The 70,715-nt window shown below is 39.9% G+C and overlaps 7 protein-coding genes across 11 annotated transcripts in view; 4 read left to right on the forward strand and 3 right to left on the reverse strand.

Annotated features, from left to right (window-relative positions):
* LOC111264248 (uncharacterized) overlaps positions 1 to 544 on the forward strand; it is a 32,359-nt gene extending 31,815 nt beyond the window's left edge. Inside the window, exon 16 of the mRNA XM_022839949.2 lies at positions 1 to 544. This exon is cut by the window's left edge and continues 382 nt beyond it. The gene's annotated coding sequence lies outside the window, so the exon portion shown is untranslated.
* A 4,174-nt stretch (positions 545 to 4,718) lies between these two features.
* On the reverse strand, positions 4,719 to 17,150 carry LOC111264249 (pyridoxal-dependent decarboxylase domain-containing protein 1). 3 transcript variants are annotated; one of them, XM_022839953.2, is made up of 13 exons: positions 16,933 to 17,150; positions 13,592 to 13,824; positions 13,135 to 13,386; positions 12,709 to 12,820; positions 12,201 to 12,368; positions 8,694 to 8,900; positions 8,313 to 8,540; positions 7,991 to 8,210; positions 7,541 to 7,723; positions 6,954 to 7,325; positions 6,458 to 6,750; positions 6,195 to 6,353; positions 4,719 to 5,906 (listed from the first exon to the last, which is right to left on the reverse strand). In XM_022839953.2, exons 1-13 carry the CDS (start codon positions 17,035 to 17,037, stop codon positions 5,889 to 5,891), a joined length of 2,550 nt encoding a protein of 849 aa, XP_022695688.1. In that variant the 5' UTR covers positions 17,038 to 17,150; the 3' UTR covers positions 4,719 to 5,888. The 3 variants fall into 3 exon arrangements, with proteins under 3 accessions (XP_022695688.1, XP_022695686.1, XP_022695687.1); XM_022839951.2 differs by having other exon boundaries at positions 6,093 to 6,353; positions 16,933 to 17,149; XM_022839952.2 differs by lacking the exon at positions 16,933 to 17,150 and adding an exon at positions 16,600 to 16,830 and having other exon boundaries at positions 6,093 to 6,353.
* Positions 17,151 to 18,505: 1,355 nt separating this feature from the next.
* Tbcd (tubulin folding cofactor D) lies at positions 18,506 to 27,553 on the forward strand. Its single transcript, XM_022839948.2, has 5 exons — positions 18,506 to 21,491; positions 21,740 to 21,955; positions 22,175 to 22,282; positions 25,764 to 25,841; positions 25,960 to 27,553. Exons 1-5 carry the CDS (start codon positions 18,642 to 18,644, stop codon positions 26,092 to 26,094), a joined length of 3,387 nt encoding a protein of 1,128 aa, XP_022695683.1. The 5' UTR covers positions 18,506 to 18,641; the 3' UTR covers positions 26,095 to 27,553.
* Positions 27,554 to 28,723: 1,170 nt separating this feature from the next.
* On the reverse strand, positions 28,724 to 42,467 carry LOC111264250 (long-chain-fatty-acid--CoA ligase 5). Of its 2 annotated transcripts, XM_022839954.2 has the most exons (15): positions 42,080 to 42,467; positions 37,981 to 38,081; positions 37,284 to 37,382; positions 36,695 to 36,829; positions 36,064 to 36,303; positions 35,453 to 35,581; positions 35,027 to 35,341; positions 34,660 to 34,802; positions 34,286 to 34,550; positions 33,886 to 33,978; positions 32,298 to 32,516; positions 31,919 to 32,092; positions 31,703 to 31,797; positions 30,968 to 31,397; positions 28,724 to 30,638 (listed from the first exon to the last, which is right to left on the reverse strand). In XM_022839954.2, the coding sequence occupies exons 1-14, from the start codon at positions 42,117 to 42,119 to the stop codon at positions 31,355 to 31,357; spliced, it is 2,091 nt and encodes a 696-aa protein (XP_022695689.1). In that variant the 5' UTR covers positions 42,120 to 42,467; the 3' UTR covers positions 28,724 to 30,638; positions 30,968 to 31,354. The 2 variants fall into 2 exon arrangements, with proteins under 2 accessions (XP_022695689.1, XP_022695691.2); XM_022839956.2 differs by lacking the exon at positions 42,080 to 42,467 and having other exon boundaries at positions 28,724 to 29,604; positions 37,981 to 38,097.
* A 9,655-nt stretch (positions 42,468 to 52,122) lies between these two features.
* On the forward strand, positions 52,123 to 53,518 carry LOC147752973 (SRA stem-loop-interacting RNA-binding protein, mitochondrial-like). The gene is made up of 2 exons (XM_086970006.1): positions 52,123 to 52,346; positions 53,238 to 53,518. Exons 1-2 carry the CDS (start codon positions 52,266 to 52,268, stop codon positions 53,436 to 53,438), a joined length of 282 nt encoding a protein of 93 aa, XP_086826132.1. The 5' UTR covers positions 52,123 to 52,265; the 3' UTR covers positions 53,439 to 53,518.
* Positions 53,519 to 62,645: 9,127 nt separating this feature from the next.
* On the reverse strand, positions 62,646 to 67,882 carry Prim2 (DNA primase subunit 2). The gene is made up of 8 exons (XM_022839959.2): positions 67,672 to 67,882; positions 66,883 to 67,094; positions 66,233 to 66,469; positions 65,379 to 65,585; positions 64,688 to 64,948; positions 64,006 to 64,164; positions 63,689 to 63,805; positions 62,646 to 63,515 (listed from the first exon to the last, which is right to left on the reverse strand). Exons 1-8 carry the CDS (start codon positions 67,775 to 67,777, stop codon positions 63,279 to 63,281), a joined length of 1,536 nt encoding a protein of 511 aa, XP_022695694.1. The 5' UTR covers positions 67,778 to 67,882; the 3' UTR covers positions 62,646 to 63,278.
* Positions 67,883 to 67,977: 95 nt separating this feature from the next.
* Positions 67,978 to 70,715, forward strand: part of Pdrg1 (Pdrg1 prefoldin-like subunit) — a 3,235-nt gene continuing 497 nt past the window's right edge. The window contains exons 1-2 of one of the 2 annotated variants that reach the window (XM_022839972.2): positions 67,978 to 68,419; positions 69,503 to 70,715. The exon at positions 69,503 to 70,715 is cut by the window's right edge and continues 497 nt beyond it. In XM_022839972.2, coding sequence (XP_022695707.1) covers positions 69,622 to 70,080 — 459 coding nt within the window. In that variant the 5' untranslated portion in view covers positions 67,978 to 68,419; positions 69,503 to 69,621 and the 3' untranslated portion in view covers positions 70,081 to 70,715. Of the gene's footprint in view, positions 68,420 to 68,451; positions 68,658 to 69,502 lie in introns of those variants that run through there. The other variant, XM_086970008.1, reaches the window with a different exon arrangement.

A 70,715-nucleotide genomic window follows, 5' to 3' on the forward strand; every position in this document is an offset into this window, starting at 1 on the left:
ACGCAATATTAATTCGGTTGCGCTTGACAAAGATTGACCTATTGACAGAAACTACTATTCTGGGATCAGGCAAAATCCACGTTGTATTATATGCGCACATTACACACAGATATAAAGCACAAATGGTAACTTCCTGAGTACTAGTGCATACGAGTGTGAGCACAATACGAAACGAGCCTGAAAAAACAACTATCAAAAACAAGTAACGATGTGCGATGCCGTTAACACGGATCCGTGCATCAGGACCTTCTAGATTAGAATCATTTTATTGACTGTAAGATGTACATTCTTAACGCTTTTAACCACCCTTCCTATAAAGTGGTCCACCTCAGTCATCCGGGTCGGGTCCGTTACTCATTACAATTACCTTGGTAGCCAGAGAGATTCTGCAAGAACTTGAGTCCTATCTTACCAATAGTCTGTATATAAATACGCTGAGCGAGATGTACTATTCAACTGCGTAGTTACTGAGAGCGACGACGCCTCCTTCCACTGGTACTGCCTGTAGATTCTGAAATAAACGGTGTGTACAATAACGACAGAAGTTCAGTTATTTTCCTTATTAACTAACGCTGATAATTATCCATTTCATGAACGCGTGCCTTTATAAATTCGTTCCATGTGCAAATCAAGAGCTGCAGACCTTTAGTAAATTTCCATTACTGACAGAACTAAACGGAACGATGTCTATATACAATACGATGGTGTAGAGCTCATTCTGGTCGTTGCTTTGTGCGGTCGAAAATTAGCAAAAAATTTAGTAAAATAATATAAATAATGCCTGATGTTCTAAAAATCCTTTGCTAAGGCAATAGTAAATTGGTGCCTTTTAGGCGCTTGATGCATGGCGGTAACTATATCATCAGTCGCGTACGATGACGTTTGAAAAATCACTTTCTACCGAAGAATGAACATCACGGCAGATTCCTAGACGTAGACTTCATACCCCTGCGCGCACAATAATGATTAACTGGAATCAATTTTTTTGGCTCTCCCAGAAAGTGTCTTCAATGGGGTGAAGCATATTTCATGTTCCTTTTGGCGGCTATGAGCGTAATATTGCAACTTCATTGATGTAGAGTGATGCCATTCATTTATTTTTTATATACCTTGCGACGTGATAGAATTCACAAACACATAGAGAAAAACAATCTCCTAGTGGGTATCATGCGTCTAACAAACTGCAAATCGTTGTCGATATGACGTTCGTTTATGACGTTCCGTTACGTTCGACGTAACGGAACGTCAAAGGGTATAAGCACTCGTTTCGATTAATAGAACTGTACAGATCGTGATATTTATGACGATGACGTAGGCGACGATAACAGTAGACCTTTTCTCAGAGTCAACGCTCGAAACTCTGCAGGGTATGATAGTATTAAAAGATTATAGAACAAGATCACACTACTGTTAGCATTGTTCCTTTATTCGAATTTAATAAATCATAGCCGTAGATACATAAGGCCATCCGTACAATACAATGAAGTTGTATTTTTCTGGTGGCGACTAGCTTTAGGCGTGTACCTTACTCTGGTGAAGTTCATGATGATGTACACCATCTATTTCTATTCAGTAGCAATGATTGGTGTAGAACGCGCGGTTCAGATACTAATCCGTACGATCACCTTCTGGAACAACGATGTCGCATTGCGGCCATTTGATATCGATACTGAAAATTTAAAAAAGCTACCTTGAGAATAATTCTGCCATGACGGTTCAGATACTGGACGTTGAATAGCTCAAGTTTCTTGCAAATGGGATATGGTTTACAATAATTTACTCGGGCAGACGTCTCTGCCACGGAAAGAAGATTGCGTCAACGCGTGACGCTGTGATAAACTTTGATTCGCTACCGTGTCTAAGGAATAAAACGTTACTCAATGTGCAAGTCTTGTACAGCACATGTTCGAATTATATATAATCCGAATGACTAGTCTGACCAGTTGCTTAAAAATACAGTATAGGCACAGCTTTATTCTGCCGTATACGTAGACTAGTTACGCTAAAAAAGCAAGTATTTTGTCTAGGAAATATCATTAATTAGTAGTGGACAGAAAAATATCAGTACCTACCTACTGTTGCCACTTGGTAACGCAGTCTATGTTGATTTCAACAGGAAATCTTTTTGTGAGACTATTCGTGACGATAGGCAGAGGATAGATCGCAGTTCTCAGGAAGCCACTTTTACCTTGGAAACCTAGGCATCTTGGAAGTGCAGGAAACCATCTATGAGCTTGGCGAAAATATTATCCAGTAAAGAAAAGTAATAAACTGCTCCTTGAATGAGATTATTAGGACCATTAAATCAAAACAGGATCAGAATACTTTCGCCAATGGGTACATATGGCATATGGTTAAGGCCATGGAAATCAGTGGTCCGATGCAACGATCAGAATAGGTTTTTGCCGTTGTAACAACGCGTCTGTTCATGTCTTCTGGCATACACATACGTAAGATGAAAAATTTGTTTAAAATGTAAATTTGCGTCCAATTCGTTATAAACGTGAGTTACTTTATAAGCTGCAGTGTATTGTAGTTAATCAACATCGTTCAGATTAACGGTTTTACTTGGTCGGGCTATCGATAATGCGATACAGAACATGCCTCTGCTTGTTTTGGGTGAAGGAGGACGCTCCACTGGACAGTTCCAAAATAGGAGAACACACAAGGTTACTGCTCGCTCCGAAATCCATCCCTATTCTATAGATAATATCCATCATACAATCACAATATGAAGTTTTTCAATTTTTTTTTTATTTTTCATAAAATTATATTCAATATGAATTGTGGCAAACAAAGCTGACTGAAAAATTTTAATGTTATAAACATTTTTTTAAATCACACAGTCCAGAAAAGATCTTCAAAAGCTGCTGCATAACTTACAAAAAACTAGAACCAGATGCGTTCACAATGTGGACATCAATACTGAGCATTCAAGATAAAATAATTGTCACTGAAATCGTAGACAGTGAGTTTCAGATAGGATATAATAGATGAGTTATTAAGCATTTCTACTGTATAGTAATTTCAAATCTGAGGTGTTAAAATTAACTTTTCTAGACAAAGAGAAAAAACATGTACGAAATTAGCTCAGTGACATTATCCTCAACACGTGTGAGGGATACCACAGTTATAGAAACATGTTATAAGATCTGTCTTAAAAAAAATTGAAACACCGTGGCGCAGCAATAGTATTCCTATAAACTAACTTGCGTTTGAAGTTGTGATTTAACTTTATAGATGGGTACTGGGTTATTGCTGTACAATGATAAAGCCAGCAATTATACGCGCTACTCAAACGTCCCGACGTCATTGCTAACCTACGCAACAATAAGGTAGAAGGCCGTAACTAGAAAGCGCCCATTAAAACCGATTGCCGGGCGAAGTGGCCTTTTCATCTTAACCGTGTGCTTTATTTGGCTATTCTCCAAAACTTTGCATAAAAGTAAGCACCAACATGTAAAATGAGGCCGCTCTGAGAATGAAACGCTTACCGAATCGGAAATACCCGATCAAGAGTTGTTTCATATAGCACCAGACGGTACCTGCGCTGGCGAGGTGAATTGTCATTACATGCTACCATACAGTTCTGGAATATCCAACGAAGTATCGCGGCTATAAATGTCCTTGAAAATGTAAAGAACTTCATTATCAGAAAATAGTGTCACTATTGGCACTTAATTCTCACTATGCGAAGGGTTTTGAAATACGGTTCCAACTGAGAAACGCGACACGTAAAAACCGCACTGAATCCCAAATGGGGTGGTTTCCTTTGAAGCTCCCTTCTAGCCCTCTACTTTCAGATTCATGGGACAAAACCAACGAATCTGAACATCTAGGGCGTCTGTATTCCGGAATGAGGCACCTGCGATGAGTTCCGTTCGTTTCCTCCCTGAGGGTACAAGGGCTATTTTCTTCTCACGCTACGAAAACTTCCTGAAACGCTTTTTCCTTGTGAAGCCCATCAAGGAATGTTTTCATTTCTGAATCTCCTCAAAACTCTTAAATATTTCTGCTTTCGGTGCCGCCTAACGACGCCCGAGTAATTTCGATGCCCTTTCAACTTCATGATTTACGTGCCTCGTCACGCCCCAGGCGACCTGAACACTAACAGTCAATACCTAGGCCCACCTGGCGGTTTCGGAAAACGCGCGGATGGTAGACCTGACAAAATTTTATCTAACTTTCACCATATGAACAACCATAAAAAAGTGGTTACAGGACCGAAACCTACAATACTCGGTTAAAATAGGGCCATTCTACTCCAACTAAGCAATATGTACGTCACATATTTGATTGTAAAGCTTCGCAAAGAACGTACTATGATCAGTAACAAGAGCATGAAAGACCTATTTGGTGGCACTGTAAATTTGATAGAGGAGGTCGCAAAAAGGACCTAGGACCTAAGCAAGTTATTACCTAAGGGGACGCTTTAAGCCTGGCTTATGAATAAACTCGACAATATTTTATGTTAAATTCAATTAAATGGTCATACTTTAGTCATCGAATTCAGCTTTCAAGCCTCTGTGTTTTTAAGTGTTGGAACGAATAGAAGGTTCAAGAAGAAATTTAATTTTTCAGTACGGGCCATTCAAGCGCCTAGTATAAGTTTACGTCATCTTTTATAAAGGGAAAATAGGCGAATAAAACGAAAGGAGTGAGGAGAAAAGTAAAAATTCAATATTGGTCTTTCAATATGAAAGCAGCATACGACGCAATGATCAAAATGTCGACATTTAACAAAGTGGTCTCGTTTATTGTAACAGGCAACGGCTACAAACGTACTATACAACGTTATCTTTTATGTATAGGTCCACAAATGAACCACGCGTAAAGGCCAACAGTGTACGCGATATAACGCTCGTTAGCTAAACAGCTCATAGCAACCTTTCAGTCCCAATTGTATTGAATCTGGCTTGCCGCCCGCATAGCTACAAGCAGCCCATAACCAAAGTCATAATCAATAACCGAAAAAAAAAAAATACACAGCCTTGGCTTCGTCGGTGTTTGTCCGGTAGAGCCGTGTTCTCACAAACGCAAAGAACGACAAATTTTAAATAGAATTCCCAGAATCTTAGATATAATCCAGTTTATTGATTATATATATATAGTTGAATAACAATAGAGAAATAATAATTTTCGAGAGATTCAAGTAAATGTTACATATGTGACAGATTTATTTATCTCGCACTGCAAAATAGTTATTATTATATAATATCATCAACGAGAGACCATGTGTATTTAAATAGAGATGTTCATTTGGTTGTCATTATTTAAAATCCATCGGTTTGCGCCGTCGACTCCGACAAATCAAGACTACGCTTCAAATCAAAAAAACTCCTTCGACGAATCCTTGATTCTACTAACGGTTGATAGAACTAACAAATGTCCTCATTAGATCCATCATTCTACATGGTTCAATTTCCTCAATTGCCAAACCGTGTATAAAGTAGAAATAAAGATATATCCCAGTAACACGTCTAAATAACATGCCCAGTGTCTTCCGAATATATTACGCTGTGCAACGTGATTACAGCGGCTTCTGTTTCACAGGTCGAAGTATCTCGAAGGCACTGTGTAATAGCTTAAATATACATCCGAAGGCTCAGGTTCCTTCATACCGTAGGTATCGGCAGGTCAACGCTAGTCAGAGCAACGCATTCGTTGATTTACTGCATGCAGTAGATCCCTAAGTCGGCAAAAAATCACTACACAATCCAGTTCAAACTTAATTGAAAAAAGCCATCCTCGACCCACTTTAAGCTTTCCACAATAAACGCTCCCAGTAGCTTTTCCTCTCATAACTCCTTAAAGAAACAAAAAACTAACGCTGGCTTCTACTTATGATTACTTTGTATTTAAATAGTGCATGTTCATGGTGAAGGTGCCTACGAGCGTTGAGACCCCTGAAAAGACATTAAAACAAGCTTGTCTCAATGTTAATCACAGTTATGCATGCCTAACATACTATATTTGTTAAGTTCGTTTTGTACGCGTAGATACTTAAATCTAGACAATGTTTATTCACAGAAACGGCTGCGTTTCGAAAGCAACGATGAAATAATAAGAATTTACAAAGCAAAGTAACTTGCTTGTGAATTTGTTCTCGAATGCGGTGATAATGGTGCGTGCTGTTGTTGCGCTGCGCTGATTGTCTGTGAACTCTGCGCCGAAGGATGCGATGGTGCTCCTACCCGTTGAGCTATTCCCGCTCCGCTGCCCGTTTGTATCTGAATTTGTTGTTGAGGCGGCGGGGTGTTTGGTGCAGGGGCCTCACTCTTCATCTGCATGTGGTATTTATACGTGTTCTCCGTGGTTTCCACCATACCCGACGTCAGGTTGAAACTTCGGCCCTATTGAAGAGCACAAGCCACTTATTATTCTATATTTTGGTCTAAACATACGGCATAATCATCCGATTATTATGTTATTAACAAAAGACAACATTTGCTAATACCTTTATTCCGGCCCCTTCGTCGCTAGGTGGGCTCCACCACTGGAGAAGACTTCCGAATATCGGCACATGCTTGAGCAATCCTTCCTGGTAGATACGCTCCTCGTTCTCTCGTTCCAGTGCTGCATTGGCCTCCTCGACGGCCTGCCGGACTAGTTCAGACATCTCTTCCAGCTGTTTACAACTTTCCTCAAGTTCCCGACCTGCAGCGAGAACCATGTGCAGGAGCTCTTCCACTGCCAGGTCCTCTGTTACCATCCCAAAACGTATGCACACCAACCCATTTGCGCCCTCACCTACAGTAAAGCATAATATTATTGTGCGAACTTACATTAAACAGACACCGCATGATCTCTTGTTAAGGCTCGACCACTTAATTACTGTAGTAAATAGACAATTTCAACCATATAACAATTTCGTCGTATAGCGCACAAATGGCGGATCATGGCCCGCAAATGTAAAGAAAATTGGCTAACGGCACAAGAGGCGTGCAACTCACCTAATGAAAACGCAGAATCTGATGCTCGAAGTCTGGCCACGAGCTGCTGGTTGACTTGATTGATCAGATCACGGTCGGACTCCGACATCGGTACTGTTTTACTGATTGTGCTATTTGCAGCTTCTCTTTTGCCCTTCAATTGATCGACAGAGGCGGGTGTAGTTGCCCATGCCTCAGGAATATATCTTACCCCACCTAATCCAGCCCAGTCACTAATTTCTACAAGTTCTAGATAACGGCCAAATTCGTGGTGGTCACCAGCTAGAAGACGGTGAAACTTCTTTTTATGAACAACCATAGCTGATAGAATCGCTACGTGCCCCTCCAAAGTCTTACAGAAGTTCTCCATATCGCACATCGTGGTACCTTGAACTGGAAGATTTGGAAGATAGGCAGATATACGTCATATATTACTTCTCCAAACGACTGGGATAGCACAACATGGTCTCGACATCGTTTGTGAAAATAGCACCGACAGTCTTCTAGATCAACGATCGAACTCAACATTTAGGGTTTTACAAAAACTTGGCGTACCGTTTGATAGGAATGACTTATTTTTCAAGAAGCGATGGAGTACATATACATACGGTGTGCACTTTCGAGAGGACTGAATTTGACGCAGATACCATGGCCTTCAACTTCAGTTAGCTCGATAGTCACCTGTGGAACCTCACGATTGACCATCTGTCCGAGCCATAGATTGAGATTATTCATGTAGCTTTCGGAGAGTTGCATCCCTTTTTCATTGTCCGTATTACTGTAATCAGAAGCTGAAAAATTGTTTTGGCTTCAGTTGTGCAGAAAAAAGATCCAATTTTTTCTATTGAGTACAAGCCATTCGTTAACAAATATACCTACACTGCATTTGTAATTACCCCATAAAAAAAAAAGTACTGCCGCAAGCAGCGCAATTGTCTACGACAAAAAATCATTCTAATAACTAACGTCTATCACATGCAAGATGTCGTAAACATTATAGATTCACAAAAGTACATGCTAAGCCACTAAATTGGTCGTACAAAGTTAATTGAACGTACAGGCATCGGCGGCAGAGGGAAACGTTTGTCGGAAACGGAAAGTCACAATAGGCTGCACAGCGTCAAATAGTGCCACAGGATTTGTAGCACGAGCGGCCCGTTCCACTACAGAAATATGGTCTTCAGTAGAAGCATTAGATCCAACAGCAGCAAAACGGGACCGCCCTATTATCTCTATACAGGGACCTATCGACTCCAAGGTAGTAACCAGCAAGTCCGACTGTAATCGAGACCAATCAGTTTAGTTGGATAAGAAATACTGTTATTATTAGACACTCATGCCTATCGTTTAATAAGTAAATCACTCAGTTAAAGCGATTACCTGTTTGAAGCAGTGAGCAATTCTGTCGAAAAGCCCCTTCTGTCCTAGGCACTGTAGAGTGGCCCATAATGGAAGGCAGTGAAGTTTTGAGTGGATATTAAATAAAGTGAGTCCAGCAGCGTGAGCCAAGGCTGAATTATGTTGCCGATACAGGGTCACGTACGGCAATGAGGGAACTCCCAGCCAGCTTCCTACCGGGAGCGTCATCGAGTCAGCACATCGCAATTGCTAAAGCCAAAGGCAATATAAAATTGTTTTCAATTGACGCGTACAGCTCGACTATGGTTTAAAATATGCGCAGTTAATTTAGTGATACCATTTGCACTTACTACAAATAACCGGCATGTTTTATTACTATAATAAGTTAAAATAGCGACTTACTGTATTCGTTTCCGCCCCAAGTGCAAGAGCCGCCAGCGAATGCCCTTCAACATGTAGCCAGAGGTTGCGCTCTTGACACAACTGAAATAGCCTTTCAAAGTGCTCTTTCTGTCCACATTGACCTGTACCGGCCTGGGCCAATACAATCAGCGGTACACAACCCTTGTTTAGGTCTTGTTCCATTTGCCTCTCCAATATCGAAATGTTCTGCAAAACCAGACGAAACTTTTCATGCAGCATTCAACAAGCGTGCAGCGGGACTGCTATCGATGATAGCTGTTGTGTACGATAGAAGCTGCGCCACATCATTTAAGATGTATGGGCATATAACGACATCTTTATACGTGAGGTTCCCCTGTATCTATATCCTTTCAACATACCAAATAAAGCGCTCGCAGGTCAGTGACAAAACCACATCTCTAGACAGTCAACAGCGACAAGATCTTCCATAAAATCTGACTGGTGTCAGTCAACAGTTCCCAATGCACGCTTCGCTTCTACGGAGGTCCTTCAAGGTACACGAGGTTTTCCAGGGCGTCCTATAAATGTTTGTCTTTAAAATAAGAGTGTCAGTTGTTCGTCAAGCAGCCAGGCTGTCTAAAGGTCCATGGACCAGGAACAAGCCGGAGCGTGCCAATGCTCTTCTCCCTGGTCATGTAACGGCCGAGAGATTTTACAGTTGCATGGGTTGTAGGCTACCGCAATACCGTTGTATTGTATTGTTTTTGCCATATTGTACAAAAAGAACTGATCACAAGTTCAATTAGCACAGAGATGGTGCTCCAGTGGGTGTCTCAGTTTCTAACGAAGGAAAACTCCCCAATTTATTAGTCTGGTTATGACAACAAAAGTTCCCGACGCAACACTGGTCATCTTTCGCTGCATTTACGCTGCGGAATGGGTGACGAGAACCTGATTCGAGTTCTTGAAGCTAAATAGCTTTGAGTCGTTCTTAAAGCTCACCCGTACGCGAGCTGCGTTGCTAACCGAAAATCTACCTATCAAAGATCGATGGCGAAACCGCGTAAAAACTGGCCGCAACCGTCGCTCAACACGGAACGGTTTTCTAATACATAAAGCTCAAAGGTGACGTCAATATTCGTGACGGCTGTCAGAAAGAGGGCAATCACAACGACAGAAATGACGCCCCAACTGTAGCCGACAATACACAACGTGAGTGCAACTACGAGCCGCGATATCCGAAGCAAAACTTCGGCAATGCTGTGCCCATTAACAATATTTTTCGAGCAGCTCGTAAAAGGAGGAAAAAGCGCACTCCCAAACCACACTCTCGAGTGATCGGTGCCGCTTTACGAAACGCGCAGGTAAGAAGTTAAAAAGTTGGGCGGGACGACCGCTACAGATATCATTACAATTGCAGCAGAGAGAAACTTCAAGTGGTGCAACTGCCCAAGTGCTTCCGTTTACAATTTTTTACACCGCTCGCTTTCAGCAAAGTTGAAGTGTTAGTTCTCACGGAAACTTAGAAACTACATGCGTCGAAGTACGTGGATTCTACCGTTGTTCTTCTCTGCAGGCCGTCCCAGGAGCACCGTCTCCCTATTTTACAGAAAGAAAATCGTTATTTCATATATGCACCTTTGCTGATAGCTCTAAAAAACTTCATGTATTATACAGTTCCATAACACAATATCTCAGTGTCAAAAAGATTATAGAGAATCGTTTGCGCCGCATAGGTTATGTAAGTTATATATATATGTGTACAACACAATTGCCCCGAATCTGAAACACCTAGAAGCCTGCTTTCGCGCGGAGAATGCATGCACGGCAAAGCGCATAACGACAGCTCTTTTTAGCCCGTTCGTCCCTTTTCACTCGTCGTTCCATTGGATCTAAAACAAAGAAATCCCTATTAATCTCAATCAAAACAATATGGCTGTCATAGACAATATATCGCGTAACAACAACTCCCGGATCAGAGTTCGATTCGTTATGAGCATCCGTAGCAGATCCTCTTATCTGTAAACTTAACGGTTTCTTTTTAATACTTGTCGAGGATTGGCCTTGTTCAGGTGCAACGGCAAAAACTATATACTAACAGTAGTAATATTTGGAAGCAAAGACGTTGTGAACTAGCTTTCTTGTTTTACCTCTTCACAAACAGTCTCTCCCAATACCTTAGGCTCATTAACATCCAATAACTGGATCGTGACAATCCACTTACCCGGTTAGCTCGACACTTCTGAAGCGTGCCCTTAGCAGTCCGCATCAATACTCGTATATCATAATTGTATTTAACATAGCCCTTAGGATTGCTACGTTTTTTAAGCTGGTTCACGCGGATCTCACCAAAGCGTCGTAAAGCTCATGCTAAACATTTCCCTTTGGGCAAAGCATAGAGGTAACTCAAAGTGACAATTTGAATTATTCTCAGTGTTCTACCGAACGAGATCGAGAAGCAATACCCGTTGTTCGATCTTCTATATGCAGGCGACCCCTCTTTGATCGTTACGATTCGATAAAATTTCGAAATACGTCAACGAACTTCATACTAAACTGTGAACGTGTGACGCAATGAAGGTTTGCCACGGTAGATTCGGAAGCGCGGTACTGTATCTACCTGGGTGTCACATTGAGACGCAAATGGTCGATCATTCACCTATAGGAGGCGGAAATGTCTGCTAGCGTATATAAATCAGTTTGGCTATTCGCGTTTTAGCGAGAGACTGTCTACAAACAACCGCTGTTTGTTGAGAAGCTGAGACGACTTACAACACCGAAACCTATTAGCATTTTATCCACGAATTCAAGCTAAAAAAAGAAAATTACGGCACCAGATTTTTGCGGAATCAGCGCGTTGGGCAACTCAATTTGGAGAGAGAATGGAAAAAAATGATATGAGACCCAGTGACCAAGACCTAGAGGACGACTGCCGCTATCAGGGATATTAATGACTTTTTGTCCATATCACTGCGAGCGCTACCCTCCCACATTTTCTCTAAAGTTATTTGACACGTTTGTAAATTACCCACACATTGATCTAATTTACAATAAGTTGTCGTTTTTAGCGGTAGTTTCTATAGAATGTTATCTAGGTAATGTTTCATAATTTCAATAGTCTCATTCAGTCGCCATTATAGAAGTTACCTGATGCAAGTATAGTCTTCTCTTAGATATTATTCTAATTTGCATGGTAATTTTCCAATATGGAAGCCGTCGAAAAGACAAACTCACTTAATTTTTAGGTAATTGCATGTGTTCTATGATTCGACATTGCAAAAGATCTGTTTCTTGTGACAAATTGCAGGTCAATATGAAATTGTTAGAACGTGTGTTAATGTTAATGAAAAGCAAAAGCGGCCGGTATTTTTTTTTACAAATAGACAATTCAGTGAGAAGAAATATTACTAAGCGTACGGTGAGGAGCGAAAAGATCTCGAGGTCTAAGTTTGGAGGCCATTGATATCTGCCACGGGTAGCTTTTTAGTGATGCTATTGTATTGACCGTTAATTTTATTGGCTAGCAATATTTTGAAGAATACATACCATTTTGTTGAAGCCAGTGCTGTTATTAAGCGATGGTATAACCCTAAGGCATGCCCTTGGCAGTCCCAAAGCAGCGCAAAGCGCGTGTCCCACTGATGCTCGTCCAGGTGCGGTCTCTTGCTCCGCTGCCTGGCCGACGTAAATACACGGAGGCTTTGAATATAACGTCTATATAGGACGTAAAAAACAGTGTGAAATTAGAGCTTTCCCTATGAAAACTGAGGAGGGAGAAAATTCTCAATGCTTCACACAGACGCTATTTAAGAAGCTTGGCTGCACCACGTACCTCACTGCTCTCCGTTACGATGAACGGTGGGTCGGTGGATATCTTGCGGTCTCAACCGCCACCGCTAGCTCACTTAGTAAAACCAACCATTAAGGATTGTAAGGAATCTTCATCTAGCGTGTACCAACATGTAATCTTGTGCAATGTAAAAATACATTGACGCTCTTAATAGCAATCTATAAGGAAGGTGGCTAACATCATTCTATCAGCCAAGAGATTTACCTGATAGGCATCGACGGCGTATTTATCGTATTTGAGATGAAGTAACATTTGCACGACACGTATAAGGCCTTCGCGGGACTCGTCATGACAAAACATACAACTATCATGAAACCTGGGATCATAATAACAATAAGATACATTACATTTTAAAATTTGCTCAGGTAATTTGTTGGTTTTAATCCGAGTGGAATGATTTTGAAGCACGTGAGTAAGTCCCGTCGATATGAGCAGTTTTTTCTTTGCACGTCAACCAATTCATTGTGCCTCTTTCTTATTGACCGGTTAAGAAGAATCCTTTCTGTGTCTATCTTTTTTTTTTTTAATTTTGATTTGATGTACAAAAATACCCTATTTTTTTGCAAAAATTCGCAACATGAATATTTGAAATGCTGATTTTTTGCAAAATGTGTGACTATAGTTCCACACCTGAACGTCCTGGCCAACCAAAATCCAGTATCTGCAACGACGTGTGCGGTAAGCTTCCTTAGCGTACCGATATCAAGTGTCGAGGCGTATGCTGCCAGCGCGTGAGCTGAGACAACAGCATTTCCAAGCGTATCAAGCGGCCGAAGAGTTAAAGCTTGCGCCCCAGCGTATCGACTTTCAGAGGCCGCTTCGGACATTTTTGACACGACAATCTGCTCCAGCAACTTCCGCACCTCATCAAATGACTGGGATCTATCAGATGTGATAAGGAGAGTATACCTCATAGAAGCTTTAAATACTATATTAGGCACGCCAACGTAGACATTAAATTCGTTACATAATAAAGTGAACGCGTACAAAGAGTCACATCGGTAATGATAACGAGACCACTATATTAATAGAATGGATTAATATTTGTCTCATTTCTGTCCGTCCAATACGCACGTCGTTTACTCACTCTTTCGTAAGCATACGTGGCAAATATCTGCCGCCATTTATGGCAGTGCTGTTTTCAGCAGACCTTGTATTGTCCTGGGACCGATCCACAGCTGTTTCGGTAGAGCTCCCAGGTACGACTGGTCTACTAGGTCCGTCGCCTCGCGCGCGCGCATCTGTTGAACTACCACCGAGCGCTTCGATTTCGCTGATGGTCTTCGCGGACGCCGAAAGTGCATCCTGCACTGGAAGTGGCTATGAGAGACAACGAAACAAGGTCGACACAAAGCTTGTTTATGAAGTTTAATAAATTTAAAATTACTGCAATAACCTAACATAACGGCAATGACTGCCTGCAGTGTATCTGGATTCCTGCATCTCTTTGCAAAATGCAATAAAATACCTTAAAAATCAATGGTTTTTAAGTATGGTAGTTTAAATTAAAGAGAAATGATAAACGTTTCACATCGTATCAATGGTAAACGAAAATGAAATTAACATCTTTGGTTTAGTTAATACAAAACTCTGTCGCAATTCTTCCAGTGGGCCTTTATCACCCTTCAAGTATAATTTGTTTTAACACTATCTTTAACACCTTCATGAAAACAACACGTATCATACCACAAATCATTCAACAATTTACTGAGGCCGCAATTAGCCCAAGCCTTATTACGAAAGAAATGTCAATGATATAACATTTATACGCAGCAAGTAATGTATCAGTTGGTACAAGAATCACTGTCCTACCGCTAAATCGTAGAAGGTTATTGCATGCCTACCAGGACCTACAGGACAAGAAGGTACAATTGTTTCTATTCATCTAAGGATGACTAATGGCATAGCCGAATGCTCTATAAATTTGATTACACTACGGAGACGACATAGACACAACTTGAAAATATTAAAAGATAATAACTTTTGTTAAGAGCTAAAAACAATATTAGAAAGTCATTGCTAGCAAGCAGTCAAGGCCAATGCTAAGTGAGCGGTTTGTCTGTAGGTCTATCGATGTTGTCTCTTCGCTCTAACGTCGAAAACGTTATCTCTTGAATTACCAAGTCTTACGCTATTCAGAGTGGAGCCACGTGCCACTCGCGCTCAAAATACTCTGGTATTGTGGCCGTTGTCCGGTGGCCTGCCAAGCGGCACCGTAGGCAGCTATGACGGCAGTTGCAAGTCATAGCTATCGATAATACCTAAGCAGAGCAACGAAAGAAGCGCTACTTCCGGAAGTAGAAAAAAATACATTAGCAATGCATAATTTATCATTCTTAATTTTTCGTTATCTTTTATTCTTCTATTCGATTGTGGCTTTTAGTTGTCGAAAAGTTCAAGGAGTATGAAGACAAAGGGAAGTATCAACAGCCTTTTACCGACAGAGAGATACGGAGAGTAAATCCAATCATTTAATACAAATTCATAGATAGTGGACGTTTCGAACAGTTTCGTGATAACTGATTATCTAAACAGCGCAGACTATGCACGCAACATCGAATCTCCCCTTAACTGTAGAACTAAAATCGTTTTCTGGAGGCCTCTTCATCTTCTTTCTTTGTTAGGAGTAGTTGTAGCTGCTGAGATCGCTATAATTTGGTGGGGATCTTTGTGCATGACATTTCCCTGACCAGATCATGCCATTTTCTTTGCCAAGAAAATGGCATGATCACTTTTCATGCCAAGAGCGTCTTCGCAACGGTACGAGTGCAAATAATTTCTTTACAGGTAAACGTCTTTTTTTATGTTGAAAAATGGAAAGGACCCGAAGGCTACAACGCTGCGTCACCCCCTTTTCTGAACGACGCTGCAATGACAAACACATTTTATTACAGGTGTCAATGTTTAGTGGTGTAATTTCCGTTGATAATTAGTACGCAGCTAATTATTCTTGTAGCAGAAATTAAACAGGGCCCTAGTTAACATGCATAAACTGAGAGATTTCATGTTTGTTTGTTGATCATCATTATCATCCTTATTGTTGTTGTTACTGCAGGAGGCGACAAACATTAGTGGATGCTATTAGCAGGCCCAAGTTGAAGGGCTCGAGGTGAGCCAGCTGTCTGCTTGTTAATCTTAAGGATACGTGGTGGTCTAGGTTCAAATCTGGGAATAAACACATTGTGTCGTGCCTGGAATTAGCCTTCTGATGGCATGTCTTATCGTAGTGCCGGACGTAAAGCTTGGAGCATTTAGTTCTCCTGACTAGATGATATCTTTTTGCCAACATCAAAGTTTACATAGCATGTCGTCGTGTACACAATCGAAATCTAGTATTGAGCACTTTGATAACGATGGCTAGCTGCACTGTGGCAAATCAATACATATTAAGTTCAAAGAGATATAATTTAGACAAGAACACCACTTGGCTTGCCAGGTTGACCATTAGTTTATTCTTTGTTGCCCCTTGGATAAGAGCGAAGGATTGTGGTATCGTAAAGAACAACTAGAGCGGCGCGGGTCAAGATGGGCAGCATTCAATACATTTTATAACACAACATTTTATAATCACCCAAACGACACTTCATCACTTGGTGGCTATCTAAATATAGTATTCGTAAATCGAAAGTTTCGGTATCTAGCTAAAGTAATCGTTGCTCAAGATGCCCCGAAGACACTTCCGCTATTCAGCTTCCTATTGTTCATCTTTGGAAAACAAGATTTGTATCTGGTCTGAACGTCGCTCACTTTCTTCGAAAGATGTTCTTGAGTGAGCTATCCAGTTTAATATCGACCGGCAATCGAAGTGACAATTTTAAGATGTCTGTCATCAGGTACAATCTACACACTATAAATACCGTCATTTACCAAACAATAGATTCGAACTTTGGTTTACGATTGGGTTTGGCCTTATACCAAGGACTAAGCCCTAACACCCAGGACTAACGTTTCGCTTGCTGAAGCAATGTAAATCAAAAATATATCTCCAGGAGTCCATTCCGATATCAGACCTGTAGGTAATAATCATAAATGCAATTTGTCTATAGTTCATACTGACAATGTGAAGTGTTCCCACTTTTTACACAATTAAATCACCTTTTCAACATTTACTTTGTCCATATTTGCCACCTGGGTAAATCGCGATTGCTGAGTTCCCAGAGAAAGCGCGAGGTACGCAATCGCCAGTGCGGACAAAGGTACTCTATCGACACTGGCCAACGGGTGAAATGCATCATCAAGCGTAAAACTCGTTGACGCGCTTGCGGTCAGCCACGGCGGCAAAGATCAGCTGGGGCTGTTGCACCTGCTTGTCACAGTGACGACGGCTGTTCGGCGGGGCTATTGAGTTTCAAACAAGTTGCGCTCTCTCTTTACGATCCATCACCGGCTAATAAAAAAAGAAGAGGGAAAATCACTGATTGAACTGACCTGTCCCTCGGGCTGAGTACCCTGATGGGCTTTTTGAATTTCGGCGGAAAGCGATCCATCTCGAGTGGCCTCCATTGGCTTGCTTTCGTCCACACCAACACTCATGTCCTCCGCTGGATAATATAGCTACCTAGATTGGCAGTCGCCTCTCCCACAGGTCTTACTATCAGCACTCCTCTATCCAGCCACAGCAGCGGCGACTAGCAAGCTGATCGTGCGTGCACTCCCCCCGATCGATGTTTACAACCACGTCGCTGAGAATTACTGTGAGAGATACGAACTGAACAGCAGACGACGTTAGAAAGCGAATGAATGCATTTCGCTAATTTAAATAATGACTATATTTAATGTTATTCAAAAAAACAAACAGTTATGAAAGTGACAGAACTCAGACGGCGGTAAAGTAGATACGACCATGTTGTTCTGAAGAATATGGAGAGCACTTTCTTATTAAAATGAGACCAGCAATTTCGAAACAAACTAAAAGCGACTAACAAAAGCCACTTTTTATATGAACTAAATTAATTATTATATAAATATGAGCCACGATGTAAAGTAAAAGATACTTTTTTTTTTATAACATTACAGCTGTTTTTATTTTGACAGTGACACACTAGAATTCTGAAAGTGCGTGGTGTTGCAACAGCGCCGCATTAACGTTGAAACCCGAATGTAAACAGCCTTTAAATGCAGGTACTGCTTTATATTCGAATTTTATGGATCTTTGCTTGATTAAATATGCCTGTTTCTTTGCACTGACCTAACTGGGTGAACTTTATTTTAAAGTATTATTTTGTTGAACCAGCATTTTCATACGATATGGCGAAAACCCATATATATATATATATATATAATAATTTTTCTTTACATCGATTGTTTATATGAATTTGGTGAAGACAACACTCAGCTTCCAATACATTGCAATGAGTCCGAAGCGAGTGTTAATTTTTTTTATTATTATCCACGTTTTATAGTACGATAGTATTTCCATCAGAAAGAAAGAGCTCTTAAAAAGCCAGCTACGACGATTTTTTTTTAAACTATATTACAGCGTTATCAACAAATAGTAAGATGTCCATGGCTTGTTACTTTTATTCTTTTGCTGTTGCTTCTATTTTAGACTTGATAAGCATCGAATTTGAAGTGGACTATGTTACCAACGCTTATAGATTAACTACCCATGTAGAAAAGGGAAACAATTTTGCTTAGTAGCGTAAGTGAAGCTGGCTCCCGCCAATGAACGAGCCTTTTTTTTATCATGTGCCCGCTTGAGGAACAGCTCCCAATCACACCAGAGGGCCCAGTGGTTGAGACTGAACAAAGGGGAGCTTTTCCGGCTATGGCGCCTTATTTCAAATTGATGCTAGTGCTTGTAAATATCGAGTTCCTCCACTCACATTTGTATAATGTTCGACTAATATTTGAAAAAAGTACTCTTACACAGTAATTAAGTATAAATTTACTTACGGACTTCGACAAGTTACTTTAGTAAGTGTTAATGGGCGGAGCCTATTTCACAGCAGTCGATGAAAGCAAGCAATGGCGGCGCCCATGTGTTGTTGACCAAATTCGTTCGTAGGTCCGGCCCGGTCTTTGCCATGCCAGCTATTCATATTATTAGTAATTTACCATAGCAAACATTTAATCGAATTGTATCAGTAAGTGCGAGGGCGGCTGGCGCTGGCCGTACCTAAGCTGAGGAATTGACAATGTGCGCGCAAGAGAAGGATGATGAGATGCCGGTGGGGTTAGCGTGCGCCCTCGACGAATTTATGGACGCAGATTACGTCAAGGAAACGATAAACCGACTTGGCGAAGAAGACATTCCAATACACGAAGGTAGTTATTTCGACAAGATCTACGAAAAGTTCAAGTATGTGATCGACCAATACCATGAACAGCCACACCTTTTGGATAAAGAACTACCCAATATTGTTAACATGTCAATCGCGATTCTATCACGTAGCTCGCCTACGAGTGACAGGTTTCATGGAGTTTGCCGGCTACTGTCACTCATTATCAAAACTCGCGGTTATAAAGTTGTCCGCAATCTATTCCCACATGAGGTGGCCGACATCGAAAAGGTCCTCGGTTATATGGGAGCTCAAAAGCCACAAGACGCAGCCAACTGGCAGACGCATTATGTGCTTCTTTTGTGGCTTTCCATATTGGCAACAGTACCCTTTGCACTAGAACGCTTTGATGGCGTAGGGGACCAGCCAACAGTTACAGAACGTTTTCTCGATATCTGCCGTACGTATGTTAGAAGTAGGCTAAAGTGTAATGTCATTGCTGCCTATATGGCGGGCTGTTTTCTGTCGCGACCTGATATCCACGGCCGTTTCATTAAACCGTATCTCAACTGGGTCGAAGAAGAGTTGTCAATAAATCGGGGAGAAACTGAAGAATTCGCGCGAGCGGCAGCCTTACTTTCTGTGTGCAGCATATTTAAGACCGCGAAACGGGAAGTCCTTCAAGATCATTCCTCAGCTGCGCTTAACATCGCCCTGAAATGCGCCAACAGTGATCGAGAATTCGAACGAAAGCTTGCCCTCAAACTGCTTCAAAGAATAGGCTTATGCCAACTGTCTCCTAATCTGGCGCCGTGGAGATACCTCATGAAGAAGCGCGGACTCCTTGGCAAACCATTGCAGGTTCAAGGTAATGGTGAGAATGAAAGCTATGACGATGATGAAGTTCCGGAGGTGATCGAACAAATTGTGGACTCACTCCTGACTGGACTTGAAGATCGAGTGCTTATTGTACGTTGGTCGGCCGCCAAAGGAATTGGGCGGCTTGCTTCGAGACTCCCGAAAGACTACGCGTACGACCTGATTAATTCGGTCTTCAACCTGTTTGAAGAAAAAGATCGAGAAAGCTCGTGGCAAGGCGGCTGCATGGCTCTGGCAGAATTTGGAAGAAGGGGAGTGCTGTTGCCCCTTCATTTACCAAATGTGGTCTCTGTTCTCCTTGAAGCCTTTGTATATAACGAATTGCGTGGCAGCTGTTCTGTAGGCAGTATCGTGCGCGACACGGCCTGTTATGTCGCGTGGACCTTAGGAAGATCGTACGACCCAAAAATTGTGGAGCCGTTTGTTAATCAACTAGCTGGCCAACTTTTGTGTTTGGCGAGCTTTGACAGAGAAGTTAACGTGCGCAGGGCTGCCAGCGCTGCCTTCCAAGAGTGTGTTGGGCGATTGGGCAACTTTCCAAATGGGATTGATCTCGTACGAATTGCGGACTATGCCAGCGTTGGGGTCCGGAATAGGGCCTATCTTCAGGTTGGCGTTAAAGTGGCAGAATATAAAGAATACACGCGGTGTATAATAGAACACTTAGTGCATAAAAAAATCACTCATTGGGATAGAGCTATTCGGGATCTGGCTGCCCTAACCCTCAAAGAGTTGGTTCGATTAGAACCAAAATTATTTTTGCATACTGTTTATAGGAGTCTACTTGAGTTCAGTACCAGCATTGATATTAATGTGCGCCTTGGTTCGTTGCCCGCCCTAGGGCAGATTACCTTGGCCCTTTGTCGACTCAATATCGCCCTTCCAGAAAATGTGAAACAGCATTTAACTTACCTGGTATTAATGTACAAGGATGATCGATTTTTTTCATCATTTATGCATAACCAAACACTAGGCATGTTTTCCGAGATGATATGCTGTCTCGCCGAATCCCGCTTCACCGTACTACCATCACGGATTTTTGATATGTGGTGGTATGTGGGGGAACGGTGTCTTGACAATCCAGACGTGTCTATTCAGCGCCAAGGAGTACGCGCGCTAACTTCTATGCTAAAATATCTTGTAGAAGCAGAATATGACCAGTGTTCAGTGCTACTCAAAAGAAGTTACGACCAGCTTCAAGGGGAGAGTGTTGAAGCACGATGCGGGCATGCACGTTTCCTCGGAGAACTTTCACCGCCAATAATTGTACATCACGCACCCATGCTATTTAAAGCGTTACAGCAAGCCACGCAAGGTGAAGGCCACAAACTTGTAGAAGCCAGAAAGGAGGCTCTCATCGCTTTGGGTAATATATGTCGAGTGCTTTTAAGTAAGGATAAGATGACAAAGGTTAACCTGCAAGAGTTCTTGGAGTGCATACGGTTAGCAATGGAAGACTACAGTCTTTCGGAGACCTTTTTCGATGTCGGTCTCTATGCACGCATTGCAGCAATGCACGCCTTCAGAGACCAACTGGTGCACGTTTCACTCAAAGGACAGTTGAATATGTTAGATTCGAATTTGTATCGTGTAATCCTTCAGAAGACTGTTAGCCATATTGCGGACGCACAACGCGCTTCGGCAGAAACAGCAATAAGTGTGTTTAAAACGCTTTTGGAGTCGTGTCCTGAGATTGTGCCCCACGCTGCAGAGGCCCGTGAAGCCCTTAGTTTGGAAGACAGTATAGATATGTTGGGTGGCCTTCTGCGGTGTGACACTTATCGTCAGGATCTTGTTGTACAGTTACTTGTAGCAATAGGAGCGAAGACAGAAAAAGAGTGCACGAAGGCGCAACTAGCCGCCCTAAAATATCTCCAAGAAATACAGGTACTAATAGGTAGTTCATTATTTCAGGTTTCAATGTTTACATATATCCGATCATGATACTATGTTTCATCACACCCACTTTACGATTTTACGTTTTTGAATACGTTTGATTGAAACAAATTGGTATAACTCTTTTCATTTTAACTATTTAAAGCGACTGATGAAAAAAAAAACGTTAGAATCACGATAATCGCTTTCTGTCATAGCAGCAAATAATAGGTGAATATATATTAATGAATTATTTTCAGGATAATCGAGAAGCGCTGGCGGCCTTCGCAACGACCCTTGCACAGGCTGTAGAGTTTCCACTATTTCAGAAGAACCGTTTTCTATTTCCGCCTATGGCACGCGGGGTAGGTCGTTTGCTAAATACGGGGGTTCTAGCAAATGCACCTTCGTCGCCAATGCTATCTTTGATGGACTTCATTTGGAAAAATATTCAAAGAACCAAGGACGTGAATAAGGTAGGATTTGATATTTGATTGCAGACAGGACATAAAAGCTAGTAAGCTGACCGATTGTGAATGCAAGAAAAATTATATATTGTTCGGCCACACACTCTCTCTAACGATAGACCCTAACTGTATCGTTGATCATACATATTTATTAATGGAGAACAGTTGGCTTACACCTTATTTGTGTAGATTTCTCACAGGTATGCATATGTCGTATTAATATTGCAGGTCCTTTCGTCCATTGAGCTTTTTTGTGAGATGCTACAATTCGAAGAAATCTCTGCTATAAGCCTCAAGCGCTTGTCAATTCTTCTTGGACATAAACATTTCCCACAGGTCAGCTACCTTTTTTGCGCAAGTGTCCTAGTAGCTACAACTGTATGAATCATATTATTATATAACCATGGTCAAATACTAAAGAATACCTAATACGAATTCGAACACTTGATCTCGTCTAAGATAGTAAGTCGAACGCTTTTTGTCAGTTATCGTAGTATTTTCTATTGATACTGTCAAATGGTTATTTTGAGAGATATTACATCTAGACATTTTGAACTGCACTTCCTTAGATATTTGGATGAGATAAACGCTTTATCTGCGGAAAAAAACATTTTATAAAACAATGGTTATCTGTCCTTATAAAAATTATATAAACGTATGATTTTAAAAATAAGAAACTTTACAATTTAAAAGTTTAAAGCCCTAGACTTTGAAATTTAGGAATTCCTAAACCTAAAGCTCGGTGCACCTAACCCTTCGCCGCAATCTATCCGTGATGTACTTTATGAAGGCTTGATCGTTCAAGAGCACGACCGCCTTTACAAACTCAACGCTGTTCACGTACTTCAAGGTCGTTCTGCCTATTCGCAGTATGTTGGAAATATTGAAACACAGCGAATCTTTATGACTTTTGTCCGAGTTAGCCGCTGACCCAGCCTCATCCGTGTACATCGTCGGTCCTGCTACTAGAGCTTGCTAACCAGAAAACCAGTGTCCCACCAAAAATGATAAAATCATCGGCATAAAGTAATGTACTTACTTGGCCTACTAGGAATTTAACACGGAACTTGGTCCTTGAGCGGCAGCGAGAATAGCCGCAAACCTAGATTACCACCTTGTGCTATGCCTGTTGATTATGCATATGGTTTAAACTGAGCCATTCCATGCACGTTCATCGAGTTTTCTTATAGTATCACCTTGATCAACCGCAATACGCGTCGTGGAACATCGCATTCTGCAAGCGTTGGTAAAGCTGTCTCTCTGGGGTCATATCAAACGCGGACTTAAAATCGGCGAACACAGAAAAAAACGCCTGTTGTAGTCTGCGACATATACGGTGTACCTGCTCAATCATTATATCACATGTCGTGACGCTGGATCGTGCAGTTGTCCTTAATGAAGATAAGTCGAGCGACTGCTATTTTTTTTAGATGTAACGCTCAGTAGTGCATCATTATTAGGCGTACCTGTTGTAAAGAATCGTTGAATAGTTTTGTTTTTTAAATGTCCACAGCAAATCAGGTTGTCACACTCGTATTACTTTACCGTCCTGTTCGCCTTAAGCTGCTCTAGGGACCGCAGAACTTCAAACACAGAGAACTCAGCCACCATAGCACGCACCAGTGTACAAGGGCACTATTCGTCCCTCGGTGTTCGCTGTCGCATAGGTGCCTCGAAAGTGTTCCATTAATATTGCCTAGTTAGTGAAGCACGTCGCTGACCCTCTTTGCTCAGGGATTCGTATGGTTTCCTTTCTGCATATACCTGCAACCTGTTCTCCTGCGGTACCAGGCACTGTCAAAGGACCGATTCAAGTATTCGCTTGTGCCAGATCCTCTTAAGAAAGTTACAAAGCGGCTTCATAGCTGAGAGACTCTCGGTTAGCTTTCGCGTTTCGCATACTGCAGCACCAGGCTGTTTAAATTCGCATTGAAGCTGAACGGATTTCCGACTTCCAGGTGACGCATGGTAACGTCGATGTCAGTAAAAGTAGACAGTAATAAAGTTCGAGTTACTACTTCTACATTTCACTGCGCTCGTGCACATTTGTGTAGCTCTTTTGCCTTCTCCGACGTACCTACTCTCAATCGCTTCGTCGTTTCGCGCTCCAGCCTTTGCCCTTGGACTGACCTTCAGACCGATTTCAACTCCCGCTTCCCGATGAGCTTCCTCTGGAATCTACAAACAGTGCCTGGGGGAAAAGACTTCTGGATCCAGTTTCACAATTGGTCCGATGGGGTCCATGTAAAGCCGACTTAAATTGCCTGCAGTTTCAGGGCAGTCGAGCATTCTGCAATTTGTTTGATGGTGCACTTTGAGGTCTGCTATTTTGTTTTTTGGAAAGTCTTATTTTTCTTGTCAAAATCATTGCAACGTTCTTGGCAACGTTTCTTTTGCAGCGGTATTAGTCGTTTTCGACGATCTGCTTTGTGTGTGTTAGTAGAAACGCTTAGAAAGATACATCGTCTTTAACGATTGCCAGCCTTACGGTTAACGGAACATAGACTGCGGAGTTAAGCCGGACCGTTTTTAACCTTGTTCCAAAAGCTTCAGGCGCTAGAACGTGGAGATCGTTTTCAGGCCGGTTAGCTGTCCTGTAGTCAATGACGCTTCCCGTATATTCTGTAAAACAACATGACACAGAATGAAGCCTTCCTGTGTCCTGTTGAGAGCGTGATACTTGGTTCGGTATTTGCATTCATTCCCGATTAAACGTTCAAGGTCGTTATAGTCAATGAGATCATAACATCGTTATGGTTGAATCAGGAAAGTCGTACTATGAATATAACTATACAACAATTGTAACCAACGTGTGTCAACACAGCCTTGATTGTAACTGGGGGCCGAAGCTCGACACGAAATTATGACCTTTTTTGATTATACGCAACTCGCAGGTTTCAAAGTTTCTGACGAAATTTTTTAAATAAAAACCCGTAAGAGTTTAGTTTGGGAAGACTGAAAAAATTTCGGATAATAATGGCATTTGGATACGCTATTTTGAAACGCGCGAAAGCAGCTTTTTGTTATTATTTACCGGAGACTTTAACTAGGTCCCGTACATAATAAAAACTTGGAATGCTAAAGCAGAAGAGTTTGTTTGTTGCTCAGCTCACATAGATACGAAACATTAGTATATTACAATAGTTTATATTGGCTTGTGATTGCCTGCATACTTAATTGCAATTTAAAAAAAAAAACACAAAAGGCACACGGTGCCTATTACATTAGGATGACTAAGGTTGGAGATGATCCCCGTCAGTCGATTTTGCAGACAAATTTGTACTCGAAATTTGAATAGGTAAATGAAGCGCTTCGTGTTTTGCTGTAAGTTTGCAAGTTGGCTTGCATTTTGTGAGGAATCTGTCCGCTGAAGCTCTTAGCGAAGACGGTCTGTATTACAAGACAACATTACATGTGGGCGAGCTTTGGCAACCGGGAGTCGCCCCCAGGTCTCGTCATATGACGTTATACTTGACTGTATTCTGTTCTAACGCATCGAAACCGTTTATTTAGATCCATGATATACACGTATTATGTTTTTTAGTAGAAACGCAACGCCAGGTCACGTGAACAGCTAAGCGAAATAGAAGATAACGATTAGTCATCTGCGCAGACCATGTAAAAGGCTCAGGCTTCGAGGGAGCCCTCCATTCAAGCTGCGAGCGGACAATAGTCTCTTTACGTCCTCTATACAGAAGGATCTACAGGGAATATTAAATGCCGTTGTAAGAGATCTAGCTAACAATAAAAACAATTATGGCGGCTCGGTCAAGTAAAGCTAATAATCGTTTTAATTTTGTTCTCTCATCTGTTTCAGGTTCGAAAACAAACCGCAAGTAAGCTTTACGAAACGCTACTCGTGTATTCGGCAGCTGTTCCTGAAGAGAACTGCGAGGTGAGTGATGAGCACATTATTGTCAAATGTATTTTAAATCATATATAAGGAGTGCTATAAAATGAGAATAGGAGCCTTCGTAAATTCATACTTATGTGTTTTGCGGTTGTTTGTACAGGTCGTTTTGGCGCTGCTAAGTGATACCGAATGGGTGTGTGATGAGCCAGACAAATTCAAAGAGATCAGAGCTGTTCGAAACCATTTGTGTGATCTTCTGAATATACCCCAACCTACGGTCACAATGAAGAAATGACGGCCGAGAGTGTCTTACTTTCTGCTTGCGCCCTAGGACGATTTGACGAAAATAGACTAAAACAAGATGCACCCTATGCGTGTGTGCTGAATAACAAATCCTATTTATTTAAATAAAGATCTATTTTGCATGATGAGTTGTTAACGTCGGGCTATGATATACGTGTATGGACCTTTGACGCATCTATAGGCATACGTAGAATTTTCTGCTGGTTTAGGGCACACGATCCTTGGTATAAACTTGGTTCCCGAAACGACACATTCTAATTATATATAGCTTCACACGATGATGCCAACATTTGAAGGCTTTCCTGCTATTGGCCAGCTACGCTCCAGCAACAGAATCCATCATGCGTTAGAGAAAAAGGAGATTCGACTCTATGTCTGTCTTCCATGTTTAATTATTAACACAGCCATGCCAAACACCCGACTACGATTTTCGTTGCTACGGGCTGCGTGAAGGACGAAGTACGTTCGTTTCCCTTGACAAGAGGCTTATAGCGTTTTGTTGGAGCCATATGACTGGTTCGTCCTATTCGATTTTTACCAGTGCCTGCGAACGATGCGTTAGCCTTATGAACATTTATCTATCATATACACTCCCTGCTTGTATGTTTGGAATGTCATCACTGCTGTGTATATCTTCATATACCAACTGTCCTCCTTTCGTAATTGAGCTTTAATTACTGGCTGGAGCAAAAGTCCGTATATAGTTCGTGTGACAGCTTGGGGTTTTTTTCTTCTACTCTCTCTACTACCGCCTTAACAGGCGTAAAATGCCCCATTATAATTAACAGTCATTCTACTTCTTTTATGATCACTCATTCAATTTTTAATGTAGAATAAACACTGGTAGTAAAATGTACTGAGTTCCAGATGGCATTAAATTGGTACAGAATCAAATACTAGCAATAAATGTACACCATATTTGTTTCAGACAAACAAAGTCGTTTACAATTTCGTAGGTTAGTGACAAAGTCAAGCCTGCCTGCCTGCCTGATCGGATGGATCTGGTTAACTCGTCGTCGAAGAACCTATCTACTGTGGCTTTTTTTGAACGCCATAATAGCCTGTATCTATAGTACTAAAAAGCAGAATAGAATTTAAAACCACCATTTACTTGGAAATCAATGGAAAGAAATCTCTTTTTCATTTATTTGCTACCACGACCTCGACGTTGAACCAGATCGATATTGTATTGTGTAGATATACTGGAAGAAGACTGTTCGAGTGGATGTTGCTATATGGGCCTTGCCTAAAAATTGATTTAATGGTTTTTTTTTTTCTGAACACCCTTTCAAATAGCAGTAGCAATAGGGATACCGACAACAGTGGTCAGTCGACCGCAGCTGTTCATGTAACGATTTGCAGAAAGCGATGGCCAACGCCTCTTCATTGTCTATCAAACATCTACTACGTAACAAATTAATAAACTAAATGATTCGTGTATATGTTTATCAGTCACCGAGCTATCAAGCCACCTGTTACAAATGTGTCGAATGCTGCTACTTCTACGTATAAAATTATAACGTAGTCATAGATTGCCACGTAATAGTAATTAGTTATACATTTCGTTTTTATAGTGCATGAGGTTTCTGGTGACGCGTTCAGGCTACGTAAAAAGCGTAGATTCACCGTTCTGCTTGATGCATGTAGTCGAAAACCAACACACGTGAGAATTTCCTAGTGAGAATCGATCGACATAAACTATGAACCCTTCATCTTCGATGCTATATATTAGCCATAACACTATATATTTCTATGACCTCTTGCAAGAGGCGTGCTAGCTCTGTGATAGCCTTCAATATGAAGACCACTCTACTAGTGGCTCGTAGTACTTCGACTCTAAGCGCTTTAGAGACATCTAAAAAAATCTAGGATTATAATAAAGGAGTCGAATCAATTCTTCTAGTCGTATCGACCTTTAGAGAGAACTGCGCGCATTGTGCAGCAGCGAGGCAAGTTGCTGAAGCCCGGTTCTCAGCAGGCTTCAGCGACTTGCACATTCGTCAATAGATCCATGGAAAAACGCTAGAGATAAGCAAAGCGAAGGAAAAGTTCTCTAGTTGGACTAAGTCAATCCCCTTCTACCTCACATTTCAACCGAGTTTAGAAGAAAGGTATATGGGATACGTTGTTAAAGCTCAAGCCCATGTACATTAATAAATATTACATACTCCAAATATATATATAAGGAATGTAGCCTTACGTGATAGTCACCTTAGTAACTTGGATAGCGGTTCATGGTTCTAGAAAAAGGGAAGACATACGTGATCTTTCCTAAATTCCTAGCAAGTGTTTCCTATCTGCTTGAATCAACATTGTGTAGTTTTTGAATTTGGTTTATTTGATAAAAGGTGACTATAGCGAATAATAAGGTGGTTTTATAGCATACTTTTCGCAATGATAAGTTCGACGCGATGCAGCAAGTAGTTTCGACCTCGAGCGAGTGTCCGTATATCCGAGACGCCAATCTTTGACGACCTGTCTACCTCGAGAATAACCTATCTGAACACATCCTCTCTCTGTTAACTGTTGACGCTCTTTGTATAGATTATTATATCTGTTCATGATTTTTTTGATCGTCATGCTTGTAAAATGATTTTCTAATACTATAAATCAGGCAAATCTAAAAAGGGGGAACTGGCAATTCAAGACAGCCCTGGTCCGTAGGCCGTTTATTAGTGTCATTAATGGTCAAGAGGCCTTGTCAATCTTACCATCTGCTTATCAAGCTCAGTAGGCTGGATGTTCTCATTCGGTGGCCGGTTTTTCTAGGACTAAAGAGTCTCTTCACGTATCTTCCGGAATCCTCGCAACACCCGTATCGTGTAGACCAGTGAGAACGAGTCGACTGATATTTTATGCACAGAGGGGACTATTTTCAACAACAAGCATACGGGTGAGAGGGTCTACAGCGCGGGACTCGGGCCTCACATGCCAGTATTCACCACAACCTTTTTTTTAAGTTATAGTGAATGTATATGAAATAAAGTAAAAGCGCAAGTACAGCTCCGTGAGGTTCCGAAACCGCGTGTCAGGCTTTATCGGCGGTGAGCCCGGATCACCTGACAATTAAACCGTAATCAGATTCGCGGAAGCGATGGATCTGGCCATTCCTCGAAAATTGTCGGGGACGTAGTAAATCTGAGACTCATCCAGTAATGCACATCGTATACAAACGATACGGCAAGCCGGCTTGATCCAGTTGGGTATAGCCTTTTCATGTCTCTTTTGCACAAACCAGCGCAAACCTTTCCTTGCAAATATCAATGAGCCCGTTTTACGACCTTATCAGTGGCTATTTCTGTTTTTTCGCGAGCCGTCCGTATTCGTCAAACACTGCCGGAGGCGACTCTAATCAGCCAGGTGCTTGAACAACTTTTCCACAATTTCCACCAAATCGCCAACCATCCCACCGCTGCTATTAAAGTGAAGGCTATCTCTGTCCATCGCTCTTCGCTTGTATAGTGTAAATTTCGTACGCCGATTAGCTGGAATGTGGTCTCACCTAATGGTGAAAAAACATAGGTTAGTAAGCAATGTTGAAAGACAAAACACCGAGCAAGTGAGGTAACCATGGATTCAAGACTTCGGAACCACGCCACAGTTCATGCACGCGGTCGATGCAATACGCGCCAAATTTGAAGCCACCGAATCCATTTGCAGTGCCTTAAAAGAATAGTAAACTGACAACGGTAAGCCGCGAACGAATCAAATGCTAGTAACGCAGGCGTTTATTCAAAACCCAGGAACATTTGCACGCGAAGTTCCGCTACAGACATAGGCTGTATGTTGGAACTAATTAAAATCACTTGTGGTTTATTAGACGCCAATCCGCATCGACGTTCGCAAAACCACGGAATTGTTATAATAAATGAAAAAAGAGAACATGGTAATGGCGTACCTAATAAGGTTACGTGGTGAGATTGAGGTCATTTCAAGCTTCCAGGCGGTCTGCCTAAAATTATCACGACCGCATCCGTTATGCAACAAAACATCTTCGCGTTAAAACAGCAGTTTCGACTTAATGTTTAAATAGGTATTTCGTGCACAGGAATGATTGACCCTGTGTGTGCCATTTATAAGGCCTGTGTGTGTGTGCTGTAGGACATCGTTAGAATACGAGTAAGACGATGATGCGGTAATAGCGCTTTTTCAACAGAATTGATAGCCTCTATACTTCACAGTAACCTTACAGTAGTAATAGGTCGGTGAGCTGAGTCGTGTTAGAAACACGGTCGCTCTTTTTTTTGCATGATTTTGCGTCCATTTATATATTGTCAGTGTACCTATTACTGTTTGCGTTGGAAACGTTTTCTCCTTGTTCCTATGTGCAGTTATGTCGCTTTGCAATTGAATTTTTCCAGATGTCTTTTTCTGATCTTGTAATATCGCTAACGTGTGGTCTCGGCCAATCGCTTTCTCGGTCTGTTGATATTCCATCGTAAGATTGTCTGTCCTCTACAACAATTAGTAATAGTAAGATATATTTTTCTTCGTACGAGCTGCATGCAGTATATCACAGTCGATGAAGTTCTTTCCCTGTAATAGAACATTAGTAGTAAAGTGACATGATAGTCAAGAAGGTCCTACAGATCACTGGGCTATGCAACTGCCATTAGTCCTTTTGATTTTGTTTAGCACGTAGCTCTACAGTGTATTATATGGGTAGGGCGCAAGCCATTAAATAACAGTGTACATTTTTTAGTTGATGTCATCTCCTCAGTTCTCTACGCTTAATTGGAGCGTAGATCTGTAAGAATTACCCGCAAGCGCCTATTCTATTTGGTCCTTGTCGACTATTGATGTTTATTCGATTTGTTTCTTTTTAATAAACATTTCAATAGTAAACGATAAATTATTTCACTTACGACATCAGGTCTATTCTTTCCAAATGCTGTTTGATCAAACAAACGGTCAACAGAGAGGAGGAAGCACTGGGGTGAATGTCCTGTTGGGTGCTCTTTATTTCACAATTCGCCTTTTACCGTTTGAAGAGCTCCACCGCCTTTCCGCCGTTTCCGAGGACCAGACGAACTTGCTCAAATGCCCACAGTCTGCGCAGATCCGATATACCGATATTTTTGTCATATTTATCTTCAGGATTTTTATTGTGGTCATCGCCACCGTGCTTCGAAATTGCAACAGGATCTCCAGCGGCGTTTTCATTAACAAGTCAGCTATCGGCCTACCGTATTAACTCTTCGATCAATGAATCACACGAGATAATTGGACATTCGATCGAACCCGCCTTGTGTCTACTTAAGGTTGTGGTACATTGCCTCAATCTGAGCAGCGTACCTGTGAAAATCAATCATCAAACGTTCTTAAAATTATAGAATGGTTTCAATCGCATCTACCGAAACGCCGATTATAGACTAAATGGCTTAACTACCCTGAATTAATGCAAAACACGTGTTAACTAGTTGAGGCACTATCGTGTGTGTGGTTTTCGATGGTATGCTGTTACCGACATATAGCTTAACCACAAAAAGAATATATGTTATTTCAGTCAGTAGTTACACACAATAACCGTCTTAAAAATTCGTTTTTCAAGAGTGCATGTTAGTGTTATGACGCATTCTTTCCATCGCAGCTGGTCCTACCTGGTCCTGCACTCTGTTCGCTTCGTCTTCAGTGTTGGAGTAAGAAGCCCGTTCTCCACCGAGAAAGGCTCACTTTCCAGGTAGAGGTCCTTCATCTGAAGTCAATGAAATGAACATTCATGTCAAGTGGCTCTGTTCTGATGCTACACGCCGGGCGCACAATTTGAAATGTATTTACGTGTACGACACGATTGTGCATATGAATCAATTACGCACCAGCTCAAAAGTCTTCAAGTCATTCTTCTTGCCCGTCAACAGAAGATCATCGAGGACAGACTTCTTTACCACTTTGTTGAAGCACAGCTCCTCGTATGTGCCTTCGATGCGGTTCTGTCGTGCCCATATGAGCAGATATTCGGGATCAGGTACAACCACAGCAACAAGTGATGACTGAAAATGAAATAACAAATCAATTAAGGAACCCATTATGCGCTGTCCGAATCGTTCGAGCGGTCCTTGCTTCTGTCGCGCGAATCGAGTGATGAACATGCGGCCTTATCATATCACCACCAAGTTACTCTGCTTGTTTAGTCCTTATGTCTTTTCAGCCTAGTGCGACATTTCAGTAACGGAACCGGCAATAGCATTTACTTACTTTTAAACTGTCGCCATGTACGAAGATCTGCATGATAAATGCTGATCGAACTAATATGTTTTCAATTTTTTCAGGAGCTATGTATTCACCCTGCGACAACTTGAACATGTGCTTCAGCCGATCGATAATTTTCAAAGTGCCATTGTCAAGCCATTTGCCAATATCGCCCGTATGCAACCATCCGTTCGCATCCACGGCTTCTCGTGTTCGGTCCGGATCCTTGAATCGGAAACAATTTTGACCATCTATATCAAAGCCATAGCATATGGTTATAGTGGATATTCCATCTGCGAAGAGACCAAATCACTCTTCTACGTTAATGCAAAAGTAAGATAATCTATGGAGTAGGTTAGAACATAATAGCCGTTTCTCACCTACAGCATTTCACTCGAACTATTCTAGCAGCAGATAAATTGATTGTCACTATCTATGATCTTCTCCCAGCTGTCAACCAAATAAAGACTGGAAGAGCATGAAGGATATGATGGGTGTAGACAAATCTATCGAAGTTCTTGCAGGACAATTTTTCTATGTGGTTATGTGCTATTTCTATGTGCGACCGGCATGTTCGTGGAAAAGGATAGCTCTGTCTAATCTATTGGGTATTGTCCTGTTAAATAGGGTCGCTTAACTAAGCCATTTACAGGTCGCTCTTGTCGGTCCTAATTTTTGGCAAGCGTTTCCTATTATAGAAAACTCTTCCAGACCCACCAAACCCACATCAGCCTTTTCGGGATGAGGGTTTGGCTCAAGTCTGGGTTTAAAAGAATCTCCTGGAGCTATTCACTTGCTGTTCCGCTTCATGCTGACCTAAAGACAGCACGTGGCAGTTGTGTGTAAAAACCTGTTATTGTGGCTAGGCGTCACTCGATGCCGGACGAAGCGTTAAGAGCGAGGTCGTACTAATTTGAGCGCGCAGCCCAGATTACCTACAGGCTTCTTATTTTCGGCGAAGTTCGATTCCATTTCATTCATGTAAAATACATAATAATATATTATTCGTAGCTTATTTTCGCAGCCAATTAACTAGTTGTTTGTTATCATAAACATTGGGTGGCCAAGCAAGATCTAGTAAAAACTCCAGATTCCCGTAGAGTCCTCGTTGTGCCCCCCTCCCGCCCGAGTGTCCCCCGAGGGCTGTTTCGGTAGCTTTTCCATTGAAACTCTGTTCATTGTGCGAAAAAAATTTAATGGACTTACAGAGGAAAAAACAGAGTAAACTTTTCAAACGATATGTCGAAACACATTAGATAATCGTAACGGAAGAATAAGAGGTAAAGAGGTTATTGCCACTGCTGGTATTCAACATATATAGTTTCATAGCTAACTAAGTCATTATGATAATAATAATAATATGTATGTGCAAATAGAGATAGGTCAATTTAATCCAATCTATTGAACAACGCTTCGATCCGTTCGTATCCGAACCAGCGAGTGTTACCCCTTCAAAGTAATCGTTACAAAGATGTTCGATAAATATCGCACTATATCGGTGTTCCCATCTGTCGTTTGCATGTTTAAATTTCTACTTACTTAGTAACCCTGTGAGATAATCCCACCGTTCGATGAGGCATCGATTGATACAAACCTTAAAGTATCCTTGGAATAGCGATGTTCCTTTAACGCAAATTTCCCCTTCGCCATTGCAAGCGTAATAGTTCATTTCGGGAACATCGACCACCTATTTGTCGTAAAGAAATCGAGAGAGGATTAGTTATTCTTAGGCAATTCGGCGTACTGGGCATAGTTACCTTATACCTAACAGTAAAAAAAAAACTAGCGGGCTCTGATATTCATGAATATATCCTTCCAGCAAAATGCCTTCCTTTTATCCTAATTGCCTCCTAACTAAAACTGTACATGTTCCTAATAGCACTTGTATCGTGAGTCACTGAATGAATCGTTCGGTTCTTGTGTTTCATAGCTCTTTCTCCTATACTGGAATAGATTTTAGCACATGTCAGAGAAACATTTCGGCATGTACAGACCTTCACCTCACAGCAGCCGATGGGCGGCCCAACATGGCCGGCGCGGGTATCTCCAGGTAACGTTAAGGTACATGGAGCCGTACATTCCGTCTGACCGTATCCCTCAACAATGATACAGCCGAGGGCGCAACGGACTACATTTAGCACGTTTGCCGCCAATGGAGCAGAACCAACCACAAAGAGGCGAATACGGCCCCCTAGCTTTTTTTGGATTTTGCTAAAAATGAAGCGGTCCCAAACAGGGTGATTATTGCGTATCAAGTAACTGCAAAAAAGAAAAGTAGAAGTGTAATTGCGCCACATTCATCGTCTATCATTTGCACGGCATGTTAGACGACGCGACCATTTTAGTTCCTCCCGATAGTGGTACTTACTTGTTCACTTCGTTTTGCTTAGCCTTCAGCGCCTGATTGAGTATAAACGCGGCCACTTTCGATCCTGAAGCGGCTGCCATGACGTTATCGTGAATACGATTCAACAACCGTGGAACCATCGGAGCAATTGTGGGTTTCAGAATCTAAGTGCAGACATGAAATGAAAGCGTATCGTACCTTCAAATTTGCTTGTCTAAACGCTTGCTTGTAACGTAAGTCTGAACAATGAAATTGTTCGTAGGTGTAACGTATTGAGTAATTACGTTTGATGACATCATAGGAACACCCTGTGAAACCAGCTTGAGGCGAACTTCGAGCAACTTAACTACTCTTGGACCCACATAGAGGTAGAACCGAAAGGACGAACCTGCATGTCTTCCGTGAGACCACGTATATCTCCCGAATAGAATCCAACGCTGCCGCCAACCATGTACACTGCCATCTCGCAGCAACGTTCGAACATGTGGGCTAAAGGCAGGAAACTCAACATTGTGTCTTCCCCAGTCGGAGCCCATTCGCCCATCTGGAACATGACAGCGCTCAGATTGGCCACAATGCTTCTATGAGTTAGCATAACACCTTTGGGGCTTCCCGTCGTACCGGACGTATAGCAGATGACAGCCAACTGATCTTCGTGCGGTGCAATTGAGTGCTTGAGACTTTTCTCCCCAATCGCCTCAACCTTGCAAATCGATTCACCATTTAATATTGAAATATTCAACGTTATGTGGCATACGTTTTTCTTCTGTCTATAAAAAACAGTATCATCACGTAACGGCAATGATCAACTGACCTGAGTAAACTGGAAGAGCTCAACGTGAAGTTCGCAAGCTTTTAGTCGAAGTTCGTCTGTGATAGGTTTTATTACTATGATCCGTCGGAGAACAGGACCCCCTTTCCTCAGGTCCAAAAGAACATTGGCCTGTTAGAATGCGCAGTATGTGGGCAGGTTAGCTCATAGATACTTATTTATCAGCCAGTTTACATTCTACCAATAAATAAACACTTGGAAATCATAAATCATTTACTATTCGCATTATTTCAGAGTGTATATTTTGAAGATCTTTCTATTTCTTAATTAGCCAAGGACTATCAGCATAAATTCAACCTAGACACTTAAAGCTCGTACACTGTAGACTAACTACTAAACACAGATAAATTCGTTAAACTGTCAAAACATTTTTAGCTTAAAGGGCAACAACAGGCCTCGTGATTGGTCCCTTTAGAAATTAGTCCTGACACATGAAAAATTTCAGCATCTGTCGCAACCGATAGTAATTTAGCTGGCTGTACCTGTCAACCATCTAACTGACAATATCTTTTTTATCAGTTTTAAAAACGGTAATGAATTGACTGATAAAATTTGAAAAGTGAATACAAGTATAAGTATAGATGCTTATTTACCCTCTCGACCGTGTCGCAGATCGCCGTCTCGATTTGCGCCTGCTTAATAATGTAGTAGACTGAATCTATGCCCATCGAGTCATACAGTGGTACCAAAACCATAGAGAAATAGTAGCACCCCATTTCAGTAATAACGCATTCAGCAGAGTTGCTGGCGAAGAGGCCGATGAGCGTTTCATTTCCCGGCAGGACACCGATAGCTAGCATACCGCATGCGAAACTCCGATTGCGATTCAGTACCTACATTTGTAAATAAAAGAATCGGGCAATTAAGCGTCATCGCGTCTGCAGACATGTTTGTCATTGTTTAGCCTAAATGACAGCTCTTCTCTTCCAAATCAATCTACGCAAATCAATCAGTGACCGAAGCGCTTCTATACATTTTTAACTTATCTAATTTTAGTTAGGATTTTTCGATATTCACTGAACTCATGTCAAGTACCCTTCAAAAAACACTTATTCTTAGTAAAGCGCTGTAATTTATAAAAGGTTATCCGCCAAAGCGGTAGGTGGCCACAGCGCCGCTGCAGCACTTACGAGAAATATTACCGATCTGAAAAATGATAATTTATAATCCGACAAATTGTGCCGCAAGAGATAACTAACGCAGGTGCACGACCAGTATTTTGACCTCGTTATAATACATCCAGGTGAACTCTGCAGCCCCAGGTTCCCGATAGCCAAGACAACGACCGTTTTTGGACACTCGGGCCCCACGGAACATCACGTCATGAAGCGTCCGCGCGTCCTCGAAGAGGTAATTGACCTAATAATAAAAAAATCAGTATAACTATAATGGAATTATCGGAAATAACCTAAAAATCTGATCAATGCATGCCTGATCGTTCATTACGGTATAGCAGGTTGTGTTTCGATAGAACTGTTTACCTTCAGTTATAACTGTCCCGACTTCAGCAATGCGCATTCTTAACTTGCATCTAAATCCACCCTGCTACCTTAGCTAAGGCCAAGTTTTCAAACTGAGATAAAATCAAAATATACTAATAAAATCTTTTGACACCATGGATTACATGAATTGTATTAATACAATTAACTCACCACATTTCGTGTAACTTCGTTTAGAGTTGTTTCTGGGGGGCGAGGGGGCGGGGGTAAACTTGTTTCTCTATTCTGTTGCATTGTGCTATTTTATGTTCAATTAAAGTTCGGTTATTCTGTGACTTGAGTTTACTTAGCTCAAACGAAATACAATGAGTCACCTTTTCGTTTGGCGGTACTAGACGGGTTGTGCGAATGCGTTCTCCGACGCTGATGATTTCGCGAGACTGATTGTTCAGGTCTACCATAGGAATCACCGGCTACGGAGAGCAAACAACAGCAAAGTTCAAGCCTTATTTATAGCTTACGTAAGCACACGTGGCCTATTTGACTTCCATAACATTAAGCGAAACAGCTGTAATCACTCCACTGGTATCCAGAAAGCTATTCGTCCTTGTGAATAGTGTCATCCAGCTAAATAGAATAGATCGCCGTTGAAAACAACCTTAATCCTAACGTTGGGCTTCTCTTGTACAAGCTAAGTATTTTATAGCCGTGTTCCGGTTGCCCGCATTAAATGTCTGAGCTAAAATTGCTCTAGGATGAAAAGAGACTTGATTTCTGAAATTGGAAAAGTGACTACCAGCGAAACTATTCGAATTATTTACTTAGTATGTATATATTTCTTTTTATATACCTAAATAACTTCACACTGTAGTCGCTTCATTGACCTAAAACGCTTCGACTCGGAACTTCAATGCGCGCTCGAGAAGTGCGCCCTATTGATGAAATTACGGCTATTGCATTGTCCATAATCCAGTCACACTGTCAAGTATTTTATACTGACTTCTGTTAAATCTGTATACGTCAGGTCCTATTGTATGATTCCGTTAGCAACTATGTACATTGTAAGTGTACCTTCCTACTGGGGAACATGTACTGCAACGCAAGACCAGCCAGTCGAGTTGCAGCGAGCGCCCCATACGCAGCGTACGTTGACATATACCCTTTAGGCACCGCTGTAAGTGGAAAGTCCAAACAACACAAGCGTTGTATCGTCATGATAATCGAATGGTTCTATGTACATATTGTGCCGTTAGGGGTAAACAGACATTGTACCGGTAACTTACACATATAATACACTACCTAATTAGCTAGCTGAATTTAGCTAATGCCGGTGTACGCTATCCACACGCCAGGATTGAGGCAACAACGTTAATAAGACGCAAATCGGCGTAGACGATGCACGTCAAAGCTCTATGCCAACCTACGATCGAAATTATTTCGGTGAATTACGAAATCAGGCCCTGGTCTTTTAAAACAAAAATAAATAAATCAACAAACACAACACGGAAGAGCCCTTTGTCAACCTAGCCCTGATCAGCGGTACGTGAAGTATGTGAGCTGAGATACTCGCGTTGAGAGACGCCTCGATTTGCCGACTTCTTAACCTTCAGATCGATCAGTGAGTCGATGGAATCGAGCTACTGTCGATGCTCGATTACGTTAACATATCAAAACAACGAGGAAAAAACCGTTACATATGCTGTATGTTCATGGCACCGCGCGATATAGTTCCGAAAAATGACAGATTTCACTAAACAAGATAAATTTTAGCTATAACAATCTGAAGTGTGTCAAGCTGTTTCACTTCAACCACATTGACTAGTCCTTCATACCTACCCTATTTTTATCATAACTATGCGATAGGATATACGTAAATAATGCATCCAAAGCTGTTCCCAATTTCTATTTTCACATCGTTTCAAGCGGAGAAATAATCGTTGAACTCTTCATAAGCAACCGTATCTAATGGTATATTTTGACGATGATTTTTGTTAAGTCATTTTTGTATGACGTTCTGTTTTGGGAACTTTCCGATTTAACGGTACGTTCAAGTTTTTCTATGCATTATGAACAGCAAACTTAAAAAAAAAATGAAGAAACAAGCAAATTGTTAGAACCACAAACAAAGCGACGAGCTATCAAGGCTAGCCAATTCGTATTATATCATATCTTAGAGAAGGATTAATACTTCCGAAAGTGTTCGTAGCAATTAATTATTAAACGAATGCTGGAACGCACCCGTGGTACTGGACAAGCGTTTTCACGACTAGGATTTTCAAAACGTATGGTCGGTATCGACTCGATAACCCCAAAAGATCTTCATAGCACTATCTGTTTTGATCGATGTGAAGCTCGATCAGCAAAAAGACAGTTTGTATTGGCTTCCCCCATATAGCTAGCTCATTGCATGCATGTCTCCCCGAACTTTCAATGCTTATGAATTTCACAGATCGCGTAATAAGTTGAGCCATTACCCTATGTTAGAACTGGTCAAGTACGAGTTTGGTACATCCCTACCGCGCAAAAAGATTAAACTATTCCGTCTTGACGAAATAAAAACTCCATTAGACGCTATTAAACAGAAGCAGCAAACCTGAGTGCATGTCTTCAAAAGCTTGTTCTTAGATTCAGCAACAGATTTAAAGGTTTTCATCTATCAGTGGGCCATATTCTGGCACTGGAGACGAGCACGGCCATCCACTATCCAGGCACGCTACTCGACCAGCTTTAATGCCAAAAGAGATTTCTGACTAGACTTTACGCCAGATCTAGTGCAATGAAGCTTAGCAACATTGACTGGGCCTGCTTAGCTCGAAAAACATTAACTAATCCTATTGCTATAAACTTAGAGTGATCATTAAGTTAATTGTTTTGTCAATTGGTGCGGGGTTAAACTTACTTACTGTATGTGCTCCATGTTTCTATCCTGTGCGCAGTTAAGTAGAATTCGCCGTAAATTATTATAATTATAATGAGCATCTGGGTGTCATCATTGCATCACTCATTAACATATTACTTTCCGACAGCAACAACGTTATTCATTTTATTGAGATTGCATTTAACAGAACTGGCTTAAAGCGAGTAGCGGGCCCCTTGTGTAGTTATTAGCAAACCCACTTTGCTAAATGCGATGAACAAAAAACTATCACCCAGAATCAAATTTATACGTTCTCTTGCATAGAACCCAGTTGCATTTTAAAAGTGAGTAACTTGCGAAGTTTCTAGTGGCGTTTTTAGAACGCTATTTTAGAGCGCTCCAAGTTGTCTTGGCCACCCCAAAACACGCATACGGACTCCAGAGTAAAAAGCGGGTCAAAGCTTAACGCTATGGAAACAGCAATGAGTTTAGCTTGATCATCCACTTGGGTATTGTAGAATAGAAAAGAAGCCTTTGCAGTTTTGTTTTGCCGTTTTTGAATGTAAACATTGATGACTGTATGTGAACGTTATCGATACGAACAATTCCTATATGATTTAATTTTCCGGAATGCATGCTCTGATATCACTACTCGCAATGGTCGTACAAGAGACTAAAGTCTGTGCCGGGGGCTTTCACAATTGTACCCATTGTTACGCTGCGTATCGATTGTTTCCTGAGCAGAAACTATCTAGCTAAGATCCGACGCTGAGGGGATCCCGCAAGGCTGCGTGGATCGCTAATACGTAGAAGAGGACCCTTATCAACAACCACTGCTGCCGACTCCTTCCTGGCAAAGCCCGTATTTTTATTTTTCACCTAGAGATGTATATTCTATTGAAATAATGTGCGTCATCCTAAACGGCATCGAATCTAGTTCCAAGAATGGGTTTTACAATATGGTCTACATGCATGCCCAGTAGCTTGTGCCGGATATTTCGTTAACCTAAGAATTGAAGGCCTTAGTTTATTCTGCTCGTGGAGGCCGCGTGATTGAGACGCTGCGTTAGCATCTGCTGCTCTCATTTTGAAACACGCAAACAAAATGAGTTTACATTTCAGTGTAACTATTTTCGATTATTCACTTAAAATATAATCGAACGACTCTTAAATTCTACTATCAGAATAGCACCGTGGGAAACGTGTGCACCTATAAACCTTTTTGGAAATCCGTGGTGCTCTAACCTTGAATCCTGGAGTAGACACACTTCGGTTCGCGCTCGGAGCCAACCGCATAAACTAACACTCAACGGCTTAGATGCCGAATGTAAAACGCGGAAAAGTTCTGGGTCTTCTAACAGCTTCCGTACATATATTAAGGGATAGCAGGAAGTGATCTGAAGTAATGATTACTACATACACGCTACAAACAACATCCAGAATTGAAACAAGCAGCTAGAGGACGTATCGTCGCCTGATTGTGTTCCCCGCTCCATAAGAGGACTCAGTCCTTTATACAGACGCTTGTTAAAATAGGACATCTGCTCACTCGGTGGGTACTTGTCGATATAACTACATGAATGAATTAGAAACAAACAAAGGCTTCGTTCTAGGCTAACAACACGATCTTGCGTACGTCTTAAATAAAGCTAATGGAATAGCTCACAACTAGAGATGTAATTACTTGCTCGTTGATGACCTTTGAAACACGACTAATCTATACTTTCGTATGTATCGAAAATAGAAAAAGGTCAGTCGAACGCTACTATCGATAGGAGGCTACCAAATTAAAACTGGATCTGTGCATGGTTGCATTTCCCTCTACAAAATTTAATGAATTTTGAGAGGCAGAAATGTTTTTTTACCTACTAATTATATTATTGAATCAGCGCTGTAGCCAGGAACGGAATGATTATATGATGATAATGGTTCCAGTCGACCTGAGCCTTAAACCACGCAAACCAAAACAGCAAGATACCCTATATTCGACGTATAGAAAATGGATCATGCTATCGACCTGAATCACGTAGGTCAGGTGGATTTTGTCGCCTGTTGAACTATCGCGGAATTCTATATAATTTCGGCAGCCTTCAATGATGCTGCTGCTGCTGCTGCTGCTATTCCGGATGCGACGACATGTCCTATTTAAATAACAACACAATTTATCATGCTCAACAAATTGGACTACAACTTTATCTAGCTGAACTTATCGAAGCATGCCATTTAGAAAGTTAACATTGCACACACACATGCGCTATTACTTATCAGAAAACTTGTGGGGGTACTGATTTACGAAAAGGAATATTATCTTACCGTTCGTGACGGCATCCTCGACCTGCGGATGTGGATCCATCGCGACGACTTACTGATTACAAAGAGCTCTACACACTCCCCGGCTGACACCTGGACTACCTTTGGCCGACAGACATACGCGTCTTGTTGACTAACTCTGGATTCTTCTCTAGTCGACCGGTTGAAAAAGATTTGGGTTGGTCATCGAACAGGCGCTGAGTTAGAAAAGAAGAAATAGTCCTGAATCAACCTTTGATGGAAGTGTCCGAGATTGCTCGCCGCTAAGTTTCACCTACGCCTATTCGACTGAATCAGATCGTTTCTGATTTGCGCTGAACTAATGCCATCAGTACGCGAACTGTTCGCCTTTAAGTAGGCTGTCATTTGTTCAGGTATCGAGTCAAGCTTTCAATGGATGAAAGTATATTTTCTACTACATTTCTCGACTAGCTCACGTTAAGGGCATATTACTATAACGCGCCACGAAAACAAGCCAGATCACTGCCCAGCACGTAGAACGGACACGAGTTTTAGACAATGCGATGCAAGTCGATTTGCCGTTATAGTTATCCACGACTCTCAACGCCGTCTTTTTCCCCTTCGTTAGTCAAGGGCGAAACACCTTCGGCTACAAGAGTGCCTTTCCAAGTCAGCAAGAGCCTGTCGGTAATGACGACAGCTGCCAACGTCTTTGACAGCTAAATCGACAGACAATATCCGCCAGATTCGCTGAAAGGGGTCTGAAGGAAAAGGGTGCGCTCAAAGCCGAGAAGGAAAAATTAAGTGCAGGCACTGCAAATGGCTCTCGGAACTACAACGCAATTAGACTTCAGAACACGTCTTCGCTAGCTCGGAACAGCTGAGAGAATATTTTCTTTTCGCTTAATATTAGAGCGCAGCATCAGAAGCACGGCGTTTCGTGTAAGAAAGAATAGAAGACTAAAAATATAAGACAGCTTTGGTTGATGGTTTAGAAGAGGTTGATTATTTCGAGTGTTTTTTGTGGAATTGTCTGTGCAAAATAGAAGGATAAAAGATCTGCGATAAACTCTAGATGAAAAAAATTGTTTGCCCGTTTCTGTAAAATGTATGCGTAACAATGTTCAAACAAACTACGACTAAAGGTCGATCAACACCAGGTGGTGGTAAGGTTTGCGGAGTCAGACTGACTAAATCAAATCCTCTCCACTATTAAATATTAACTGCTATGTTATACTAAACGATATGTTACGTTACGTGTCGCATAATAAATATGGTTTAATAAATACGTAATAAAGCTGGGCACACGTTTGAGGCTAAACGACTGGAGGGAAATGGAACGGGTGAAACACTGAGTATCTGGGACTAATCTCATTTCAAACGAGTTTTGTCACTGAGTAGCGCCAGATATTGTATTAGAAGTATAGAATATTCTACGAAAGTAGAGATCCTGCACGTGCCCGCCGATATTGAATTGTACATACGATAATAATTTCGTGGTTCTATAGGTTCGCCTTACGTCTATGTTAACAATGAACCTGCGTGAATTATTCCTGAACATTTCCGAAGGTAAACTAAACTAGGCTGTATTGCATGCCTCTTCGACTCAGCAAAACTATTAAAGTTGTTAGAATATCGCTTTGCACCCCACAGGGAGGCAATCGCGCAAAACATATCTGGCCGGTAATGCATACTCTTGAATAACACCCTCCTATGAAGATAAACCATGAAATGGAGAAAACGATCATTTCTTCGCAGCTTGAACGATTCAAGATGAAGATCTAACATCAGAGTAGATTAGCTAACGGAGTTCTTTCTGGCGACTAATAAAAAGGCCCTTAGCTAGTCGTTAGACTGACAAGCGTATTTCTGTACGTGACTGTCTGAGTCTGGGAAAGGTTGCTCACCTTAGAACGTAGGTTTGTTTTTCACAAATGGGCGTTTATAACATTATATGATCTTTTTGTACTCGTACTTTCCGCGACCTCTGTTATTGAACTGAATTCTATATGAATTAGGGGGACATCTTATCTAAGTAATATTTGTTGAGTTGAATTCCGTCAAGTGTATCTAATACTGATCTCGGCCTGATCCGACATGTTTCATGTGGTGGTCAACTTGCCTTAAATGCTAGTAGGAGAACGAGTAATCCAAATATTACTAGGCCGATCTACTAGAAACATTTCGAACGTATTGCAGAGAATGCCGCAGTCTCAAGCCGAATACAACCATTGGTTAACAAATTGGTGAGTAAATATATTGGGTATCGTATATTTAATTGTTTTATTAGGGTTTTCCATGATAACAATGAGAATCGTAGTCATGACCTGAAGTAAATCAAATAATAATTACTTTAGTCATGTATAAAAGTAACGTCTTTTATTAGCCTTTTCGTGTGTTCTGCTTCATCCGCATTATAATCAGCTCAACGGATAATTACTTCTGTATATTAGATACTAAGAACTCATAATAAGTATGCATTCTATACCGAATATACATATACTGCGAGCACGTTCTGTGCTGAGATCTAGAGTGCGTACTTTCAATACAGCGGTGTGTCGACAGATACACGTATATATCCACCTCAAACAGACCTAGCCTAACCTTGATGGTCCCCAGGTTTTGTCGTCCTGCAGCCTTTGAGCAGAACCGCGTGCGTGTAGAATGTTGTAGGAGTGCGTGTGTGGTAGAAGGGCAAAGAGCGAGCGGGAAGGAGGCCGGGGGCAACAGGGAAGAAAGAGAGGAAGACGGTAACCAAAAGTGAACATTAACGACCGACGTGACCGCTGAAGTATAGGTAGACCTCAAGCTTTTCTATAAGAATAGACAACCCAAAGCTTAACGAGCGGCTAATCTTCAAATTCATTTTCTCCTAATAAACAACATTGTGTTGTCTTGCACATCAAGCTCTTACCGGTCTCTTCGCGCATGATGCTATTGTCTTACTACTGCCGTTGCCGAATTTTCACTATTCGTCACACTGAAAAGCGGCCACGCTAGTCGCACTGATATGGTGACGATTGTGTTGAGTCGAATACGTGGTCATAACAGGTGGACATAACCATATATTGGGCCTGAGCATTTTTTCGTTTGCTGGTCCTTAATTGTATCATAGTCGTACTAGCAGTCGTCATTATCCTTGTAATTATAGCAAAAAAATAGCAATGTGACATTTGAACACTTGTGCTTACGAACGCGTTGTCATTGCTGCCTTCATTGTGGTCGTCGCCAAAACTAGCTTCGATTTTGCCTCTGCCTACATCCTGCAGAGGGTCAAAGGGCGCTGCTAACCCATTAAGTTCCGCGAGCCGCCATTCGCATTGGTGCTATACACTCCGGGCGGCACTACGGGCTCGATACAGCAACGAGGCACACAGGCCAAGCGAATGCCTGGCAATGCGGTTTTCCTGCGGAATTGCTGTTTCAGTATGTACACTATGTTGTTACCACCGCCGCTATTGTTGTCGTCAACAACGATTGATACAATGGCTGATAATCCGGCCGTCTCGACCGCCCGCTATAGATGAGACTGTCCTTTAGTCGGTACCAATAAATGTAGAAGTCGTCTGATGGTGTTGATCGCCAAAATGGTTGCCGAAAACTCAGTCCACGCACTGCTGCTGCTGCTGCTGATTTTCTTGACGTCACGACTGTTGTTGGAGCCTCTACTCCGACCGTGTTCGATTGCCTCCCTATAACGCCCAACGTGCCACGTCTACGTTCTACCTTTCAATGGGCAGATGACCACGGACCCACTCTTGTATTTACAGAGCTTGGACTGTAGTAGAAAGAAACTGGGGCGGAAGAGCGGCCAGCCGCGCGTGCAGCAAGCGACCACGCATGGCCGGCCGAAGCCGATATCCTGACTGAATCAGTTAGAACGGAGCCGACACTCACCATGCAAACACTGAACATAAAGGGGGGCACATACACATGCACAAATGTACATATAGGACACTAAGGTACAGGTACAACGGAAATAAATTGAAGGAGTGACATGTGCAGAGAAAGGGCTACCCAGTCAACCTAAGGTTGATGAGGCAAGCACGTGGTCTCCAGGCTAGAGAAGGACAAAAGGATCACGAAACGGCATCCAACGACTGATTCATTCGTCTCTCAAATCAAAAAATGACGTAACTTATCCTTCTCTAACTGCCGGCGATATCTCTACATTAAGCTAGAAAATATTTTAGGTAATCATACATATACATATTTAATGAAGTTTTTTTTTGTGACGAGGCAGAAGCTTGTTGTATGTATGAATATAGAAAAGTTTATTATCGCACACACTTTTCATTTATTATATCCTTTGAAAGATTAACTCCTTCGAATAGGTTATTCGTATTAGAAAACTGTAGAATTTTAAAGTGTTTGACACTTTTCCGGCGCCTATTATCTTCCTGAATAATGCATTTATTTCGGTTCTCTTCAACAAGACCGTTGCATACGCTGGAAAGCTTTATTACTTGAGCAGCTATGCAACCAGTCTACCTTTAAGCTCGTCACCCACTACCTCGTTGAATAGTATATAGTGCCTCATTTTTGTGAGGGCAAATCCTTTTTTGAGCTTACTCACTTATTAATATCAGCAGAATGATTCGAACTTAGGACCTTCTTGAAGACTTTGCCTTCTAATAAGGCCAACAATCGTGTCAATATGCTACAACTTGATGAATCCATATTTTCAGTTGCCACGCGAATTCCAAATAGGGCGAACGGGTCACTCTGTCGATCAGGCAGGCGTAAACTGCCCGTTTGCTTGCCAAAAGCCAGCTTTTGTAAATTGTTAGAGGATGAAAGATTATGGAGTCAAATCCTTTCAGGTCTGTTCCTCTGTTTTTGTTCTATAAAAAAGTCTCTTCTCTCTCGTTTTTCATCGGATCATATATATATATATATATATATATGAATCTATGCCGTCGTATAATTTTCTGCAATGCTATTAATTAACAAAGCACTTGCTTATGGTGCTTCTCGTGCAAGCTAGCAATTTACTTATGCAAGGGTCAGAAAAGCCAGTGACTAAGACATTCTAAATTTTTGATGTTCAATCAATCACCGTCTCTACGCTTATTTATTACACAATATAACAAACATTCTTCACTAGGTACTGAAACGTAAGTACTGAAGGTTTCTTTAAGAGTTCTTCGAACAGTTGGATAAATTTTGAATACTAAATTATGGGTCTAAGCGCGAAAATGCAACTCAATTTATAGGCCCACAGTCACAAACCCAGTAGAGCAAACATTTTGCAGGCAAAAAGTACACGTAATGTAGACAGGCTGAACATGCCTTTAACTTCACTTGAATCAATATTAAACGCCTGTAACCTCTCTCTCTCTCTCTCTCTCCCTTTCTTTCTAAATAGATATGTGCCAGGCGTAAAAGGTTGAAGCGTTCAGCTCTGATCTGTGCCAGTGTGAAAGTATTCAGCAATGCTTTATTGGCATACATTACATACATATAATGCGCTCTACATAACTGCAATTAAAATTGGACTTGATATAGGAAGATGATGGCGAGCTATTGATAGTTTTCATTAAAGGGCAGACCTGAACATAATCAAGTAAAAGTTGGCATCGAAGGTAAAACAATGTATTATGGAAGTGTACGATAAAGTAAAATGAATGTTCGATAAAAGATCACGAGACTGTTATCGTCGTTAATGATTGCTTATGGTAAAAATGACGGTGCACTTCCTCAATGCGGTCGGCATATCTGTAAAGCGAACGATTCGTCAATTTGAAGAGCAGATTCCTTCGATTTTCTTATTCCCACCTCGTGGCTTCTACAAAATTAACTCGGCGGAATCGAAACAGACAGAAACTTTTCCCGAGGAGTTTAGTCGTAATGTGGAGCAGGTTTGCAAGAGCCTGAACTGGTGACAATAAAAAGTCTAAATGGTTTTTTGTGACTGCATAAATGGCATTCATTTTTCACAATTCATTTCACAACTGCCAAAACGGAACAGGATAATTTTATGGATTTTCCATAATTTTTAGCATACGCCATGATATCTGACCAGAAAAACACAATGTTGAAAAAGTACACTAGTGAATTTACTAACGCGTAGTTCTTTCTGTAGAAAGTTGACGAAACAATTTGCCACTAGTATTATAACCATTGATTAATACATATCATTATTAACGCTTTTTTAGGCGTCGTGATGCGGAAAACACTCATGGGTCAACTTGCCTAACCTCGAAAATGAGTTGCCTAAGTTAAAAGGAAAGGCCTTATAGCAGGGGTCATATTCGAAGAAAATACGACTGCCAAAATGAATGGGACCCTTCTATAATTTGTGGGATCTGTGTTATAATTATATTTACGGTACTGTTTGCTTATATCTATACAGAATTAGTATTCTAGGATGTACAGCAGTAACTGTATTGACTAAGCCAATGAGACGTTAGCGAGAATTAGGTAAATGCCAATCTATTTAACCCACCCGATGTGTGTATTCTTAGTGCGGAAACCGACAATAGAAGTCCCAATTGATGTTTTTGATCACACCATCTTTTGCTCTTAGTTCAGTCGCTATCATCCACTGCATAAAGCGGTGTTGTTCAAACACATACGTCACATTATTTAAACACATTAAAACGACCTCACTTCTTTGAACATAACGCTGTGGATATTTGCGACAATGTTGTAATGCGATAAAATAACATCCTTCGGGTTTTTTATTTTCAGCTAGTTGACAATTGAGATTTGGGTAGAGGGATCGGACTTGGTTCTATGAACAGTTTCTACGCGCCAAACTATCATTAGGGCAGCTCCAGAATCGCCTGAGGTCTAACGAACGAAGGTCAGAAGCAGCGCTGGCCGTTAGGAATAACGGATAATGAGAAAAAAATGTACTTTGGATATTGGAATACGAAGTGGTATTGCAGAGCTTAAGATACCGTTTTTGGATATCTCTGATGCAAGTAAAACTAAGCTAACGATGCCCCTTAAGCCACGTAACAGAGAAATAGAATCTATAGTCAGGGTAGTGCTAAAATTTGAACATTACAATATTAATAGGCCTATATCACTTATTTTTTAGCCAAATGTTTGCCTGCAGTATCCCATAACTTCCGGCTTTACTACGGAAATTACGAGGCGAACGCTTAGTATCGTAGTCACGCATCCTCCATATGATTTCTTTCATCGGCATTGTTGCTATATACTGGCTTTTGTCCTCTCATTCAAGACACCTATCACTTACAAGTTAGGCCTCAGATTATGGCGGGCTTCCTCGGAAAGAAAGGAATCGGAAGAACACATTGTCCGCGAACTCTCGGGTTCGAATACACGATTTCCGCGAAATTCGCCAATAATACCAGCTTCGCTACGATCTCTTTTATCAACGGAACTTGCTGTCCAATCTGAATTATAGCTGATAACTGCGTAGAACTTCGAAAACGACAAAAAATTAAATCTCCGCCAACTAATACTTGATGCACGTTGCTATCTAGTCGTTCATAATGCATGTATGTATGTGTACTTTCATGTAGTAGCAAGAAAAGCTGCCATTTACTACTTAACGTTCGCGCTAGGATTTTGGGGATCCGTTGATCAGATATTAATGCAAACTTAACGAAACTGTAAGAGTCCAACCTGTATCTGGTTCGCCCTATTTTGAATATTGGTGATGGACGATGATATGACGAAACACAGTTGCGCCGTCGTTTCTCAAAGCCAGCAACACGTGTGGCTGTTCAAAAATTAGAAAGTTTACTGTAAATTATATAAATAAACGCGGAACAATATGTGAAGCTATTTATTTGCTATCGCTATCGAAAAACAAATACCTGCGTTCAGTTAAATCAATGCTGAAACCCACCTCGCCGCTGACGTTCCTCTGTCGCGGGGTTGCACGGCCATTGGTCATCACTCCATGATTTTACCACTCTTCTAGACATTTATATTAGATATTTCAATCTATAAATGAATTTCAGTGGCCTGGTCTATCATTGGACGAAGCATTTCCTTATATTCCGTTGTCAAATAAACTAAACCTAGTACCGTCTCCCTGATTAGACGGCAAATTAAATATAAAAACGTTTACAACAATTGATTATTTAATTGTCATTTTATTATTATTATGGTGATGCTGCATGAATGTCGCTGAACAGAACGAAGGGAAAAATGAGTCTTTTGACGGCATTGCGAGCAGTTGTTTTGGTGTCTACCTGGCCAACGATGAAGCTGCCAGCTTGATTTTCGGTGATTGATAAAGCGGTACAAGTACCATCGAAAAACAGAAACAGACTATTGCTATAATTATTCGTTCAGTGTAATTCGTAGCAGAAAGAGCGATGCGCGTTTTGCTTCCAGTTGGTATCGTTATGGTAAGAAAGCCGCAAAAATGCGGTCCAAAATCTATAAATATAGCCCAAGAACCACGAAGGATTTTTCGAGCTTGGTTAGGTTAATTTGTTCGTAGCCAGTTAGTCATTAGTGTGTCATTGCCAATTTTTTCTCCTTTTGTTTCACACCCAATTGTCGTCCCTCATTATTGTTAATATACAATGTATCGATGTTTTATGATATAGTTAAAAAATAGAAAGGAAAACTTTGTAATCGCTCCATCTTTATCATACCTTATTGTAATCATCCAGAAAAAAACCAGGGGCGCTTGGTTTGCGATGTCCAAGACAACGGACGTGTTTCGATATTTGTGCCTCTCGGAACAGTCAATCGTGTAAAGCGCGAATTACCGTAGAGGTACTTTAGCTTGAAGGATTGCAAATATGGATGGGTTTAAATTCATACAAAATTAGCTCCATTTATTCGACTAAGAAATGATCTATATGACAGTTAAAGAAGCCTTAGGAACCGAGAGTTGACACTTTGTACAGTTCGATAAAAGGATCCACATTATCCTTTAAGCCAACTTTTGGATTTACAGCAACAGCTCTTTCCAATTATGCGTTGCTATTTATGATTAGGTGTATCAGTTAGCTCTCTAGTAAGCATGCAAATATAGTAGAGGAAGCTAAGATAAGGACTAATATCGTGAACCGAAATTCAAAACGGGAGACGAATATAGCTGAATTTAAGAACCTAGATAATGAGTACCGATTTTTGTTATCGGTAGTAGTATGTACTCTTTTATTAGGCGAAATAAGGCAAAAGGGTCGCATGCGCTGTCCGAGATGGCTAGGCGTTAGCAATTGATTCTCCAGGTTCACAATCGAAAGAATAAACTATACTGGAAGAGCAAGAAGAGGAGGGCAAATGACACTTCAAAGTTGTGCAGTACTGGCCATAATCCATCAATAGTCTAAAATGTAATTGTTGATAATGTAGTTTCAATTTCAATGTGAATTTTTTTATTTCCTCACTTATGATATCGCTTGCTCCTGACAATTAGAGGTGCTCACTGTATGTACTACGTGTACTATACTTAATGCCATCGGAAGGTTGTTTCTTATACATCGCAGAAGCTTTTTATTATAAATATCTTTGCTGCCAATGACTGTATCGCTCGGTTCCAGTTTGACTGAAAATTTTAAAGTCAAATGGTTTCCTATAATTTTTGGATTGCTCTGGACTAACATTTATTTACGTAAGCGCAACACCTACTGACTTCTTGACATTGGTAACTTTATATTTAGTGAAGTTACTCGGTCATCTATTATGTGTTATATTAATTATGTACTGGCAAGGTACCCAAAAATAATTTATCTCAAATTTTATGTTACCTAGCTAACCAGCGGTATCTTTTTCACACATACTTATTATTCGAGCATGTTTTTAAGTACCGCCTAATGCGATAGACACATTGCAAACGTTGTAAACATTGCAAAGCTGGTACAACAATGGGTTCTTGCTTTACTGACACAGAAGTGTGCGCTAAGTAATAGTGCAAAGTAAATATGTAATCGTCTACAAACTGAAGCATACATACAATGATTGTGCGTTGAAAATTTTTCATTCCAACGTTAAGAACAAAATGCTACTAACAACATAAAGCCAATGAGAAAATTTTTCCCAGAGTTTATTTAGGCGTCTCTGATAGGCATGCCTGACGCGCGACGCTTTTATAGCAGACGCCAGCCGGCGTGTAGAGTACACAGACAACAAAATCATTAACCTCATTAGGAATGATTTTTATTAGAGTATGATCGAATGAAGAGCAGAAGCACGCGCTGTAGCGATCGATTTCCGCGCAACATTTGTGCGACATCTTTGTGTTCGCCATATCTTCGTGTCAGTTCGTCGTCATTTTATCAACAAAATGTCAGGAACAGCGAGGCTTTTCGTTGGAAACATCCCCTGGACGGTCGGTAAAAATGAGTTACGCAACTGCTTCTCTAATGTAAGTAAACTACGACGCGTGCAAATATCGCCGGTTCTCTAAACATACAGCTCTATCTATGCACGAACATATCTTCGTTCTGGATATGGTGTTTGTTTTACCGTTCCATGTGACTAGACATCAATAATGGTCAAAAAAGGTCGATCGAATCAAACGGACAGTCTCTTCTGTTTTCTAGTGTGTTCGTGCCTAATGTAGCATTTCTCACGAACAGAAACTACTAATGAAAATCCATTTTATTGGTTAACCGCTTTAGCGTATGTTTGTTTATAAATCATTGCGTTTTAATAGATTTATTAAGCCCAAAGTTAAAATAAGTATATATATATATATATATACTATATATATATAGAAGTATATGAAAGAAGCCTATGAAAGATCTTTTAATTACTTAGACACTAAGACATACTTTTCCGTGATGAAATACATAATATTCCTAAAATTATCATTTGAGTTCACGTAAACTTTAGTAATATGAGGAAGGCTCAGTAACCGGAATTCATTGTGAATTCAAATAAGAACTGCAACATCACGTAATGCAGGAAAATTGATACGTATAAGGAAAATGCCTATATATAAAATAGCTTTCTTTTTTACTAGTAGGTCATAGAATTAATAAACGCAAAATTTATTTTTCGTTTGTTACATTACAATATGGCCGTCTGTGGTAGACCAATGATCACTTGAGCACTGAGCACGTAAGCGTACCAAACTTGACTGCCTTAGCTTTACATTTAACTGATTTGTCAGGTTATGAAATTACCTCTAGAATACATTTTTCATTATTGTGATTAAGAATGCAATTTTATAAATTGTATGAACAGCAATAAAGATAATCATAAATGAAAATGAATACTAACAATAGGTTATAAACGGGTGTTGTGATTTCAGTTTGGAGTTGTGTCTCATGCGCATATCCAGTTCGACAAAAGCACAGGTCTCCACCGAGGTTTCGGCTTCATCCAATTTGCCCAACCAAATAGCGCGAATGCGGCAATGCGTCAATCCATTACGCTTGAAGGCAATGTTCTTGAAATTCGCGAGAGTACGAGTAGATCTGGTGGCCAAATTCGCAAGCGCCGCCAAGAATAATCCTCAGTTATTTCGATAGTTACAACTACACGTACAATGTAATAGAGAATAAATTGCTTCTTATATGGTTTTATCTTACAGTGGATTCTCTATTGTTTTTACCATATACCAACCAGAATTTGTGTTAAGCCTTTAACGCGGGCAAATCTGCCAGCGTTGTTCAGAGTTACTTTTTTTTAATACAATACAAGAGAACTACGAGCTATGATCGCATTGACAGAACGCACATTTAAAGTTTTGACGACGCATTAACATTTAGGAAGGAAAAGCTAAAAGCTTTCATGTATAGCGGGTGTTGGTCGGAGACTGACAATATATCAACTAACAGCTACGACTTGATTACCTTAATCAAACCACCATATATATATATATATAAATTTAAGTTTATATAAATATATCAAAATGACATCTTCCTTATGCTTTGTTTCTAAGACTGCATCTAGACGACAAAAAAAAACAGGTATCCTTTGCATCTCCTAAAAATGTTATTCCTGCCGGTCACGTCTATTAAATGTAACTACCATCGACTGCGACTACCGTTCTCTGCTTGGGACTTTGAACAACTAGTCATTTTCGATATATTCCTCTATGAATCTACAAATAACCTTTTAACAACAACTGTGTGTAAAGCGATACTGGTAGATATATATTCGTTTAAGTATCGCTCAAATAGACTCCATAGAAAAAATCCAACGGATTTCTATTCCAGGCTGATTGTGGGTCGGAGTCCCAAAAATGCAAGGGCTCAAACAAGCTAGAAGACCAGAACGATGCAGAAATGTGTAAAAAGTTATAAGACGACTTAGCGTACAAGTTTATCTAGACAACTCCATTAGTAATTGATACTCATCCCTGCAAAACGGCTGTCAGTTTTTGCGGCAAAAAGCTAGATGTGTCAAAAATGGCTCTTTGAATCATTTTGATAAATTTACAATTGGTTTAAATCTAAACCTGGCTGAGAATTTTTCAGTTTGCCTCTTGAAAGTCTTTCTGAAACTTATCAAAAAGCATACGAAAACTGGGAAGTTAGCCGTCGAGTTCGGCCAAAATAAGAGGTTCTTAATCTTGGTAGGGTTTGTCCAACGCAGAAACACTGGGTAGCAACTGGTCTTCGTTCGAATTCTAAAAATGCAGCTTTATCGTTCCTTATAAGGAGTTTGCTTTTTTTGTGCTACATTTAATTGTGTAGAAATTAAATGTAGCACTACCAAACGGAGTGAATAAACGCATGCGCGTTGCGACAAATGGTCCGGCAAAGTTACCCAATTTGCATGCACTATCTTGTACATATATATTGTAATAGGTCAAATATATAAGCTTAAATATATGAATAGGTACTGCCCATACAGCTATATATATTGGAATGTAATCAATTTCCACTCGACTTGAAGATATTTCAAAAAAATTCTTAATGCCTTTAACGGTTTGTCCGAATATCTTGCCCGAACGCTAAAATCAGAAAATATATATTCATATAGCGGGCCGTCCGAGCAAATTTATAATTATTTTATGGTTTGTTTCAGGGCTGTATCTAAACAAAGACATATAATTCAACGAATATTTCTGCGTATGCTATAAGGGTCACATTTGACTTTATTTCATTTATTTATTTTAGAAAGTTTATTCATTATAACGTTTCTTAACCACTATTATAGCATAATTTCGAGACGTAAACCACTCATTAGCCATTTTCGAAATTATCTAATTGAAGATAACTTTTTAACAGCAACCGCACAAAGTAATAGCGATAAGCATATATTCGTTTATGTATCACTCAAATACGCTTCAAAAAAATTAAACGGGATTACATTTTGACACAAAAAAAATTCAAAACAACCAAGAGTCCAAAAGGTGTAAACGGTTTCAGTCAAATCAAGATGTTGTATGAGCATTCTAGTAGGTTCTCGAAAAGAATTTCTATATTTTCTATAAACAACTCTAAGATACTGGAGATAACTTTTAGGCGATTTTGACAGATTTGTAAGCCTTTTAAGTTTAAACCCTATTAAAGATCTTCTGCTTTGTCGAATGGAACTTTTACGCAGATTTTTTAGATGTCGTCGGAAACTGACACTAACTTACACCGTCAATTTCAGGCAAAAAAGGAGGTTTATAGTCGCTCCATATGAATAGATTGGACAATATCTTTTTTCAAGCTGCAAAAGCGATGTACCGTTTTGCCCAGTTGTAAGTTCGTGATCTTTGTGCGGTCCAGGTTCGAATACGGCCACAGACACACATCGTTTCGTGCTGGGAGCCGGCCGTCTTATGGAATGCCTGACGGCAATGCTGGCCGTAAAACTCGAAACATGAAAGTCTTTGTGCAGATGTCTTCATTTAGTATTGAGAACAGCGTGCGCATTCTTTGTGTTCTTTAAAGGTATAGAGAGGATATGTTAAAATGTCTTTTTCCCTAAAAAGAGTAGTTGACCTGTGGCAGCGGCATATGTTTAACTGCACATTGACTTCGTCGTGCAGAAAATTTGTGCCGGTTAATAAATGTACGCTTTTTATGAACAAATTAGGAAAATTCGATTATCTCGTAAAACGGTTAAGATTAAATTCAATTGCTGCGCTAAGGCGGAGAACTATTTCTTTGGGACAGACCCATGCGTGAATAGGACGAAAACATGAGTTTAAATAAACTAATGTTAAATTCGATTGGGAACCACAAATATTCTACATGTACTAAATGCAAAGTGAATTGATTTCAATGTTTCCTCGTTAAACTTATAGTATATAAAAAAAATGTAGTAAACGTATGCTATGATCACCTTTGCACCGCTAGTTTTTGACTATTATTTTGGTCGTTGAAGCTGAAGTAGCGACTCATGCCTTTACACTAAAACACTACTTCGAATTAGAGCTGTCTAAAAAACGGATTAGCACAACGAAGTTAAACAGAATGATAATACAGTTGGACTGGGAATAAAAGCTATAGGATTATTTAGTATTCTTTCCTCACGTTCATCCTTCTGACCCGGTTGAATATCCAAAGCAAATATATTCTGTAAACATAAAAGAATAAGCAGTCTACAAGAGTTCGTTACATTCAGGGATTTTCACGAAAATTCAGATTGCTTCACACATAGCGTAGCTGTTAGGGGACCGTTTAGCACTCTGGCAAACTTGGATCTATTGCGTTTTGCTAGAAAAAAAGATCATTACATTTTGCAGCGAGCATACTCAGTTAAATTAATAATAACTTGAAGTAAGCTCGCCAGAAGCCAATGGATATATCATTTATGTACCTTGAACTGTATAAATTGAATCTAAAGAGAGGGAAAAAGAAGACTGCAGGTTATTTAGCTCTCCAAACAAATTCAAGTACAAATTAGCTGGATATTTAAACTAGAATAGTTGTGATGAAACCTGCTATTTGAAAACAGGCTTTGTCGGAGTTATAGTTTTTTACTGATTTTTTCATTGTGCATCACTGATGCTGCGTGTACTGCTCCATTCGTTACAACTTTATATTTCAAGTATTTTTTCCTACCCGCTACACTTCTTAAGAACTCGCGCTTCCAAGACACAACTCATCAAGGGCGCGCTTTTTCAAGTTCCCGACTTTTAATCTCGTTTATTTCCTTTTTTGTTTCATAACTGCATGTGCTTACGGGATCTGCGTCGAAAGCCGAATTTTGATTACTTTCATTAATCAACGAAGTTCATCTTTATAATTATGAAAATAATTAATGGCGACTAATTGTTTTGACAGAAAAAACAGGGAGAAGGGAGGTTCTAACGAGTCGGGTTAACCGCTCCTTATGCACTTTGCTTAAAGAGAGTGAAGTTTTTCTACCCGATAGCAGACAAGCCAGCAAATAGAAGCTACACTTCTCATATTATCTACAATCCTAGCTAATTAAAATATGTCACTGTGTTAAATAGACATGGTGTAACTAATGATGTAAAAAAGCATTTCGTATTGCTTTTGTAGATGTACAGCAGCGAGTTTCTCCTAGTCGAGACCTAGCAAGCCAAGAACATACTTGACAAGGATCAAATCTAGTCCAGTTTCTCTCTAGCTTATAAGCTTAACCTCGTAAAGATTCGATTTATTTAATAGATTTGAGAAATTTATTTCGATCTACCTACAATATGAATTCGTTCGCGCTTTTTAGCCGCATTTACGATCTTTTAGCTTTGTCTACTATTTGTTTCACGGTGGCTCTTTCCTGGGCACGATACCTGCACCGAGAGACACAACATTCATCGGAGGAATATCGTTAGCATTTTATGGATACAGAGAAAATAATGGCTTAATATTGCTAAAATTGTAATAAATCACTATATTCTGGCAATTGTTATAGTATTAATAATTAATATTGGTGTTGTTGCATGTAACCATTTCTTAAATGGGTGTAACTGTTTGAGAAGAAAGCACACGTCGAAAGCCCCGTCATACCCCTAGTCGATATTCGTTCCCGTCACATATCATGACAATGCCCCGTAACTTTACAGCTTATATATAATAACTAATGGTAATAAAATTAATTAATCACGATCAAAGCAGTAATTTCACTCGTAATTAATGACGAACTGATTTTGTGCGCCACTAAGGATTGGTTGTTTGAATATAATAGTTTCTATCTTTCAGATAGCTCATAGTTGGCGTCAGGAACATACCCTGTTCTTCGTTAGACATACTTTAACGAAGCAGGTACGTACTTTGACTACTGAGTGCGTCTACTCACTGCTCCTATGATCAGTAAAAAAAAAGGAGTAGTCCATGTAAACATTTCCATAGATGCTAGAGATAAAGTTAAATTGATTGTAAATAAAAAAAAATATAGTAAGAGCAGAAGATACCAATTTAAATCGCATCATCAACGATTTTATCGAATTACAGACGATCAAGCTACACATCTTGAATAGTGTCGTCGTTAAAGTGTCTATTGAACACTAGCCGTGTCGTTACGTCTGAAACCCTGCGTGTCCTTACATTCACCGTATCGGAACCGTCGTATTTAGTTCAACCTATTATTTGTATGAACTGAAATGATATATATGATTCGATAACGATATGTAACTTAATTTTACATCGATCTTCGGGAAACTTGTACTTCGTATCTTTGTTGTCATGGTGTGAACGCGAATACACAGACCGATCGACGAAAAAATTACATATGACCTTAAAAAATAAGGGAGTTCACATAGGAGCGTAATTTAAGTAGTATCACGTACTATGTGACTCAATAGTCAGATGAATGCTTATTTGTAAATGTCGTAAATTTTTGATGCATCGTTCTCAGCTGTTAAATATCAATGACGTTCCAAAAGCCTTCTGATTTTAATTGTGCCACTTACTTCTAAGTATTTTGGTGAAGTTTGCGGAATAGTGTATTTGATCAATTAAAACTGTGTTTGATTGAAAAGGGAAGAATAACGTAAACATGCAGAGCTTTAAATACACGGCTTCATTTGCATTATGACTGTCAAAGCCAACAGTTATTAACTTTTTTCGGTATTTTTCTCATTATCAGGTATCAACAAAAGCTCACTCAACTTGAAGGCCGCTGGTTCCAGCAAACTGACATGCTCTAGCAAGTCGCTTACTATGTTAAGGCTAGGCTCGAGCATGAAACGAATTTGAAGAAATATTGAAACAAGAGCGCACATTTGGATGTCACCCAATTTGAAGTTCACGTGGAGGTAACATCTGGAAGGACTTAATCTACAAGGACAAACACAGAATTGATAAAATCGTAAACTAATATGCATTGATAGTATTTATGAGGCAATTCGCCTTATCAAATAATAAGCGAAACAGATACAATTTATATCATATTCGTTATATATTAATAATAATATTACCCAATAGAAATAATTTTACTCAATAGACTTAAGTGGGCTGACATTTTCCGCACTGGTGCAATAGCAAGCAGACGGTTCTATTATAAATATCGATAGCTTTCGTTTCCTCAGAATCTTCCATAGAGAACGTGTTATTGGCAGAAATCGTTGCTGTTTTGACGTTATATCTCTTTTCTTTATTAATGAGCGTTTTTATCCGTGACAACACTTTTAAATCGATTCTCCGCCTCAGGGCAGACATCTTGGTTAGCGGAAGTTTGTAAATCTAGTCTAAGTGTGATTGTATAGTTGCAGGAGATTCGATCTGGGGTTGAACCTTCTTCGGGCAAAATGGTCACTGTTTTCGCGTGTTTCGTGGGCCATTCCCGTGTTCAGCTGAACTACCTTCGCGATCTCGCATCTCTTGAAAAGATTAGAGATCTTTGTACGAAATAAATGATCTGCTACAATGCCACATTGAGCATGCAGAGCAGAGTAAATACTGGCTTAACTTGCAAAGTGAGTTGTTCAAACTTTGGAGCAGGATAAAATTATTTTGCATAGTTACTTTCAGTGTCTTAGCCTCTCTTACTCATTCCATATCCACATTATATTCAGCTCATATATAGTTGCATTAAATAATGTTAGTTTAACGTGGGTCGGTAAGCAACCTATTCGTTGCTTGATCTGTGTGTCATAAGAACACCCCAAGTTTGAGTGCTTCGGCTCGTCTCTGCCGTTACAAGATTTCGCAAAGTATAGTTACTCGTACTTCTTCGTGGTTACCGGTCGAACAGATCGGAGCTGTAGTGTCTTTTTTGGTTGGTAACTAACCGCTCCTTACAACGATGATGTTAGAGAACAATGTACAAAGAGACTTGGTCTATACCATACCTTCAGTCCACCAAAGGTACACCGATCTAGGCGCATGCGCAGTAGCTGCTTGGCCTCAATACTTCTGTGATCGTTTGTTTGTTGTCCATGTTCATATTATGGGTTATGCAACCCACCGCCACTACTACCATTTCCCGCGACACTGACTTATTTTCTACTACTTCTTCTCTATACAGCGTGAAAAACTGTGGGTAAGAGAAGGAACGCTCACTTTGTTGCATCGAAAAGTTGCTATCGGGAAAGCAGCATTACATATGAAAAATGAATATCACCGTCAGGGTGAGAAATCGTCACTCTCACAACAGTGATTGATATAAAAAAATCCTCTCCATTAATTGCTCTCTTCCACAACCACTTGTAACAATAAAAGTAATAATAACAACGGCAATTAGCTATTGTTCATTTATAGGTGCTTTCAAGGCTGTTACTGCTCCTGTAGTTAGTGTTACTAGTAGAGCTCTATCATAAAGCTTAATTGTTCATAATAGCAACAACTTTTACTAACTAAGTTAATTCAACCGCTGAAATGGGTATGACAACGCATCGTTTCTCACACATTTAGTTTCGCGCGAATACTTACAACTTGAAACGGTAACCTGGTGTCGTGTTCCACTGTACGATTTGAAGTAAAGGTAGCAAATTACAGCTAATAGTAGTAGCTGCCACAATCAATCCAGTGTATCCTTTTGTCAACCAGTCTACCCCAGAGATACGAATCTCGCGGAAAGCGGAGTCAAAGATGACCCACGAATTGCGACAATCAAGCAGCAGAACGAGCCCTAAATAATAAGTGATGAACTATCCAAAGAGAAATATATTGAGTGAGAGAAGCCCAATTGAGACAGAAGATGAGTTTTGTAATCATCGCCACCATGACAGCATAGTACGTAATGTATTTACTTAGGACATTTTATGGTTTAGGTTCGAACCCGGGCATACACAGAACTCATTTCGTGCAAAGAGTCAGCCGTTCGATGTTAATCTTAACGATGATACTGGACATAAAACTCGAAGTATAGAGCTTTGTATAAAGATAAATGTGAAAACGCTAATGTGTACATACATAAATTATGAAATACTTTGTCTCGTATTTCTGACGATATTAGTTTCTGTGATCATAACAGTCACATGTAGCAACTCAACCAGTTCCCAAACACTCTGAGCTACTTTCACTGTAATTACTAGCGACATCAATTTCTGATAGGGTTTTTCCAATGCAATGTTATATCACTGTATTCCATTGACCCAACGAGCTTTGGTATACTAGTTTCAGTTTTATCAGGAATTTAATTAAGGGAATTTGATGTAGTGAAAAATGCTTTGCCTTTTGCTCTAGCGAATTGAGAAGGGCACTTATTGGTTCATTTTGTACAGCGCGGTAAAAATATAGGTGTATTTATAAGGAATGATTCAACCACTTTTTCGCCATAACCCTATTGCACTAAATGCAAGCAGGTTCTTATCGTAAACCATTCATATAAATCTGTTACACTATTAGCTCTATCGCAAATCCAAACTTGCGGATTTTCAGAGTTTCCCCAGCTGATTTTGTTCATTTGGTCCGTGACATAAGCAACTATTCCTCTAACCTCTTACCTCTCGCTTAGTTTTTATCGATCTTAGGATATTTGAGTGTAATAATCAAATAATTTTTTAGTGTTAATCGTTTGACCTACAATGTCCCTCGCCTCTCTACCTTGTTCACTCGAGTTCCCATAGAAGTGGATCTGTAAGCCTGTTCCGCAAGTTAGTCCCGTAGTCAACGTGTGAATTTTTGTTAGAGATATGGCGTTAGCTTAGCTGTGATAGCTTGTCATTAAGCTTTTCTGAATGAAGACAATTTAATTCTAACTCGTTTTAACCAAAAAGAACGGATACAAATAGGCACGAGCAATACCTTTTCTTTCTTCCGTCGCTATATTGAGAATGACTGGAACAAAAAATATTTATTTATCTAAACCTTACATTAATGTTGGGCATGCAACATAATCTGAGGAAAAGGTCTACCGGACTCCAGATTAGGTCAACGTTTCGTACATATCATTTCCTATTAATAGGATGTATACACAACTATGTAAAGCTTTCTGTTCTTGAATCATCTTCATTACGTCCATTATCTACGCTTGTTTAATGCGAAGTCCATATTTATGGGATAGAATAGCTGGTGGAAAAATACCCTAGACTGACTGTCCTAATGTAATATATTAACAATCATATGATACTACCTTTCTTTTGGACAGCATAGTAGCCAAATTAGATCCTTGACCATTAGAGTTCAATAATATCTTGCAAGATGTGGTTACCAAAGCTTGCAACGTGAGTTTGGTGAGGAGAATTAAAAAAGCCATGTCTCGCTTTCAGAGTTCTAGAGTTTAGACAGGATTTTGACCTATTAGGTTACATTACTTGGCTAATAAATGGCAACGATAAGTCACCAAATTATATTCGATCAAACAAACTATATTTAAAAATAAACTATGAAGCTTTGAATTTATAATAAATAATGAGGCGCGTACGTAGATCCATTACGTACATTGAATCTTTCGATTTACGTTTATTTGCGTTTATCTAAGTAAAAAAAACTTCCAATGAAATTCATTATATATATATATACCAAGTAATACAAAACCATTCATACAGCGTTTTTAACAGAAAATGTTCTGACTATGGATATTGTTCTTAATGAGATAGAATGACACCAACGAATTGACTGCATTCGTTGCTTGAGGAAAAGAAGCCTTAAGACAAGTTCCAGTTATAGAAATCAACGGCTAGACAAGAGTGGTTTAATGCTAAGTAAGTGATATGTCTAGCGGTAACGATATATATTTGTTTTTTGTATTGTTTATTCGGCCTCTGTTAAGCGTTAGCTAAAACCAGAAAAAAAAAAGAAAATCGTACACAAATGAGGCAATGATGCTTTTATATATGTAGTGCTGTTGAGATTCTTGACCAGTCGATAGATTTTGCTATTATGCGCAACAAAGAATTTGACTAAAAAAGACCTCAGGCCAGCCTGTCGGCGGTCTTATCATAATCAGCCAAAGACGATTTTAGACCGCCCGAGCATTTACCATTAAATGCAAATATAATAATTCGTCCGTCTACTAATACACTATCACCCTCATCTAATATTTGAAAGTAATGCTTTCACACATCATCATCGTCCATATGATCCCCTGCCGCTTCCTCTACTTCTTGCTTTATGTCCCGTTCTTCTGGTTCTGGCTTTGCCTTCTTATATATTTTGGTAATCGTCTTTTCAGTCTTATTGGGTTCTGTTGGAAGTTGAGAAGTGCCTTTCAGTACTTTGTCGCTTTCCTCAAAGTACTGATTCGGGTGGACAATGCTTTGGCCTAGTATACGTCCCGTACGATTTTCGAATACCTGTTTAATTAGAGTGACGTTCCAGATACCACCAGAAGAACAAAAATTCAGCATTCAGTCCTAATCAGCTAGCTAAGAAAGACCAGTTATCAAATAAAAGGCATTAATGTCTAATAATCTGATATTTTCCATGAATAAAAATAGAAATTACTTTTCTGCATGTTCATACTGACTCGTGTGCATGCAGCTTGATAGTTGAAGTTCTTCACATCCGCAAGTACATCACTGATTACACTTGGAGTCACTCCACGGCTGCGAAGGCGCGATTTTAGCACTTCCGTGTCTAGAGTCTAGAAAATTTAAGGTAACGGTACAAGTAAGGGAAGATTATTGGAGTTATTGCCTGGTTGCTCATTGCTAACCTTAGAAGAACTATATACAAGGTGCTTTCGTGCACGAAGCCTATTTCAAGCTAGTGATTTTCTCCTGTTGTCGCAAATGGAAATACAACAATGTGCAACGTAAGTTAAGACATGTCTGCTGATAATACCTTGTACGGACAGCCGTGACATTCCATACCGGAAGGATTGTGTAAGCTAGCCATCTTCATGCAGTTGTATGGTCGGTAATCTGCTCTCTTGCCTTCTTTTCCGTATGAGTGACGTATTGCGTACGCATACTCTTTGCTAAATTTCTCCTGACCAATAGACTTCAGTAAAAAAAAAACACAAAAATACCATTTTGCCTTTGAGTTGTGGAAAATCTGCGATAAAGGTACGGGCGTAGATACTCCCTGCATTTTCAGGATGAAAATTTTTTCAGTGTACTCACTAAAAACCGAGCAGCCAAATATGAATATAGTCACATACGTTGAAACAATAACAAACTAAACGAATTCTATGCCTATATTACAAAACCTATATTACATAATATAAGTTGTGCGAAATTGATCTAGCAGATCGACATCTTCTAAGCGAAACTGTGAGGAATCAATTCTTATCGAAGAAACAACCATAGAATTTTATTCCACGAAAATCTAAAAGTTTACAACACTCAGTTTCATCACTTACAACTAAAACCAATGAAGCACATTAATAATAATTAATAGTAATAAATTATATCTTTAGTCTTATCATTAGAAATACTGAACGCTAAAAATAATCGTATGATAAATTCAAATTGTTGTAATATATTTTAACTAGTAATGGGCTTTTGTAACATTGATACCTTACCTTGGCGAACTCTTGACTGAAGAATTTAAGAGAATCATCCATGGACAATCCGATACCTTTCAGGAAAAGGGTTAACGACAAACGTCCTGTGTGTTTCAGATGGTGCTTTTCCCGGAGCCAGTCGTGCATCACTGACATGCAAAGAGGATAAGCGCTTTTCGATAGACTATCGAGATCCGCAGGCGTCACGGAACCTTCGTCGCGAAAAGTGCGTTCAGCTTGGATTTGCCGACGCGCCAAAAGTTTTATCAACGGCGCCACCTATTATTTTGCATGTGCGACCATTTTGTAAAGTTGATAAGGGTAGATGATTATGCAACTTTATTGACCTTTGTAAACTTTCCATTTCAAACCGAAAAATTAAAAAAGTCTTTTTAATAATAGAGATTATGAAATATGAGTGAGAAAACTGAAGCTTGCCTGTGGCCTATTTCTCTTCAAGCCTATAAACATTGGTAATCAAAGGGCCTTATAATATACACAAAAACTAGGGTAGATAAATTCTACAATTTTAAGACCTAAGCACGTTTTTTTTTCAATTCCGAACCAATCAACACAGAAAAGAAGACATAAATAAAACTCAACACGAGCGCTCATCTAGGTCATATTAAAATACCTCAAAAATGACGAAAATATTGCTCATTAACTCTAGTTGGATATAAGAATATTGAATCAATTGATGAACTTCAACCTGGTCGTCCTTGTTGTAGATATTGGGGCAAGTCGCAAGCTTTGTCAGCATCTTGGAGAGATATGTGCGAAATTCCGAGACGACGATGCCCTTTGTGTCTTCGGGAAGAAGGTAAGCGTAACCATGGCGAACGAAAACTCGACGTCTTGATACCATATCAGGCACTATTGTAAAGTGAACCTTGTATAGGCTTGATGAATTGACAAGCTGCAACAAAAAATACGGGGTGAAGGAATTACGCGATCAAAGCCGCGATTCCTCTTTTGAGTGTCCATACGGCAGGTAATTTTAAAACTCATATTGATACATACCGTCTTCTACGTTCAATACGTGTATCTTGTATTTTTTAACGTTATAAAGAAGGAGCTTTCAATAATTTTTTTCGTTTGAAAACTTTTACTTTAGAAGTCAGTTTTTTTCTGCGTACAAACTTGACAGCAAAACCTGAACCTCTAGATCGCTTGTTTTTATAGAACGAGACAACGATTTCAAACGGATTTACCTAATGATATAGGAATACACTTATAATGATTCTAACTTGTGACACATGGTGTTTATCAATGTGACTTTTTATAATGTTGTCCAATAGAAAATGGAACTTGCCCCCGACATGTGAGGCCGCACGTTAAGCTTGATCGTGATTATAATCTCTTACTATGCTTTTAAAAACATTATTTTGGAATCATAATCGAGAAAAGTCTTTGTTACGTTTTTCTTTTAACACCATGTAAATAATGAAAGAGTGACTAGATGTAGATACTTTATGGAACTGTCCTTTAAAGAAGAGATCCTTGAAAAACAAAAACAACTGAAATGAACAATCGAAGAAAAACATTCTAATAAATGTTGATCACCTGAGCGTTCGCTTGGGGCCTGGCTGCTATCACTTGATTAATTATATCAGCTTTTTCCTCAGTATCGACTGGATCAAAAATAAGATTCCAATCTTCCTGAAACATTCGTATCATTTCAGAACTTTCACGCTCAAGTCGACAGCGGAATAACTCAGTTTCCCATTGGAGGTACCACCGACGAAGATCTTCGCTTTGGCAATATACCAGCCGTAGAGTAAAGTGGGACATAACATCGAGCTGCGAATAATAAAAGGATCCCATACCTTATTTCACTATGTGAGTTTTACTCTATGCGTGTGAATGCAGCAATTGGAAGGAATTATAAGCGTGAAGAATGCATTTACGTGGCATTAGCAACATCAGAGTTCAAAAGGAGTGCATGGTACCACAACATACCAACTACCAATGTAGACTTGAAGATAATCAGCCTTAGCACTACATATAGTAAAATTATACGTGTAATATATGTATAATTCGATGATAAGGGTCGCTTTCCTTAATTGTCAGGCTAATAGTATCATGAGATACATATATTAACACGTTAAAAAATACATGGAAGCCTGATGCTCTAGTCAAGCATCCAAAGAATTAACATATAGAAACTATATACGATTTCATTAAGCATTTTGGAAGTAGATTCTATCTAAAACCTTCTTGTGTTCAAGGCCTCCGTCAGGGTCACTAGAACTGGAAATCCAATGCCTGAGCTTCTTCTCTCTGAGGCTTTTCAGAAGTTGTGGTTCGAACTCAGTACTGCTTCTGGCCATACGCCCACAGAGATCTTCTAACGTTTGCAACACTTGAAGACGATCAAAAGCTGCTTGATAGAACTCTTCGATGCCGCAGAAATCTGGTAAAATATCTATAAAAACAATCTGCTTGTAGCTAAGATATAGTACGGGAATTCACTGGAGGCGCCAAAAATGACTTAAGCTAGCAGCACCGTACTATGTACGATTTTAAATGTCTGTTCCGCTTTACAGAATATTGAAACAAGGAAGGATCTATCTATAGTTTTTCTGATTTTTTAAACAACCAAGCCTCAGGTATATACTTCACATATATAAAGGATTCAATGAAGCTATGAGCTCATATTAAAATTGGAAGGGTTACTTCAAACCCCACGAAGAATACCTGCATAACATAGATGATAAAATAATACAATTGAAAAAAATTGCAGCACATGTCTTAATTTAGATATGCATGCTGTTAGATGTGGCAAGACTCGCCTGTGTGCTTAAGCAGTTTTCGAAAAATTACTTTTCTCGTTTTGTAAATCTCTATCTATAAAAAATTGACATCACTAATTTTATAACATTCTGCTTAATTTTATATCGCTTATTTATGCTTAATTTTATATTTTGCTAGTTAATTGCTTACGGTGAAATGTATATCTACGCAATGATGTTATACGCACGCATTACTATCTTTATACGTACCTTCAGGAGTTTCATACATATCCAATAATGTGATTTTACGTTGTTTGAAGCCTAATTTATTTGGTCTTAAAGGACCGCCTATGCGACGACTTTTATTAAACTGCATTGTAACAGTTTCTAATAAAAACTATAAATATAACATATATACTTATTTTCGGCACTTATAGAACAGATATGGCCTGACGTGATACGGGTATTGGTAAAGATTTTGGCGCCAATTATCCAAATCGAATGAACGAATTCTTCAGACGGGGCATAGGCGGCTCGGAAGAAAGTGATCCATGAGATTCGTTTCTGCTGAAGCGCCCATGTAAAAGCAGAAATTTAGTAACTTGCTACGTATTTCGATGTCTTATCAAAATTTACAAGACATTTTCTGAAAAAGCCACCTAGAACTACTTCGGAGAATCCCTACGATAAATCTTGTTGTTTCAAACAAATGTCAGATGATCAGCGAGAGCATTGTGATTTTGCCTACGCAGCGTCAACTGATTAGTGTTTGTCTTCGCATGTGAATCAAGTGTTACCTAAAGTTCGCGTCAGCGGCTTTTATATCGTCACTGAGTATACAAAACCTTTACGGAATTGTCGAGATGGTTTCAGTTATCGAAAGTATATTTCTTAAAGCCAAATTTACTCATGGCTGGTACAGCTTCTAACACAGAATCAATTTTCTCCATTGCCGTGCTCCTTTACGAGAGATTATTGGAACGACAAGGAGTATACTACAGTGTACGCAACTTCGACAGTAAGGATCGTATGCTACTGTGGAAGACTATGACAGCACACAATCTTCAAAAATATAAGGATTTAAAGCAAACTCAGTTCCGAGAATGAAAAGATACAGTTTATAATTTATTATAGACTTCCATAGACATCTGTTGTGCGTAAATTCTATCTTATGATGCAGAACTATCTATCTATGTTTCAGTTATAAATTTATAACATAAATTGAATTGAAAGCACTTTTATTTACACAAAGAAGGGTGAGTGGTACCTATAACAGGTATTTTTTCCAAATGATTATACACAACTAATTAAAAAAGAAAACAGATGTACTGCAGTACACCTGTTTTTCTCTTTTTTTTTTCTAAACCAACAAATCTGGTTAAATAGATAGATATCGCAAAAAATTGTCATCATGTTAAATTGAAATATTTACCACGTTTCGTTACCACCATAAATAAATGTTTCGCATTTTATGTATGATCTGCCATTAAGCATTGTTGCAGACTGTTGGGACGTAGCACAAAGCGAATTGTGTCAATGTCCGGTTTCGAATTTAGGCCACCTTGCGCGTCCCTAAGCTGTTGATAGCTATATACATTTAGCAATCTTGCGAAATCCTCCGCTTGGAACTCTTTTCTATTACAGTTTATTAAGCTTGATTACTTCTATACTTTCGGATAAAGTTTTAGGTTTACTATATGGGTACTTGCAAAGGTTTTAAGGTGCCATATATCATGAGCATTTTTTTCTTTCGTCAGCATAATGATCGACATTTGCCGGTCGTCAAAATCTCGTTGACATCACGAAAATATTTCCTTTTTTATTGTATTTATATGCATATTTACAATAAAAAATATGTTATCGTTTCAGCGTCTATATGATTGTACTGACTCCCGTAGGTTTGATACTGACTATCATTTATTTCTGAATAACATTTTTTGTTGTGTTTCAGTTTTGGCCTATAATGTTTCGGCAAGCGATGTAATCCTTAATCGAGAAATGAATACGAATTGCCAGTACAAAACGAATTGGGCGTTAGGTAGACATTTCTTTGCTATTCAGTTTGACAGTGTTGAATGCGTGTGTGTTCTTTGTATGGTAGGGAAATCATCTCTACAAATGGATACTCGTTAGTCAACGCGCGTCCGGAGTTACCTCTTTGTGTGATTGAAGTGTTTTAGAACTGCTCGAAGAGTCTTTATTGATAGCCTGAGGGTTACTATGGCAAGCCAAAGTGATACAGACTCGGATTTCGCGAAGATCTTTGCCTTAATAAAGCAGATGGAATTGATTGCTGAAGACATCCTCGCCGATCGCCAGAAACTGATCGAACTCGATCGACGAAGACAAAAAAATCGTGAAGCCCAGAGGGCATTAAAACAATGTACTAGAACGACAACAAGCATCAACGAGTCACAATCAGGAGAGGCGGCCTCACGCACCTGGTGTGTTTACGGAAGCTCACTCGTTCGGATTGGGACTGCTCGAGCAGTGGATATCATTGATAAGGAGCAGGAAGATATTGAGGAAGAGATCAAGACCGTGCGTAGAAAGATTATACATTCTACTGAGAAACTTGCTGCACTTGAAGGTAGAAAAGGTGTTCAGGATTTTTGTTTAAAACCACTCACAAGAGTAGAGCGGGATGCGATCCATAAAATTATAGAGCCGTCTGCATAATAATCGAAAAGCATTATTATAGTTCTTGTTATGCAACAAGAAGGTATTTATCACTTCAATTAAGATTAATCGCAGAGGTTTAATGATTACTAGATAATATTATTGTATACTTATTATCTCAACGAATCCAAAACTATAAAAGGAAGAGTATAAATGATTGAATATTACAAAAAATGTGCTTTTTGGCACAACAAGTTGTAGCGTGGCAGATGTGTACATGTTATCTATTTTCCTAATAGGCATAATCATGATGATGCTTATCATTCGCAAAGCAGCATGTACATTTTACCTAAAGCCCTTCAATGAGATTCTAACTGTTAATGTTGTTGAGATTACAGTCTTCTATAGGATTTAACTCGAAGTGAAAAATATCTACACATTACGTACATACATAGACATGATTACGTGCGCTGAAGAAATATTCTCTAAAGTTGTTGAAGATGAGCACCCCGAAAATGCTTATTGTTGATTAGAGAAATAAATTCATTGTCAATCTACCATATTACGTGTACAAACTGTACATAGAACACATGTTTCAAATACCTAACTTAGCATTAGGTATTATTAAAGTAGTATTAGGTAGTACTTAACTTTATTTGTTAAGTTTTCTTCTACAATGTATCGTTTTCTTAGGA

Source organism: Varroa jacobsoni, unplaced genomic scaffold, assembly GCF_002532875.2.
Source record: "Varroa jacobsoni isolate VJ856 unplaced genomic scaffold, vjacob_1.0 scaffold_840, whole genome shotgun sequence".
Lineage (NCBI taxonomy): Eukaryota > Metazoa > Arthropoda > Arachnida > Mesostigmata > Varroidae > Varroa > Varroa jacobsoni.

Coding starts and splice junctions, on each gene's coding strand:
- LOC111264250 (XM_022839954.2), bottom strand. CDS start 42,119: ATGGATCCACATCCGCAGGTCGAGGATGCCGTCACGAACG. Junction 34,803..35,026: donor GTCTCACGGAAGACATGCAG/GTTCGTCCTTTC, acceptor GTCTGCACTTAG/ATTCTGAAACCCACAATTGC. Junction 33,979..34,285: donor TCGGCTGCTGTGAGGTGAAG/GTCTGTACATGC, acceptor TACGACAAATAG/GTGGTCGATGTTCCCGAAAT.
- Tbcd (XM_022839948.2), top strand. CDS start 18,642: ATGTGCGCGCAAGAGAAGGATGATGAGATGCCGGTGGGGTTAGCGTGC. Junction 21,492..21,739: donor AATATCTCCAAGAAATACAG/GTACTAATAGGT, acceptor AATTATTTTCAG/GATAATCGAGAAGCGCTGGC. Junction 25,842..25,959: donor TTCCTGAAGAGAACTGCGAG/GTGAGTGATGAG, acceptor TTGTTTGTACAG/GTCGTTTTGGCGCTGCTAAG.
- LOC147752973 (XM_086970006.1), top strand. CDS start 52,266: ATGTCAGGAACAGCGAGGCTTTTCGTTGGAAACATCCCCTGGACGGTC. Junction 52,347..53,237: donor TACGCAACTGCTTCTCTAAT/GTAAGTAAACTA, acceptor TTGTGATTTCAG/TTTGGAGTTGTGTCTCATGC.
- LOC111264249 (XM_022839951.2), bottom strand. CDS start 17,037: ATGAGTGTTGGTGTGGACGAAAGCAAGCCAATGGAGGCCACTCGAGAT. Junction 13,387..13,591: donor CCACGTATGCTTACGAAAGA/GTGAGTAAACGA, acceptor CACATCTGATAG/ATCCCAGTCATTTGATGAGG. Junction 8,901..12,200: donor GCACTGGCTTCAACAAAATG/GTATGTATTCTT, acceptor CTGGTTTTGCAG/AACATTTCGATATTGGAGAG.
- Prim2 (XM_022839959.2), bottom strand. CDS start 67,777: ATGCAGTTTAATAAAAGTCGTCGCATAGGCGGTCCTTTAAGACCAAAT. Junction 67,095..67,671: donor TATGTATGAAACTCCTGAAG/GTACGTATAAAG, acceptor TTGTTTTTATAG/ATATTTTACCAGATTTCTGC. Junction 65,586..66,232: donor GGCCCCAAGCGAACGCTCAG/GTGATCAACATT, acceptor TTTTTGTTGCAG/CTTGTCAATTCATCAAGCCT.